This window comes from Cupressus sempervirens, chromosome 6 (assembly GCF_028749045.1).
Source record: "Cupressus sempervirens isolate cs-2001-9-10 chromosome 6, ASM2874904v1, whole genome shotgun sequence".
Lineage (NCBI taxonomy): Eukaryota > Viridiplantae > Streptophyta > Pinopsida > Cupressales > Cupressaceae > Cupressus > Cupressus sempervirens.
Genome location: NC_143123.1, coordinates 28547794 through 28619882, shown reverse-complemented (window position 1 = coordinate 28619882; position 72089 = coordinate 28547794). Strand labels below are relative to the sequence as shown.

At 35.1% G+C, this 72089-nt stretch overlaps 1 protein-coding gene across 1 annotated transcript; it reads right to left on the bottom strand.

Moving 5' to 3' along the window:
- Positions 1–13739: 13739 nt before the first annotated feature.
- Positions 13740–46388, bottom strand: LOC149550929 (uncharacterized). The gene is made up of 3 exons (XM_089786507.1): positions 46190–46388; positions 45797–46087; positions 13740–14654 (listed from the first exon to the last, which is right to left on the bottom strand). The coding sequence occupies exons 1-3, from the start codon at positions 46274–46276 to the stop codon at positions 13974–13976; spliced, it is 1059 nt and encodes a 352-aa protein (XP_089642633.1). The 5' UTR covers positions 46277–46388; the 3' UTR covers positions 13740–13973.
- Positions 46389–72089: the final 25701 nt, after the last annotated feature.

The following is a 72089-nucleotide window of genomic DNA, read 5'->3' as shown; positions in this document are numbered from 1 at the left end:
GTACTATTTCCAATCCCTTAGACCCTAATTGATCAAATTTATCTTATCTTATCATATCTTATCCTATTATGTAAACTTAAGTAAAGTGTACAAAACTAATATGAAAATTCATTATTCTAAGTAAACTCAAGTAAAGTGTAATTAGTGATATTTGATTATGCCAACAAATCTGTGTGTTATCAGATCTTCTTTAAGTGGTTAAGCTTAGTAAAAAGGAACCATAATGGTTCCTTTTACTGAGCTTAACAAAACTTGAGCAATACCTACAAAATAATGGTTAGAATCACAACAATAACAAAACTAACTATATACTTTTTTCCCGCTCTCTTCTCCCTGCCTAGTCCACAAATGGTTGTTGGAACTGCTTCTCGGCCTATCTTTGATGGTCAACCATGGGATAGGGTTCCTGCCTCGGCTACAAGCAGTTGTGCTACTTCCTTTGTAGATGTAGCTGCTTTTGAAGCTGAGGTCCATAGTTTAGGGGTTTCGGGGGTGGATCATCGAGTTTTCTCCTCGAGTGTGACTCTGTCACGATCTGTAATCCAATCCGATTGGAACTGGAGGATGATGTTGTAGAAGAAATTGCTCAAAGGATTGAGGACTTCTCTGAGAATGTAGCTATTTTTAGATTTTGAGGCTTCTAGCCTTCCCTTCTGACTCTTCAAGCTTGGATCTCTAAGCACTGGACCTGTTGATTTCAAAATCTGTTCAGATTTACCCTATGGCTAGGGTTTTTTCATAGTAAAATTTGATGTTGTTGAAGATAGGAGGGCTATCTTGTGTAGTTTCTTTAGTTGGGAGAACCATCACACTTTTTTGGACAAACCTTGGCATGAGGGTTTTGACCCTACTTCTGAGTCTTTTTCTCATATGCCTCTTTGGGTCAAGCACCTAAATCTCCCCCTTCACATGTGGTTAGATTCGGTTCTTAAAGTTGTGGGAGATGCCATTGAAGACTTCCAAAGGGAAAATTGTAAATCTTAAGATATTCTTCATACTACTTACACTCGCATTCTTATGGTGGTTGATATTTCGAAGGGCCTCCCTAAGAACATCAAACTTGAGGTCCCTAATGGATCCTGGATTCAGACTCTAGACGATGAAGTTATTCCTTTCCGTTGTAGGGTCCACTCCAGAACTAGACATGTGGCTACACACTGCCCTGTGGAGTTGAAGAAATCAAAGAAAAGACCTTCTTGGTGGAGTGGAGTTTTGGATCAGCATTACTCTGTCCTTAAAGACCCTGCTCCTTTGGTTTCCCCCACACCTGTGGTTGCTTTGGGTGCCTATGATTTTTCCTCATCTAACTAGGCTTCTGGTCCGTTGTTGAATATGGATTTAGGGGTTTCCCCTCCCTCTGTGGGTCAAGATCATGTGGGTAATCTTTCTAGTACGGTATTGCTTGTTTCTTTGAATGGGCTTGATGTTGATACTTTGGTTTCAGAGAAGGAGGCTTCTTTGGTGGAGGAAGTTTGGACAAAGGTTTAAAAAAAAATACAAATGATCACAATAGTCCTCTGATCGGCATCTTCAATCCCACTATTTTGGGACCAAAGGGTCCTAAATGGTTTTATGAAGTTGTAATTTGGTGGCAAAAGTGAACTATGTTATTTGTGAGGCCACCCTGCTCATTTGTTTTCGGTTGGTAACCTGTTTCTCCTCTGGTCTATTGTATTTTTTGTTTGGGCTCCATTGAAAAATTGTTGATGTGTAAAGGGTTTAAGGCACCCTTCAAAACCTATTTTACTTAATCAAAAACAAAACTAACTATATTATTCTACCCTCTAATTTAACCCCAATCTTAAGGATGTCCCTAGATCAGGCTTCCTAGCTCATAGCTACCTTGTCGTCTTCCTAGGAGTGCACCACTTAAGATTCTTCTTGGATGGGCATCCTCTATCCAAGGCTACTCACATATGCATCTATTGACAACACCAGAATATTTTGACACATCAATTATTTGCCATGGCAAACAATGGAAATCTTAATATCTCCATGCTCCATGCTTCGATATCGATTCTTGGCCATGGCGGACAATGGAGATCTTAATATCTCACATGCTCCATGCTTCGAGTTCACATTGATTCTCGGCCATGGCGGACCATGGAGATCTTAACATCTCGCATACTCAATGCTTCAAGTCTCATTAATATCCCTGGTGCTAACCCATAGGTTAACACAATATTATCCACAAGTATGATTCATTAATATAAATAAAGTCATAAACATAATTAAATAAATATAATCCATAAACATACCTATCTTACCTTCTTTTCTTAGTCCATGTGGCTCTATCCTTAGTCGGCCCTTCAAAGAATTATTTCTTCTAGATTATCTCAACTCTATATTTACTTTCCAAAATTCTTTGTTTTCAAATTATAAGGAAAGGAAAAAATATACTTTTTTGTTTCTTCTTTTCCAAGAGTTACAAACTTTCATAATAAAAATCCTTTGAAAAGTCACAACGTTTCATAGTTATAAACCTTTCGAAAAGCCACAACACTACATAACTAAAATCTTTTGAAAAAGTCCCAATACTTTATAATCAAAATATTTTTGAAGAGTCACAACTGCTCATAATTATGACCCTTTCAAAGGTTTGCATCCTTTTAATATCATTGATACCTTTTTAGAAACTCGCTTCCTTATTTTCTTCATATTACTTTCCTCTTCCATTTTTCCTTTTGAACTCCTCTCCTCTTCTCTTCCTTTTTTCTCTTCTCTCTAAAATAAATTATCCTCCCTTTATATCTTAATTTTAAGGAGTCATGTCTATTTCTTAAACATCTCTTGACTTTTCATTAAATTTAGTTAATTTATATTATTCCATGTTATATTATTTATTTGAGTTTATTTTATTTATTATTAAATTGTATTTAGAAATTTCACATACTTTCTACAATATTGTCTCTTGTATTTTATTTAATTTCTTTCTTTACTCATTGAAATTTTTATTTATTTTTAATTATTTAAAATATCATACTAAATATTATTTTATTAATAATATAGGTTAAATATTTATCATTTTCTTGTTTTGAATGTTAGTATTAGTTTTAATATAACTTTATTATTTATTTAATAACATTATATTATCTAAGTTATTATTAAAATTCTATCTTAAAATAGAGATATGATACTCTACCCTTCCTCAAATTGCTTGTCCTCAAGCAATTAGATAATTTCTTCTATTGAGTTGAAATATATATTTCTTTTAGTCCAAATTCTTAGGTTCCTATCATGGATATCTTGGAGTCCTTTCTAATAGTCATTAACTTTCTACATTAGTCTTTCATATAAATTATTTTTCTAGAGCCTCCTTAACCCTACAGGATGGCAAGATCATGTCTGATACCACCGTAATGTCCCCACTATTAGGGTTAGTTTGGGACAAATAATATCTGCAAATGATGGTTAGAATCACAACAATAAAAAAACTAACTATATTATTCTACCCTCTAATTTAACCCCAATCTTAAGGACGTCTCCAGATCAGGCTTCATAACTACCTCGTCTTCCCGGGAGCACACCCCTTAAGATTCTTCTTGGACAAGCATCATCTATCCAAGGCTACTCACATATGCATATGTTGACAACATTAGAATATTTTGACACATCAATTATCAGCCATGGCGGACAATGGAGATCTTAATATCTCCATGCTCCATGCTTCGATATTGATTCTCGGCCATGGCAAACAATGGAGATCTTAATATCTCACATGCTCCTTCATTGGCTTCCATTCAACCATTTTGAATTTCAAAAAGAAAATCATTGTCATACTACTTCAAGAGATAAAAATAAACCCTAATAAATAATTTTTCCTACATCTAACCTAAGGTAATCATTCAAAATCCAAGATATTGTTTTAAACAAAGTGTTTCAAACTTATTCAGTTTTCAAATAAGCTTCCACATACTCTTAACAAGCTAATGGGTTCATTGGCATCTAAAACTATTGTTTTTTATTAAGATAAACAGATTTTGAAGGGTGCCTGAAACCCTATACTAGACTAAAGATTTTCAATAAGTTCATATACAAAGATACAACAAACAAAATCAGAACTAGTCAGCCCCCGAACATAGGGTAACCAAGGTGACAAAAAGCCTATCACCAACCAAAAGTAAAGATCCAGCAAGGGGGCAGAGCTAGATATATCACGATTTACCCTTTGATTTTGAGCCATCCTTGCACGATCGAAGGTTCATTTCTAAAGGAGGAGCAGATGGTCTTGTGTTCTTTCTTTTTACTGCAGTCCAACCATCCTCCACCTTAGCTACCTCAGCAATCCAATCCCTAGATGAAACTAAACAATGAAGCCCAGGGGAATCCGAAGCACCAACAATCTTCCTTGAAGAGCCCGTTGCCAACTGGCCCCCCACAGAACTAGGAGGAAGGACAGGGGTAGGGCCAGGAGAGGGAACAGGGTCCTGGCCCCCAACAAGACCAGGAGGAACATCCAGTACTAGGGCAAGAGAAGGAACAGGAACCTCCTCTAACACTGGCACCGAAAGATCATCAGCAAAGGAAACATCTACAGATATAACCGCTAAATCCAGAGGCGCATCACTGGACTTAACCACCATGTAGTGTTTAGAAGAGGCCCCTAACCACCAGGAAGGTGGTCGCCTAGATTTAGTCTTCATAGTAGCACAGCGAGCAGCAATGTGACCAGTCTTATGACATTTTCTACAACGAAAAGGGATACCTTCATAATCTAATATTAGGGTCCAGGAGCCCCTCAAAGAATCCAAACAAACCTTCTCAGGAAGGCCCTTAGAAATATCCATCTCTACAAGAAATCGAGCATATGTCGAATGAAGGATATTTGAAGTGTCTGAGTCCACATATAAAAAATCCCCAATGGCAGCCCCAATAGCTTCAAAAACTGCATCTAGCCAAAGATGCATTGGGAGATTTCGTATCCGGACCCAAATAGGAACCTTGTTAGAGGATTCAGTTAGCGGATCAAAATCCATATGCCACGGTTTGGCCATAAGGGGAAATCTGTCCTCCCATGAAAAATTGTTACTGCACAAAATAGTCTTCCTATCTTTAATAGAATTAAACTTTACTATTAAAAAACCTTTAGCCATGGGAAAGATGTGGACCTCACTATCTAAAATAGGCTCCCAATGCTTAGAAATCCAAGCATGAAGATTAGAAAGAGAGGGCCAAAAACCCCAAAATCTAAAGATAGCAGCAAAAGAAGAGAGCTCATCTATCGTACCTAAAATATTATCGACTGTTTCAAAGTCCAAGAGTACCCTTATAGGGTTTGAAACACATACAGGGGAAACTTCACGGGGACAGGAAGGCCCAGATTGAACAACTCGAGCACCATGAAGACCCACCTCAAATGCAACCACATCAGCATAAGAGGTAGGTCTACACCCAGAAAGCATAGTAGAAGCTTACCCAAAACCAGCAACAATGGTAGGAGGCATAGCACTCCCACACCCTGAAAACGAGCAGCTACCTACAAACAACGGAGAGAGGCACGAAGTGCCAGGCAAATAGGATCATGAGCAAAGAGTTTGCAACAGACCAGAGACCAGCATCAACTTTCAATCTCTGACCAGAGAAGAGAACGCAAAAATGGGCCAGAGGCCACGGCAAGGGTTGCAGGAGCCGACCTGCTGCCACAGCTAGGGTATCGGTAGCAACAACCATGGCTAGGGCATCTAAAATTATTGTTATATAGTTTATCAAATGACTATTTTAGATGCAAAAGATATAATATGAGAGACTACAATAAAATTTATCTTAAAATTGGTAATTCTAATATTGTAAGTTTTACCTTAAGAAATTCCTCATCATATAATGCCTTTCTAAATTAGCTAAAATCAAATTTTGACCTAAGCATTTATGTCCACCTACTTCCCATCTCATATCATTTTTATCCTCAATCATGTGGCATGTTTGCTTTAGGATGCATTATCATCAAGAAGACATTCATGTGGTGTTGACTTATCATATGAGTCTGTATATTGAAGGTATTTGTTAGGGCATTCAACATGCTATTTCTAGCATTATAGATCCCATCCTAAGGATTCTTCTTTGTTGCTTTAAACTTTCATTTTCACCTCATTTTCCCTCACTTGGATTCTTTTAGTCATTTGAATCACTTTTTGGGAACTCACACAATTTCTCAAGCAACCTCTACAATTTGTTCTCCATTTGAACAAACTTTGCAAGCTCTTTGTTACTTGTTGGTCACTTTGCATTGTTGTTCCGCCATTGTTCATCACAAGCTTGCGCATTCTCACCTTCAATCCACCAAGGCTCGTTTTTATCTCTAAATCCCATGTGACTTATCTCATGCCCAATACCTTTTTTTTTAATAGAATATCATAGTAATATTTTTTCTTTAGTGATAATCATTTATCATTTATTGGTTTCTTGATTATCATAGCTATCTATGTAGTTGTCCATAATGTATTTAATACCAAAACGAGGGTTGGAATTTAGTAGGCCTCTTACACAAACAACCCAACACATTTACTGTCATTGTGTCAATTAGTTTGAAGGAAGGAATAGAGTAGCTTCTTGGGATTATTCTACCTCTAAGTTGTAAGATCTTGTTTTTTATCTCTTTCCTCTAGAATAGTCTTTTAACCTTATAAACTACCTTATATTTTTTATGTTCATTATGTCTTTGGTTTTGTTATAATAGTAATTGATCTCATACTTTGTAGCTTCAACTTATGTTCCTTATTTGTAAAAGGTGCATGTTCATTGTGTTGGCATCCAAAATCTATATTGTAGTATGTGCCTCATGTGGGAATTTGAGATTGTAAGCTAGTAAATCCCATCAACTATACTTAATGAACTATTCTTTCATTTGCATTATTCTACAAGAAACTTACCCTTCAATAATGTATACTTATTTCCAAAACAAGAATTTTGCATTCACATTAAGATTAATTACGTTTCATTAAATTGACCTCCCTAGCTCACTGGAGTGCGAGTAATAAGGTGGCCCTAGGGTTAATTTTTCCTTTAAGATTTTATCAATCTTGAGGGTGAGAAAATTAGTTCTCTACATTTTATTAAATATGGTCATGAACCAAAACTTTATTGCTACATCATTATCTTCTTCCCTTACATTGAGTTCAATAGTTTTCTCATGAAGATGGTGACTATCTATCCAATCACAACCCCTAACTAGAGGACGTGTAATATGGACATGTCATTACTTGTAAAAATCATATATATAATATTGTACATTAGATAAATTTAGCTTCGAGTTATGAAATCTATAAGAAATATTGTTCTCATAATCTATGGATGAAATTTTTTATTAGCTTCTCATTCTCTTATTCCAAGTCTTGGTTCTATCCTTTCCCTTCCTAGTCTATTCCTTTTCTAAATTATCTCACTATATCATTGCATGAACCTTCAACTTAGTGCATCGAAATTTAGCTTTCTTTACCTTTTTCGTAGACTTTCATTCCAATAATTTCCCCATATCATTCAACCAATCTATGAGCTCCTTTGGTTAAAGATTGTCTACATACTATGAAACCTCAACCTTGATCATTTCATTAATTCCTTATAATGCTTGGCTATCCTCTCTTCAAATGACATGTAATCTAATTTTTTTTGAGTTATTCATGATTATCTATATCTCCATGATCTAATTATTGGTTGAAGTTGTCTCCTCCTTGTCTACTTTGTTAGGTCAACATCACATTCATAAGATCTACTAGTGTGCTTTGGAGGTTTTGCATATTTCTATGCATTTGGGAAACACGTCATCTTCATCTTCCTCTAACAACCATGTTTTTACTAATGTCAAATGATGAAACCAATTTACCACTAAGCATTCACCATTAGATAGAAGAAAACAAAGGGTGGAAAAGAAATTCCAACAATTAGATTCATAGTTCACCATTATCCAACCATTATGTTGCTACAATAAAAAAATAAATCTATATTAACTACAATCCATCAATTTCCCTTTTAACGGATTTTTACAAGATCCAAAACTTGATATTTTTGGTAACTTTCATATATATCTAGATGGCTACAAAACTTGCTACATGTTGAAAGCTAAATTGAGTGGCAACATTTGTCAACTTGGTGCATTGATTACATGCATGAATTAAAAGATGATAGAAAAACACTAAAAGCCCATTTAGAAGTCTTATACAAAGGAATTTGGCCCTAATAACATGTCAACATTTAGTCCAATCCCATAGATTTGATTGGCATTTTTTTTTAACTCTTTGAGATGCTTCACCACATAAAATTTCAAACCAGACAAACAATTTGAGTCATAAGTTATGATCTGTATAAGCCCCTTCATTAATGTCACATTTGGACAATTATTCAAAAGCGCATGTGAAACAAGGCATGTGATGTGCGTATGTAAGAAAAATGATTAAATGTAACAAGGTTTGAAGCATTATTTCCATACAAGAATTTTGGCAAAAACTTGTAGTTTTTGTTGATTCAAATACATTTGCTTATAAAATTACAACCTCAAGAACACCTAATTAGTTAGTTCAAGACTTATTTCACAATAATATGGGTCCATATGATGATTGTGTTTTGTGACCAAATTCTCCTGGGGTCCTAAAAGTACTTGTTCATGATTCAGATTTTTCCTTTAATGACGATGCTAAGGATAAGGGATGGTAACCATATGATGAAATAAATGGGGATATTTTTTAAGAACTATAAAAGGAAGCATTCTATACCACCATTATGTTAGTAGTGTCCAAGACACTTATTGAGACTACTTGTCTAAAATGAAACAATGTAGATACCCTTTCAAACACATATTGACAACCTCAATTCTCCAATTTGACTAAAAATGGTATAAAGAGCTACAAACTAATACCAAAACAAGAGAAACAATTTGTCTAAAATTTACTAGTGAACATGAGATCAATATAACTAAAAATAAAATTTGGAACAATATGTAACTTTTTAATATTCTTCATAATTATTTTTGCCATGATACTCATGAAGGAATAATATAAGGCAATAAAATGGACAGATTTTGTAAGGCAATTCACTACTACCATGATGACTATTACCCTAGATCTTTGAAGGCATGTAAGAGATCTCGTCTCATGGCTAGCTATGAATAACTAAGGGTTGCAAAAAAATAATAATAATCTCCCTTTATTTCTAACATACCAAATGTTCAACCACATTTTTTTAATATCACTTTTAAGCCCTTCCCAAAAGAAAACCTATTGATTCTATAATAGGCCTCCAACTACAAGATCATGGAGATCCTGAAGAATCTTGTGTTTGAGTATGATTATATACAATCTCTCTTTAAATTATAAAAATTATCCCTTTGATAACACTTATTTGAGTTGCAGGATAGTTTTCCAAATATTGGATGAGATTTCTTGTAAAAACAATGTGGCTCTATTTTGAATTGTTCAACCAAATCTACAAGTACAATATCATAATAGTGCACAATAGTGCCTTGTCCCCACCATCTTTCCAAGGATAGTGCATTAGCCACTAGTTGCCCTTCCATTTCTTCTTGCCAATCTCAAAATTAATAACCCAAGATATTAGTGATCCAGTTAGTATTGCTTCAGAAATTCGTTTTGGTTATCATCATCTATCTTCATTTAGAAGTGTGTTCCCATTAGATATGTACTCCACTACTCCATTACATGTAGAATAGCTAGAATTTCCTTCTCATTAATATGTTTAAGTTTATTCGTGCCTCTCAATTGATGACTTTCAAAACTAATGAACTACTTTCATACAAGAGAATTTCTCTTACATCACCTCGTGTTATCACTCCACAATAAAATTCTTTGGAAGATCAGAAGTGGTAAATAATTTCCTCCAATTTCTTAAATGTTGTAGTAATTATAATTTCCTTCAATCTCTTATATGTTTTGTTCTTGCTTTAGCTCAAATAAACTAATGATTTAAGAATATACTTGTAATGGGTAAAATGGGATACACTACAATTGTAATAGAATGCACCCCACCTATGCACACAAGTATAGGAGGAATGCCAAGATCCGTCTACAAGGGAGATCTGATTTGTAGAAACGGAAGTACCAATGCATAATCTTCTTAATATGGAAGTTTCTTGGGTTTCATTCATCATTTCCCTAAGAGAAGGAATTGTAATGTAATGAAAGTAGTTTCTTGGGTTTCATTCATCATTTCCCTAAGAGAAGGAATTGTAATGTAATGAAAGTAGATTGACTACTTGGGAGCAATCTAGGAATGTGTATGATAGCTAAGCACATAGAAGGATCAAATCTAAAATATCAAAGTGCTATGAAATGACAAATGAGGAAATAAACTCATCTTGGGAGTCACTAAGAGGGGCCAATTCAAATCTGAAAACAGACTGTCAAATTGTGTCAAAAAATAGAACAGCACCAGATTCAAGACCCTAGAATTGAGATCTATTGATCCTAAAAACATGGGAACGTTTGATAAAGGTTGACCTAGAGCGTATAGGTCGACTAAAGGTCCAGGTTAACCTAGCTTGAGGTTGAGGTCAACCTCAACCTATCCTATGCCGAAAACCTAAAATTCAAAAGTCCAACAAGAATTTGAAACCCTAGCTTTGAGATCTGAAATCGTTGCTTTGAAAACCAATAGATCTTCTCTTACACATGAAAAATAGATTTTGTTCGAGGAAAAGAGACTTTCCTTGGTCAAGCCCAACTTTAGGAATTAACCTTGAAATGAGAAAACATTTTAAAGTAAGACAAATGTAAATAATCACCTTGTCAAATCTCTATGGATGAGTTCAATTTCACTATCGACAAAGATATATGAAAATTCTTATATATGTAGATGTATGTAAGATTTAGAATGATAATGCAGTATGTCTCCACAAATGCAATAGATCTACAAGTGCCAAATCATAGAACTATGGATGGAAGTATAGTCTTGAATGCTTGAAAGGTAAGCAAATGATGTCTTGTATGCTTGAAAGTATGGATTACTTGTGTCTAGTGGTGATCAATAGCTTGCACATAGAATGGATGATCAAATGAAGTAAGTATCATTTTATAGAAATTTCATAATCGAAATCGGAAGGGTCAACTATAATAAGCAAGAAAACATATTGAAAACCCCGAGATGGGCCCGAGATCCCAAGGCAAAATACCTCGGGTCGAGATCAACCTCGGCCTCAACACTGGAGACCATTTGCATTGGGATGTTCACCGATATCTTAGGAATGAAGAAAAAAAGGCCAAAAACATACAAATCTCAGAAGAAAAAAAAACAGTGAATCAACCATAAAAACAGCCATGTTGTAGGAGATCACCAAAATAGAGGGCTAAAAGGTCTTACAAAACAAGTGCACACTTTTTGAGACGGTACAATGTCAATCCATAGACCAAAAATATACTTGATAGGTTTAGTATAAGGTTGGTATCAAGTTGCAAATAGTCTTTTCATCTATTACTATAAATAAATATTCAATTTAAAGCACAAATTGAAACTTCTTTAAAAATGATTAAAAATATAGAATTCATGAATCAAACTTTAAAAATCTAGAAGCAACATTAGAGAGACCAAGCGGCATCACTAGAAACTTGTAATGAACCTCATGAGTCATAAATGTTGTCTTTAGAATATATTTTTTTGCTTTACTCAAATATATTGATAATCTAAACTCAGATCAAGTTTTGCAAAACGACTAGATTTTATTCATCTAGTAAATTGTCAATGGCTAGAATAAGAGACTTGTCTTTAATAGTGAAATTGTTTGACTCTCTTTAATCAAATACATTCTCCAAGCGTCATTTTTTTCATGTACAATTTCTATTCAAGGGCTAAGCACTCAAAGTATGCCCTATAATACTCCCCTCTAGCATCTCCTAAACCGTCTTCTCAATCCTTTTTTTCCTCATATGGATACCTATACAGATCATTATTCCGGATACTAATTGAATGGTGTGATCATTATCTCATTTACGAGGTTGTCTTTTTGCCATCTCTCCAAAAACTTTGACTGCTTATGTACTACATGAAGATCGAGTGTTAAAAAGCTAGTGAGTGATGCATGACCATAATAAATAACAACATTGTGTAGAGATAAATGACAGCCTAAAAGTTCTAAGAGGCTGCCCACAGATTGAAATTTCAATGTAGTAATTCCACTAATTAAAGCCAATCACAGTACTAAGAATTCCACTACTGGGCATGGAAGGGATCATTATTCCAGGTACTAATTGAATGGCGAGCTCATGATCTCATTTACAATGTTGTCTTTTTGCCATCTCTCCAAAAACTTTGAATGCTTATGTACTACGTGAAGATCGAGTGTTAAAAAGCTTGTGAGTGATGCTTGACAAAATATCAATGGTCCATAATAAACATGATAACAACATTGTGTAGAGATATATGACAGCCTGAAAGTTCTAAGAGGCTGCCCACAGATTTGAATTTCAATGTAGTAATTCCACTACTTAAAGCCAATCACAGTACTAAGAATTCCACTAATGGGCATGGAACTATATTGCAAACTTAGAATGTTTCTGGATTCAATTGTGTTACTGTATTTTGCATTGACGTTTCAGATCACAATCTGCGATCCATCTTTCTTCATCCTAATGATGGATCACAGAGTGTGATCCGAAACGTTGATGCAAGAAACAGTAACACAATTAAATCCAGAAATATTCTATGGATTGTGGAAATCTGCTCTCTACAATATATTGCAAGTTCAAAGCATCCATAAGCTTAAAAAACAAATCCAACTCAACAAAATTAGAGTATCAAATCCAATACAAAAGTTGAAGATGGCGGAGCATGTCGGCAAAATGAACATGTTGAATTTCAATGCAGTCAAAGAGGAAGAGAACATAGTGCAGAGAGGCCCAGAAAAGAATGTTGAGAAAGATATCAAGATATATCTTTTATTTAACTATGTGTGATTTTGTTTTCATTTATCTTCAATTAAAAGTCCGTGTGTAAATGTAGGGTACATTTATTTTTTCTTTTGCCACTGGTATTTTTCCTCTGTTCCTCGGCTGATTACATCTCTTACTGCTATAGAATACATTTATAAAATTCTATTTTTCAAGGTTTTTGTTGCATTATCAAATGCAACAATACTCTCAACTACTACCAACCTGCTGCATAACCGAATTTCAGTAGATTATAGTGATCTAAAGAGAAATAATATTTAATCTCCTGTGCTTATGTATCTATAAAATAAGCAAAGACTGCTATCTCTGCATATTTTGGTTCTGGATTTAGTGGTATTAAGAACAATAATTTTTCTTTAACAATTATATTGATATCTCTAGGAATTTTTTAAATATGTTTAAATCTAGAACAATTTATTAAAACCTTACTATATTTTTAAGCAACGGTCATTTGCATTTTGGTTTCAGTTCCAGTATCCCTTTTCTTTAAAGTGCGGGTTTACAATTTACTAGCAACTTGATTGTCTCCAGCCAAGACAAGGAAAAATGAGAAATTCTCCAACCTTCATACTGCTAATTAGCTTTTGTGTAGTCAACAGCCATTTGCTTAATTGTTTCCATTTCAATTGCACCTTCTGTAAGAGTGCATTCACATACACAATTTCCAAGAAAATTCTGATCATTTCCACTGAAGACAACACTGTGATGAGAAAATCTTTCATACTTCCACTTTTTTTAGGTAAGTTTCCTCCTCTTTAACATAACATGTAAACACAAATCTTGAGGGAGTTGTATAAAGTTATTCCAAATAGTATAGTAGATTGGAACTTCAAGACAAATTATTGACTCGGTGAATTTAGTTATGTTTTAAAGAATATAAATTTACTATATAAAAGGCTATCAAAAGCAACAACAGATTTAGACATCTTCAAGATGCAAAGACCAGCAGGAAAAGAGTGCTAATTAAGCAATCAAGAGCTTGGAGCGGGCTCTTATAAGATTCGATAATTCATAATTAAGATAAATGGATGACTACTTTTCATTCCACATTTTGCACACTGATTTATATGGGATACAACTCAACCAAATTTAACTTAGAATTAAATTCTCGATGATTTCAAAATGCATTTGTAAGCTTGGAGATCTGTCTGCAAAGTACAGCTTCTCAGATATATGCAGCTTATTTTCTTTGAGCTTTCTTGCCTCATCTTGAAGAAGTGCTAGGAGTTTGTTTTTTTCACAAGCTATCCAAGGCCGGTTGCGATCAGCCCACTGGCGAGGAGTCCCATGCAACAGAATGTGAAGGCCTGTTCTCCTGGACAATGCAGCTCTTCCTATGCCTTCAATAACATGTCGATTGGTTTGGTAAGCACCATGAGAATTCAAACCCACATCTACATAATGAAATTCCTCTATGCTTTCTAAAAATTCCTCTGATGTTGAAGGAAGGAGAAAATCAATTTCATGTTGTCTTTTACAACCTTCCATTCTCAATATTTCCTGTTTATCCCTGGTGTCTGAAATGCCTGGAACGTCCACTCTCGAGCTATGCTGGAAATCCGAAATATGATCTTCAATACATTGATTTACAGATGTTTTGTCATAACCTTTTGAATGTGCAAGCTCTGTAAGAAGTTGATTGAGTACAACCCCACCCTTGCTAAAGCCAAGCACGATAGTTTCTGGATATGTTTTGAAAGAAGATACTCTAGAAGACTTCATATCTCGAAAGACATTCATCTCAGATTCATGAGATATCCTTTCTTTGACCTTCCAAAAAAACAAAAAGAAACTGATTACAACCTAGAGTGATCCTTTGTTTGGATTTCATATAAAAAATGCCCAAAAGAAGTGGAACACTGCAATAATTGTGTTTCCCAACATGATTCAATATGAATAATAATATATTGGTCATTATGCTGCGCCTTGGTCAGAAATTGAATTAATAACCAATCAGATCTTATTCTCCAGGACTCTCCAAAACAAACATTTTAGAACATTTCAGATTACCAATTTGTAAATTTCAAAAATTAATGGTCAATGCATTATCACTACCATATTTTGCTGCATTATCATTTACTCCAAACAACAACATAGAGAAATCAGTCACTTCAAATAAACATTGGGTGGTCTTGATGTTGATGGTTGCTAAGGCTTTTAATTAAGTGAGAGTTTATTTTAGCTAGAGACTAGCTTCTTTCCATCATAAGGGATCCAGTGAAAAATGATATCTCACCTCCATCTTGTTTCTGTGACCTCCCATTTTCCTTGCCTTTATGATTTTCTCTCTGAACATTTCATTCAGGCATTTTATCATGTAATAGTGGAGAAAGATCCCTGGGGGTTTAACTCTCTATTGTGTCCTGCCGGAGTTCTCTGAGAAATAGAAGATACCATCTGCAAGTTGTAGATAGTGTGAAGATATTTCTAAGGAACCATTCTACAGATTACCTGACATGCTTGCAGCATTATACAAGTTATCCAACAGAATCTTTGAGACATATTCAGGTATTGACATGGAAAATTGTAGCATATCTACATCTTAGATTAGTTTCCAAATTAAATTTCATGGCATCATCAATTCATATTCAGAACCTACGAGCTGTTCCACATATTTTATTCCGATATTTCTGGATGTGTCAATTTAGAAATTGCCAAGAGAGATGAAAATTCATGGCTTACTTTTGCTCAGTTCACATGTGAATCTATCAACTCCACTTAACAATTGATAAAATGTTTCCAAGATAAAGTGTACATAGAATTATGATGCTACTACTTCTGGGGGATGAAGAATGAACCATTGTTGCAGAAGGTGGAGATCACTGACCTCTTTGACTTCTCTGGCTCGCTTCCGATTCTTTCCTCCACTGTTTATCAGATTATATGAATCTCAAAGTGCACAAACATATATATTAGACGTGCAGTTCAATTTTTTTAATAAGAAAGAAGGAAGATTTACAAACCTCCTACTCTTCCCACGGGAAAATGGAAATACAGAATGGTTGCTACAAAAGGAAAGGCTGACTGAAAATTGTAAGAATGTATCTAGCTTACAATTCACAAAGAGCACACATAATTAAAGAAGAAAATTTGACTTTGTTCATTTGAAAGAATTATGGATTGTCTCTGGAAAAAACCCATCTTATTGTTTCAAAGAAAGGGTCCCTTTCTAGCAAAGGCAGCCCCAACTTGTGTGTTAGATTTTAGTCTTCTTTGGCATTGCAAAAATTGAACTGCATAGTTAAATTAGTTTAGCCTTTGTGACGAAACAGATAATATAGACTAGAAATATGATAAGACAAGACAAGATGTAACAAGAAATGAATGAGCATATATAAAAGGAAGGACAATTTCACTAAAAATATTCTTTCGTCCAAGGGGTTTAGCTTGGTTGAAGCTATGAGTTCTCATTGTGGAGACCCTGGTTCAAATCCCAAGATGGACATCTTTGTGGAATTCTAAGTTGTCACACTTGGTCTTCCAAATGTTGTTTCTAATGTGGTTGCTAGAAAGGAGTTTGAATAAGTTTGTAATTCTCATGTTGTTGCTTGAATAAGCACAAGATTTGTAAACTATTCAATATATATATATTCTTTCCATAAAGCGTTTCTTCCTAGAGAATTCTGTCTTAGATAAAAGTATTCCTTTATTTATTTGTAGAATAGAGGTTCGATTCAATTTTCTGTTGATAGTGAATTCACATTTAGAAGCACATAACCTTAACCAGCCCTAGCAGCAAATATGGTTTGTGTAATGGGTACATATGTTGAAAAAGCTAGTTCGTATCCATCGATATTTATATCAGATTTATAGATTGTGTATTTGAAATCTTTTATCTTCTATCCTATTCCTTATAAATATAATTTTTTCTATATAAACTGATTTATATACTGCTATCTGTAATTATATTTAAGCAGTATTGAATACGTAAAATTTTTACTAAATATATATTAAAGTCTGCAATGAAATAGATGAGAAGACTCAATAAATGATGTGTTCTGTCTTTGTATTTTACTGCAGATGTTTGACACATATATAGGGTGACAGGGAATCACGTCCCCGACAGGTGTGACTCCAATGTGGATTGGAGTCACGACCCATCATGGTTGTGACTTCCACGTCACCTAAATAGCCACCCTAACCAAAGTAATAAGGATTGATGGTCGACGGTAACAAGCAGTTTGGAATCATATTATTACTATGTAATCAATTTCATGTAAATGTGATTTGAATTTCATATATATGCAATAGTGGATAGATATATTCATATATGTGTATACTGAATGAGTTAAGTATATATATCATATATATACTATATATATCTTCAATGAGTTGTCTCCAACTGAAACTATAATAACATTTACACTCCCTCTTAGTTAGGAAGGGTAAACAACTAAATAGATATTACCTCAATGTAATATCATGAATGGCAAATTTTAAGGATATCTTTGATCAGAAGATATCCACCATGTAGATATTATCTCATAATATCAAGAATAATGGCCTCAGAATATCAAGTCATGTGATATTCACCAAATACTATAAGTAATGGCCTCCTAAATGCCACAGTGCAAGATATTCGCCAAGTACTCTGAGTAATGATCTCCTAAGCATCAAGTTGCATTATATTCACCAAGTACTATGAGTAATAGCCTCCTAAACATCTTGTTGCATGACATTCACCACTCAAAAAATGTCCATAGGTTATGTGTACATTTATCCTAAATGATACTTACCATATGAACATTATATTCATGGTTTGTTTATGAAAATTAATCCACCATGCAAGATATAATCTATCGTGAACTTCTTAAACATAATAAGATATCCCCGTGATGTACATAGGGCCCATATGGTCATAAAATAACACTCATTAATAAACTAATTCATTAGTACAATAATCAAATATTTTGAGACTCTTCTCAGTAACTACAACATACCAAGTTTAGCTTTAAAGTGTTCCATCTTCATTTCCGTAGGAGGTTTTGTGAGGATGGTAAAGAACAATGAACTCCCTCTCAATCTAGTATTTCACAAATTTTGAGATATTTTAACTTCTTTAGAATACAAGTTTCTTTGAAGCCAAGTTTTAATTACTAGCTTCAGCGAAGGAAGCTTGATGTTTGAGTCTAGCAAGACATTTTGCCGCAATGTGACCATAGTTGTCACATCTATAACATTGTATTTTAGAGTAGGCTATTTGTTTCTTGAACGACCTTTTACCGTTTGAATCCTTGCCCTTTTTCCTTTTTCAAATTTGTGGTGAGAATTTGAACGTCTTCATTGTGAACATATCGATTCCTCTAGATATTAAATTACACTCTTCTTGAATGCTAAAATTTTACCATGAGATAGGAGTTCATTCAAAGTTATCGTAGTTAACTCCTTAGTATCATAGATGTGACCAACTATTTGAGAGTTGGTTCCTTAATTATGTTATCCTCATAAAATATGAGGTGATGGTTTCTTCTTTATTCATTTTAATATTATTTTAAGAGTAAGATACCTACTAGTGTTGTTGATCTCAAACATGTTTTTCAGGGCTTTGAACTTATCATATGCTAAGTCTAACTCTGCAATAATAGGTAGTAGATGATATCTTACTCCATCTACTAATAATTCAATTACTCCGATATTTGTTTTCCCATTGATTTTTCTCATCATTCTCATTAGATTTAGGAGGATTTTCTACAATTGTTTTTAATTCATGCTTTCTTAGTATTAGCATCATTCATGTAGAGTAATTATTTTGTTACGCTTATTAATTAAATCATTTTGATTTAGTTAAGTTATTTATTACTCTAGTTACTTAAGCTCTCTTAGGTGCATATAATTAATATTTAATTATATTGCGCAAACCTAGTTTTCTAACTCTTTAGGGTTTTGTTCACCTTTAAGGTTGAACCTTTCTATTTTTCATTTTTCATAACTTGGAATACATTTTGCTCTCACTTCGTTGAGAATTTCCAAGCTCTGCTTTTTCCGTTTTCTGGTTTCTCTTCATTGCAAGATATTTGCATGCAGATGTTCTTGGGGATCTGTGAAGTTGGTTTTTTCAACTTCTACAATTCGCAATTTCGAAGCTCCAAAATTTGAATCACCTTCAAGTCTGTCTACAAATCCGATTCCATTCAATATTTAGTAGGTATAACATTTCCAACGTAATATCTAGATTTAAAATCTGATCTTCATCATTTCTCAAACCTGCTCTGATACCATGTTAATTTTTATATCAGATTTATAGATTGTGTAATTGAAATCCTTTATCTTCTATCCTATATTCCTTATGAATATAATTTGCTCTTATATAAAGTGATTTATATACTGTTATCTGTAATTATATTTAAGCAGCATTGAATATGTAGTATTTTGAATAAATTTATATCAAAGTCTGCGATGAAATAGATGAGAAGACTGAATAAACGATGTGTTCTGTGCTTTTAGTTTACCACAGATGTTTTAGTTACAGTTACTTTTAGATTTCAATTTGAAGTTAATAACGTTTTAATTGCACTAAGTTAAAAAGTTTGCATCTATTATCGATTCACACCCAACCCACCTATCAGTAGTAGAATTTTGTTCTTTAAGCCCCACATTCCCATGTCAAAAACCTCCCTGGAACTGGTTTTTGCATCACCAAATATCTTTAAGCCACCAACTCAAGGAACCACCAAATATCCTTATATGAGCACCAACACAACCAAGATCACAATTCAATGATCCAATCACCAATCTAAGACTACTGTAATAGATACAACTGATTACAAATTCTTTGATTTCTTTATACAAAGTAAATGATCAAACATGTACACTTTGCATAGATTTCTGATTTATAAAAATAATTCCCTCTACAAACTGAATGTAATCTGAAAGAATAATCTGCAAACACAACCTCTCTATTGTCTGAATCACTAGTATGAATTTTAGAATAGACTTGATAAAAATAAAATCAGACTTTTACTGGCTTGAATTTCATGAAACTTGACAAAGCTTATTACTGGTCAAAACATCTCGTTGTAAGAGAGCTTCCTCCAATATTACAAAACCACTTCAGATCACAGAATCATTGTCTGAAAGATCCCCTAGTCTGATGACAGTTCTGATTTTCTTTTTTTGAAGTTTCGCAATATTCTTTTTGTTTTGTAGTTTTAGGGTTTCTCTGTTTTTTTTAAGCTTTGCAATGAAATTAAGAATATATAAACAAACCAAACTAGAACGGAAAATTTTTGTTGTATTTTCTGGGTATATTGTATTCCAATGTTTGCATCAACGTTTTGGATCACACTCTCTGATTCATCATTCAGGATGAGATGGCTAAATGCAATAGTAGGCGGTAAATTTCTGATTTTTATTTACTACAATAATTCAAAACACACCCATCCACCTAGTACGGGGCAAGGTTTCCTCTGAGAGAGCCAATAACATAGTTCTGATTTTTATCTCCATGTAAACACTGATCTGCAACAGCGGATCCTATTGATTGATTTGCACAAGGTGATGCTCTCAAAACCCTGTGTCCAGATGATTGAATTGATCAATTGACTCAAGGATGTTATGGAGGGCCTGGTTGTTGGCAGATATGTCCACAAAATGCACCAATAACCTGATCTAAAATATGTTGTTACAAATCTGCCCTCTACAAATGACAGATCTACTGATAATACCACAAAATGATGCCAAATCTGATAAATATCCAAGACATGTTGGGTTTATGTCCAACCTTCCAATCTCCATGTAGTTTTTGTTCCCAGAAGTCTGACCAGCTGAAACTCTTCCTCAAAGCTCAATTCCAAATTGCTGCTGTGAAAATGAATGCTTTAATAATGAAATGAGGCCTCCAAATGTTCTTTTATTCTCCCAAACCCTAATCAGCCCTTTAGGGTTTTCTTTTTTATCTAACATACGTTTATTTTTAACTTACTCTCCCTCCGAGAGAATTTGACCCACTTAGAGGGTCTTATTCAACATTAAGCAAATGAACATCTTTTAAACCAACCTTATGTCTCCTAGATTCATCACCTAAACTCCAAACTGAAAACTAAGTGTTTCCACTAGTCCAAGGATGATGTTCTAAATATAACAAGGTTACTGCCAATCCCTTTCTAAAAAATTTGGACCCTTCCAAATGATGAAGCCCAAATATTTGCAAGATTTGGGGAACCCATTTGTGGATAATATTAATTGAAGGTAGTATGGTCATTGATGTCAAAGATTTTCAGAACAATATATGTTGTAGATTATCATTAATGTGAAATGGTTTCATCCTTGTATGGACAAGGATAGTATTAATCAAAAGAAGACAATTGAAATATATATGAGTGAATATTTAATTCGATCATATACTTTAGTACAAAGCAGCAATATATCCTTTGGTTGAGACATTTTCATAACACTGCTCTATCCTATATAGAAGAATGTTAGAGATTGAATCAAAGATTATTTTAAGAGGTTGTTCAAAGCAGATAAACATGATGCCCAGCATACATCAATTTAACTCCAATATATCTACCTTTTGAGAGAAGGCAACAGCACAGGCATAACATATGAGGCAACAATAAAACTAAAAGACAGTACAGAACACATGGGTAAGAAAGATGAAGATAATTAATACAGTCAACAATATATATATGACCGAACTAGAAAGGGTTGTCAATAAAGAGGACAGAGCTCATAAAAGAGATATAAGTTATTGAATGATACTTGAACATACAATATCATGATATTGATGATGAATATAGCAAAGTTCAGAAATTATTTTTAGCATGAAATTCATACAGCATCCTCTGACTATTGTGAAGACTGTATTCAGAACATGGAGCTAGATTCCTGCAATAGAGTCAGTAGACTTCAATGATGTTGATTCAATCTTAATGGCTGTGTTAAAATCTTGCACCATGCTGAAGAGATCAACAACATCATATGGATGATCTCAAATTGGGGCATTTGATTTAGTGGTGGTAAAACTTTTATCCATTTTATAAGAAGATTTCTTCATCCAATTTGATCTCATATGAAGATGATCAATATTGGTGAGCCAACAGTGCTCAGGGCAGTGTCAAAGTAAGCATGTTCCGATACTGGTTGATCCTACAGATTACATTTCTCTTCTAGGGCATTTGCAAGACAATAGAAATGGTGGAAAAGAACTCCAAAGAAGGCTTGCCAGATGTCTCTCCCCTTAACAGGCATGAATGTTGTTCATATTAAAACAGTATCTATCATCCATGTGCCCAGGTTTTCAAGTAAGGTGTCGACAAACAAGATTCGTTGCAGATGGACTCTCTTTTAAAAAATTCACAATGAAGAAGGCCCATTGAATGTTAGGCAAGCCATTGATGGTGCTTTTGGCTCCAGACCTCATATGATTTTTGAAGTCAATGCGTCCAAATTCTGCTGGGATTCAACATACAAAACATTGCATTTGAGAAAAACAAATGAAGACAAAGAGCATTATTCATCCCAGCCTGATTGGGCTTCCAAACCAAATATCGGCAGTAAGTAAATTAATGCACATACCCAGCACAGATACAGAGATGGTCGAAGGATGAGATATGATGCAATAGGATTACAAGGATGCCTGTGTGCAATTTCCAGAGATGGGCCACATGAAAGATACGACAATTACGAATAATAATCTACCTCATTGATTAAAATGCTTATCAAAAATGATATATCAAAGGATACATGGGTCAAGTATATATGAAAAGAAAACATATTGCGCCAGGATACAATATTGAAGTTGCAATCAATAATTAATAAAAATATCGGTGACTATACTCAAAATGACAAAACAAAAGATGGAACTAATTAAAATGAAAAGGCCCAATATGAAGTCCTGGAAACAATTAGTGTAGTGTGCTGAATCTAATCTTTTGGTGTTAAAATAATAATTTGGTGCAATTAGAGTCAAGAGGTGTAATTTATTTCCAAGAGGCATCATCTCTCTTTTGAAAAGTCACACAAATACAAAATGTAAGGTATAAATGGGAGATACTTTATTTCTCAAAAAGACACATTCAATAATAAACATTCGACATTCATATATTTATTTGTCTGGAGGAATAAGGAACAGAATATGACTTTGTAATACATTCTAATATTATATTTCAATGATTTATAAAAGTTTGTTGCTTTTTTATTATTTAAATGGCATGGAGAATTAAATTGCAGCTGATTGGTCCTTTATAGTCAATTTTTTTTAAATTTGATGTCAGATAAGTGGACGAGATCATCTATGGCATTTTAAACTTGATCACTGCAGATATTGTGAAATATTTAGTTGTTTTTGAATCTGTGTCTAGTCTATCTCCCCGACCTTAGGTGTTAAACTGTTTATAGTTTATGTGCATAGAACATTATTAATTTGTACGTTATGATGTTCATTGCAATTGACTTAGTTGCCTGAATAAGCTAAAGCACTGGTCGTTTTATCATTGAAGTATTGGATTAATATTTGAAGTCAAAAAATCTATAACTTCCTTCTTACAAACCTCAAATCCATTGTTCAAAACCTTGTACAAAACATTCATTTCTGTTAATGTTATAATTATGTAGGATAAATTATATTATATATATGAGATATATAATATATGACAAATATTATATATGGGATAATTAACTTATATTAAGAGTGATATACATATATATAGATAATCATTATAATATGTTAAGGATATAGTACTTGTGTTATTACTATAACTAATGTAAGTTAATATGTTAAAGAGACATGCCTCTTTATTTCACATATATATTCATTCATATAGTAACTTGGAAAACACATAAATATCTACAAGTGCTATTACAAGTTACAGAATATAGTAATCGATCCTATTTCACTAACATGGTATCAGAGCAGGTTCGAATAACTAAAAATCTAAATGAAAGGAAATTGTGATCTTATATCCGTGCAACAACTACATATATGAATTAGTTTTGCTGTGAGAGAAAATACTCTTGTCATCGTGAATTGGGTGGAGGCAGCCATGGTTGAGAGCCGTGCAATGTCTAGAAATTTTTTTTAAAAACAATATCCAATGTCCAAGTATATATGAAGGTGATCGACAGTCTTGAGTATAATGTATAATGTGATGCAGGTTGGCTGAATTTTCATTGTCACCATATAATACTTTCATGGTCTCTATTCTCTCAAGTCGTGCCCCAAATTTCAACAGTGGATTGTCATATCAATGTTCGTGAGACATACTCAATCATACAATAGACACGGGGTCAAACCCAAACAAATATATTGTCGTAGAAATTTGGAAAACATTATGTGAGGAGGGCAGTACATGGAATTCAATCCCAAATGTAGATAGGTGCAATAAAGATGGTCACACTGCCTACAGAGCAAGGTATAAAAGTGGAAATAATGTAGAAATAATTGGGCATCGATGGAGAATAGGGATGTCTCATGTAATGATTCCACCTAGACAATCTGTGACTGCCATGAAATCCTGACCCCAAAATAACGTGTGTATTTATATAATGCTACCAAGGAGCAACATTAACTAAGGACAAATTAAAAGAAGTGTTTGTAAGAATTGGGAACACATGTCACAATCTGCCACAGTCTGCGTGCTAACCAAGCATAAGAAGAATACATACATGCATTTAGAAGGAAGCATTTCATATTTATTGAAAGAACTCGTAGTTCTAGTTCTAAATTGGCAGACCAGATGAACCTCCCTCATTGCCATCTATGGCGAGCAGTATAGTACAGTGGTTCTCACAAAAGTATATGAATTTTGTTTCTGATCCAAAGATATACTTTAGATGGAATTAGTTATATCTGAATATATTTCCAAATGTCAATAATGGCTGAGTGCTTGAGTCTAAATGAGGATAATGTTGTCAAACAAATTATTAAACATATATTGTTCTCATGTTTGATGCTAACCTTGAATGACGATCAAGTCTCACTCAAACTATATAAATATATGACTATGCGACATTGGTATGATATGTTGCAAAGATAAATATCGTCTTTCATCCTTTATATATGCACATCACATAATCAAAATGATGTGGAGATGTATTTCTTAATCGTTGATTATAAAGATCGATGAAGTGAAAATCACCAATAATATCATTGAAGACTCTAAGATATCCAACAGACTCAGCATCATGAATACCCTACGATGAGAGATAATCAAAGAGGTGTCAACAATCTCCATAGATCTTGTGGAAATCTAGATAATCAATGCTCAATGAAGAGTTCATCGTGCTTGGGTTGGGCCTCATCTCACTTACTGCCAAGTGTGAAATCAAGATGCACTTCTTGTGCGAATGCCAAATTCGAAGTGGAGATCCATTGATGAAGTAAATTACTCTGCCACTTACTACGATCTGACCAAATAGAGGGGCATAATCATTGTTAAACATCGATGCAGTTAAGAGTTAAAACCTTGAGTCATTGCCAGATAGGGTGACGAAGAAAAAATATTAACATATTCACAGCCAAAGACTACGTGAATAAAATTTCTTAGGCACTAAGGAAGTGATTTATTTATTATAAGAATCTCATGGGCAGTTGCATTTTCATATTATATTGAAGGCTTTAAATTTGTGATAAATACAAATTTCATTGGAGAGAATGATAATTAAGGTAGCAAGCACCGTGAGGAAGAATTGAGACAACAAATACATAATAAACAAGATAGAAAACTTGAGCAATAAGTTATTAAAGCTACAAAGGAAGTTGATCTGTATCACATGGGTTTCTTCCTAAGCATGGGAGAGGCTTGGATCCATGGCCTTCATGAGCTCCAGTGTAGCAACATCTACTATGTCTTCAAGAGTACACCCATGATCAAGAAAAGTTGATCCAAAATGATCTTCTTTATATTTTGTTCACTTTTATGGTTGGTACAATTCTATCTCCTGTGTAGAGGAATAGGAAGTTATTGAATCTGTAGGCCTATGCCAATGAAAGGGGTTGCCTAGCCTTGGCGAATAGTAGGGATGCCCTAGACCCAATTCCTACTAGTGCTCGTATGATCGCTGTTGATTGAGAAGTTCTTGATAAGGATTATGAAGACTGAGAACAAAATAGGCAAAGGCGAGTGATCATAGAGGATTACATACTTGTGGTATGTTCTAGTCTTCTATTACCAACGATGTCAGAGATGAAGTCTTATCATATATGATGAGATGCAAAATATGTTCAATAATATAAGAGTGGGAATCTAACATTGTAAGGGGGAATGATAACCAATGTTCTATTCCCTTTTGAACCGTCCTTATATGAGAGCAGAAAAGACGTACTCAAATTGTTTGACAAATTCTTACATGGAGGCATTTCCTGATTTGATGCATATGGACCTTCATTGGAGCAACTTATATTATTATTGCAGATAAGTATTTATTATCCTCAGGTATTGCATGTATCTACTCATTGTAGTCTCTCTCTTATTTTGTATTTCTATAATTACTATATAGAGCTATTTGCCTTGATCTTTTCCTCTGTCTCTGAGGATGTTCTTGCAGGAAAAGAAGATTGGTACATTAGGCATGCTATCAAATATTGTACAGACTCAATCTTATGATAGTAGCTCCAAAGAAGCTGTGATCTAAGATTCACGAATCATCTGATGATTAGGTTGGATAATGTGAGTTTCTTGAAGAAAATATTCTTGATGATTGAAATTATAAGACGAAGTCTAACAGTTCATTAGAGGCAACCTTGGAGAAAGAGAGGGAGCAGAAAATAAAAATTGCTTAAATCAAACTTTTGATGATCTTGGTTCAGAAGGTGTAGACCTTGATTGATGGATTCTCCACTAGTCAGAAACTATAACAGCTAAAGGACTATGATTCATAGGATAAAGTCGCATGTATGTAGGCTAGAAGGCCTTATACTATCAGGATAACCATTGACCTAAGGAAGCATGACATGACTTGCTACCAAGAGATTAGAAGGATGATAATCGATTCAGAGGAAGTCTAATACTTCATCGGAGAGAACCTTATGCTAAGAGGTCAGAAAAGTTGAAATCAAACTAAGAGGGAGAAACCTTATTCTCTGATATGTTTTTATGGTGAATGTTGTGACAACACCACTTGACAGTATTCATGGAGACTTCATGCAAACTTTTGATGTCATACATGTATGAGCCTGTCCCCTGTGTAAATCATGAAGAAGTGACGACTTCTAAATGATTATCACTTGTATTCGGAGAAGTTGTTGTAAAGTGACGTCATTACAATAACTTGTAGCATCATTCATTTTTGCGAAATTGTTTCATGTAAAGGCTTTATCTTATAAATCAACAACTAGGCGGTTGACATCATTAATTTGATTATCTACAAATTGCTTGTATAGATATATTTTCGGTACTTGGTGTATATCTTGCCTTGATATTCTGATAGGCCATTACCACATTGAGTACTTGGTGGATATCATTTAGTTGATGTTCTGATAGGCCATTACTCAGAGTATTTGGTGAATATCATTTGATTGATATTCTGATAGGCCAATGCTCATGTTACCAAATATGATATCAAATAGTAATTGGTGAATATCATATGTTGATATTCTAATAGGCCAATACTTACATGATATCATATTCTAGAAATCTTCTGATCAAAGATTTCCTATATATATTATTTTTGAAATATTACCTAAGGTGTAATATCTATGTGTTTTATCCTTCTTCATTAAGGAGTGTTAATGTTATAATTCTGTCAGATAAATTATATTATATATATGAGATATATAATATATGACAAATATTATATATGGGATAATAAACTTATATATATATATATATATATATATATATATATATATATATATATATATATATTATAATATGTTAAGGATATATTACTTGTGTTATTACTATAACTAATGTAAGTTAATATGTTAAAGAGACATGTCTCTTCAGGAGACATGCCTCTTTATTTCACATATATATTCATTCATATAGTAACTTGGAAAACACATAAATATCTACAAGTGCTATTACAAGTTACAGAATATAGTAATCGATCCTATTTCACTAACAATTTCAAACGATCACATAACTCCATATTAATCGAGTTCAAAGACCTTGCTAGCCAAAGAACTCAACAAAGCTTAGATTCTCTATAAAAAAGCCTTGAACTAGGTAGTCGACGTTTGAGGTGAAGGTTTACCTGCCTAGGTGTAGCGTAGCCTAAAGTGCAAGGGAAACAAAAAGTATTCCCGTTCGTTGGCTAGAACTAATTGTGGAATCATGTCGAAGAAGTGGCAAGCTTTGGGATTTCCAATCTATGGTTTTGGGAACGAACACCTAACATTTAAGAAATTGTTTCAAACCGTCTAGAATGCCTCCTGAACTGTCTCCCAGTCTCCTAAAAAGAAGGATCCTTGTAAAAATAGGGATCATCCTAAAAAAAAGGAACTGCATCTGCATATCTAGAAAGGTTTGTAATGCCCCCTACAATGCTCCACTAACCCTGGTTGGGTTTTTATCAGCTCTGTCGACCTACAAAAAACCTGATGGTGGGCCAACCCTTGCTAAAGAATGGACTATGCAAGAAAGGACATTACAATCCTCCCTTCCTGGAATTTCTTAACCACAAGTAACTGTGAAGCTAGATGTTGAGTTATCATCTCTCCTTCCCACATAACATCCTCCAAAGGCAAGTCTCTCTATTGTACCAGACTTATAGACTATATCCATTTGTGTATTTTTCCGAGGGAGGTAATGGTGTCAGGGGTCAACATTGTACCCACTAATCGGAATTGCTCCTTTTAAAAGATGATTATAAACTTACTATCCCAATCACTAACAATGGTCCTAGGGAGTTCATGGAGTCTAACACCTCACGAACAAATAGCTCCTCCTCCTGAGATGTTGTAGAGTTGGCTGCAATAGAGAAGTGTACAGACATCATTAGTCTATCCACAACTACATAGATGCAACCCTCTCCCTTGACTCTTGGAAGACCAGTAATGAAATCCATCGATATACTCTCTCACTTTTGCTCTAGCATAGGCAAGGGTTGTAAAAAACCTACTAGAAAAAATACTCTCTAACTTGTTCTTCTAAGAAATCACACACTCACGTACATAGTGCAAGAGATCATCATTGAGACCCTTCCATTAGAAACTCTCTCTAACCTTCCTGTATGTCTTGAAATACCCTAGATCTCCTACAAGTGGTGTGCCTTAGATGGTGCATGAGATCTCCTTTAGTTTGATCCAGCTACCAAATAAATCTTGTTCCTATAATAGATGACATCATCAAGCACTGTGTATTTGTCATCCTGAAACTCGCCATCCATAATGTCACATGAAAACTAATTCATGAAATACTCAACTAAAAGTTGAGACTTCCAATCTGCTGAAATCTCGCTCGGAGAGCAAAGTGTAGCAACTCTAGGCCTCCCAAAAAGTGCCTCTGCAACACATTCTTCTTCCTCTTTAACATAGTTGATGTCAAAATCATCTTCCTATATCTTGCTGGCCCATTCTATTGGTGGTCATTATATTCTTTTAGCTCCAAAAAGTTTTTCAAACTGTTGTGTTTAGTCCTCACTATAAACTTCCCACCTACCAACTACTAACAAAACTTTGCTAGAGCATACAATATGGTGAGAATCTCCTTGTCATAGGCGGAAAACAATCTCTTGTTATCCCTCAACTTCCTACTCACATAAGTAATGGCATCGTAATTCTAATAAGAGCTGCTCTACTACCCTCTTTGAATGCATCACACTCTAACACAAAGGGCTAAGAGAAATTGAGAAGAGCCAAAACTAGACAAGTGCTCATGACCTGCTTGAGCCTATCAAATACAACTTGTGCCTCATTTGTCCATTTGAAAACACACTTTCGTGTGAGATCTGTCAAAAGAGGAACAAGATGTAATACCCTTCATGAATCTCTTGTGGTATCTACACAAACCAAGGAAACCCTGCAAGTCTGAAATGTTCCTAGGTGGCAGCCAATCAAGTATAGCTTGAACTTGCCCCTAAAATACCTTCACCCCATCAATACCAATCACATACCTCAAGTACAAGATCTCTATAAGTCCAAATTCACGTTTGGACATCTTTGCAAATATAGATTATGCCTCCATAATGCCAAGTACCTAATCTAGATACCTCATATGCTCTTCCCAAATTCTATTGTATATCAATATATCATCAAACATATGGTTCATGCATGACTGAAAAGTATCCCCAAAAACTTGTAGTGCCCATAACAACATCCCAAAGATGTCTTATGAATATCCTCATCTAAAACATGAATTTGATGACACCCCAATTGAAGATCAATCTTCAAGAAGTACACAACACCATAGCGCTCATCCAATAACTCATCTATGTGCAGAGTAGGATAGTTATTCTTGATTATTTTCTTATTCAATGAACAGTAATCAATGCACATACACATAGTGTTATCCTTCTTCACCAATACCAGAAAAGAAGCAAAGGGCCTAGAACCAGGCCTAATGTACCCTATATCTAGTAGCTCACAAATAGTCTTCTCTGTCTCATCCTTACAATTTTAGGATAATGATGGGGAGTTGTAATCACAAGCTTTCTACCCTCCTAAAGCTTAATTGCATGCTACAAACCACGATCCAGAAGTCTCCCAAGAGGAATTTCACCAATGCAACTTCATGCTTGTCCAACACTATGTGGACACCAACATGGAATGGTCCTCATCCTATGAATGTGAATTGCACAAAATGGAACACTAGAGAAGCCCAAGAAACATTTTTATGTCTAAAAATAGATTCCATCCTACATGCTAAAATCACCATAAGCCCTCCGTCGGAAAGAGCCTTCAGCACAACCTTCTTACCATTCACCATGAACACTAACACCGTTCTCCTAAAATCTTGTATGTTCCAGCCAAGTGATTGTAACCACTGGAATCCCAATACTGCATCAATCTCATGAAGAGGTACAAAATAGAAATGATCAATCAAGGTGTAGTCACGCATATGTATGCTAAGTTGTGGGACTTTCCTGGTGCACCACATCGTGAAGCCATCTACAACTATCACACTAAAATCAAAGAAGTCCTCTGCCTATTATCCAAACCTGCCAAGTAATGCCTCATCTATGAAAGTATACATAACACCACAGTCCACAAGGCAAGTCACTAGTTGTCCCTTAATCACTCCTTTCAAACAAAAAGGATGGTATCTAGGAACTCATGAAAGGGTGGAAATAGTGCCACTAGATGTATCCAACACACCACCATCTCCAAGCTCCACCTGTGAAGTCTCTGTAAGAATCCGAAGACCGAGGGATAATAAAATACACTCAGCAAGATAACAAGCAATGAAGAAGAGTACCGTTAAGCCAAATCACAAGTTCAATGTTCCACTGCTATAACAGTGACAGCATGTGCAAATACCAAATGTGGAAAGATAAATTCATGAATCACACTAATTGCATCACTTTACATATTCATCTACTTTCGCATATTTAACCAGATGGAGAATGAATAACCAGTGAATGGAAGTCTCAAACATTTGGGCTAAAAAAAACAGATATAGTCTCTTGTGTACAAAAAGAAATAGTATATGTAAAGGGGAGCCTGGAGTTAGTGTGCCTGGGCCTGTGGCCTTCCCACTCCTCTGCAGTACTGTTTGAATCAGCTGTGAGCTTTCAGAGACTTGTGACCAAAAACTACGCCCAGACGATACTGTGCTAGTCTCCTGCTGCTGCGGTGATTCAGACTTTATGATATTCCTTGCTGTGTATATCTTTCCACTGCTAATGTGGCCTCGGGTTCCGATTGCAATGATGGTTCAAACCCTGACTACTGCTGGTGTTACTCACACCTGCTATTTATTACCACTGCTAACATTGCCTGGGATGCCGACAGTAATGACTCCTCAGACCCCCGACTGCTGCTGGAGCTTTTCACGTCTGCACCTCTGCCCACTTCTCACGGCGGTTGCAATGCAGCTTCTAGTCTACTGCCACAGTGACCCGACCTCCCTGACTTGTTCCTGTGTGTCTATGCCAATAATAACACTTCTCACAACTGATGCCACACACACTAGGTGCCTGATGTGTTCATAATTGTATCCCTCATTTTACTTACAGAGATACGGAAACGCTATAGAAGAGGATAAGAATTCTATGTTGCCAGACTGATTAATGATGGTGTTTGAACTTCCAAAGATCAGTCAGTGGTGCTTCAAGAGTTTTCAAACATATTCCTGGAGAAATTGTCACAAGTACTGCTCAAGTGTGTGCTGGAAGTCTCAACCAAGTCTATCATACAAAAGAGCTTGACCACAAGACTCATTTAAGGTTGCAATTCTGAAACTTCACAAGGTACCTATATATAAATAGAAATTTCCAGATAAGAGCTAGATTAGAGAGTGTGTTGCCATTCGGAGCACCAGTGGTATTTGTTACAAAGGAAAATTGTTCCCCGGGACTATACATTGATCTTAAGGTTTAGAAATTCTTACCATTTGACCTATATCAATTGTTGCTTTAACTATAGGAATGTAGTTGGAGTGTTGTAGAAGGTCTGAAGGTGTGGATAACCTTATCTACAGATCAAGGAAGCAATATACATAAAACAGCATTCAAAAACAAACATGGACGTTATGAATTCAGGGATTTCCATTTGATAGATAAAATCATAAATCTACCAGCAGCATTCATGAGCCTCATGAACAATTCTTTCTAACACTTGCACCAGTTCTGTTGGCATTCTCCTCGGATAATGTTTTCATTAACCCTTATGCAAAGAAAGACAAGGATGATAAAATTTTGTGTGAGCCCAATCGGGCGTAGACATCATCGAGAGGCGGGAATTGTACTTTTAAGATTTAACTTAAAAAGCTATGATCTGCAGCCAAGTATCAGAGCAAACACTCAAACAGGACGCGGCATCCTCTGTGAATCTTTTATACCATCACTCTGACATCTTCAACAATCAAATATGTCAACTTCACCAAATTATGACATATGCTATGATATCCTGGTGACTAACTATGATGGAATCAATATTTTGACACAAAAAACATCAACAGAATATGATTTTTTATTTCAATGAATTTAAATTTTATCCTTCTAACTAGACCAACCTGCTCACTTCACCAGCTTGTCAATTCTAACAGCATAATATCTCAGTGCAAGTCGCAATCCAAATTTTCTCCATTATTGATGTCATTTTCTCTTTTCTACAAGGTTTAGACAACAAAAGATGATTATCTAGTGAATAGGACAGCTAACTGTTGCAAACCTACCATGTGACATGAGGAAATGTCAGCAGATCTATCAATTTTAGTTTTGGCATAAAGATTGCCTTAACGATTAGAGATAGTGTAATGACCCATACCAATAGGCCACTAAACAAAACCCTAAATTTAATACACTACTAAAATATATTGCTGAAATAAAAGAAATAATAGTTCTAATGTATTCATTCAATGAAAACCAAATGTTTTTACAAATGATATGGCAAATTTCAGCACCAAAACATTATGACATAGCACATTACAAAGAAACCCTAACTGGCTATATACAATTAAGAACTTGTTGCAACTACAGATTGAAATGAAGAACCTGGATTGATCAAATGGTGGAGACTGAATGCTGAAGATGATATGGTGAAAGTACAACTCCACTGGAAACTCCAAACCAACAATTAAGCACAAGTGAAAGGACTGAAATATCCTTCCCACAGCTGCAATAATTCAGGTGATCTTTCACACCCTCAAAATTGCGTACCAATTGAGAGTTTTCGTTCTCAATGGCCAATTGTGACTACTTGCAGAAACCCTAGGTTCCACAATGCACATCAGCAAAAATTCAATAATAAAACTTTATGATAGGCAATGAGCCCTCAATGCCTATTTATTCTTTTTTCCTTGATAGGTCGGCCTCCTTTTTAATTTTTCTCCGCTTCTTCCAGCAACCTCTAGAAGATTTTTTTTGATTTAATTTATAAAGTTACCTTGTAACATATATTTTTTTAATTGATAACTTTATAATTGACTCCTCCAAAAAAAATGGGACATTACAAGTCCGCCCCTCCTAAAATTGCTTGGCCTCAAGCAATCTTAATGTTGGATGCTGCAAAATCACTTCTCCCTCCCAAGTAGCATCTTCAATAGGTAAATCTTTCCACTTAACTAGATACTCTCTGATTACTCTCCTGCGAAGCTGCTTCTCTCTACTATCCAGAATGGATTCTGGCACTAAGATCAATTTCCCCTCTTCATCCAAGGGAGGTAATACTGCAAAAGGCATCACATTCTGACCCAACGCCTTTTTGAGGCGTGATACATGAAACACATTGTGCACTCTACTATCCATGGGAAGCTCCAACTCATAAGCCACCTCACCAACTCGTTTGATGATCTTGAATGGTCCATAATAGCGTGGCTTGAGTTTCTCTGTACCACTCTTCTTGAGAGTGGACTGCTTATATGGCTGCAACATGAGGTAAACCATATCATTTACCTCAAAACTACACTCAGTCCTCTTCTTGTCTGCATACTGTTTTTGCTGGTTCTGAGCTCTAGCAATGTTGTCTCTGAGAGTAGCAACTATATCCTTACTTTTTTGTAATAGTTCACCTACACAGGGCACTCAACTGTCTCCCAACAACAAATCTAAGAAACTAGGTGCCTCATAACCGTAAAGCGCCATGCAGGGTGTCATTTGTATAGTCATATGATATGTAATATTGTAACAATACTCACAAAGATATATCCATCTGACCCAAGCTCGCTGTTGATCTGCCACATAATTCCTCAAATAACCTTCCACCCATTTGTTTACAATCTCTGTTTGACCATCAGTCTGTGGGTGATAACTGGTACTAGGTGTAAGTTTAGTGCCACACAACCGAAATATCTCCTGCCAAAAGTGACTCATGAAGCGGCTGTCCCTGTCACTCACAACGCTCCGAGGCAAACCATGTAATCTAAAAATCTCCCTGAAGAAGACCTCTGCCACCTGAGTTGCTAAGTATGTAGTAGCGATAGGGAAGAAGTGAGCATATTTTGTTAGCCTATCCACCACCACATAGATACAATCGCGCCCCTGGGCCCTGGGCAAGCCTGTAATAAAATCCATAGAGATGCACTCCCACTTCCTGTCAGGAATAGGAAATGGCTGTAGGAGCCCTACTGGATAAGTGTGCTCTTGTTTGTTCTGCTGGCAAACATGACACTCACGCACATACTGCAAAACATCAACCTTAAGTCCCTTCCAAGTGAACCGTTCCCATACTAACCTGTAAGTCTTGAAATACCCAGGATGGCCTACTGTAGGTGAATTATGGAATGCTCTCAAAATCAACTGCTTCACTTTCAATCCTAGGACTAAGTAAATCCTATTTTTGTAAATGATCAAATCATCTATGAGAGTGTATCTGGTGTCGATTGTTGTCCCCTCCACTATAGCAGAGGCCCACGTGTCTTTGGCATATTCTGCTACAATCAAGTGTCGCCAATCCTCTAATATCTGAATCATAGAAGTGAGGTGTGGCCTACGGGATAAAGCATCTGCAAAAATATTCTGTGTCCCCTTAACATATGTGATATCAAAATCATATGCCTGTAACTTACTCACCCACTTCTGCTGATGATCATTCAGGTCCTATTGTCCCAAAAAGTGCGTCAAACTATTATGATCAGTTTTAATACAAAATTTGATGCCCACAAGATATTGTCTGAATTTGGCCAAGACATGCATGATGGCTAACATCTCCTTATCATATATGCTGAATGATCTCTCAGCCCCTCTGAGTTTCCTACTCTCATAAGCTATAGGATGCTTGTCCTGCATGAGTACAGCACCAACTCCCTCTCCAAAAGCATCACATTGAAGCTCAAATGGCTTTGTGAAATCAGGTAATGCTAATACTGAGCATATAGTCATTATTTCCTTGAACCGCATAAAACACTCCTGTGCCTCCCGAGTCCACACAAATGCCCCTTTCTTCAGCAAATCTGTCATGGGCGCCGCATGTCGTGAGTAGCCACTAACAAACCTACAATAGAATCCACATAGACCAAGGAACCCTCTTAACTGTGTAAGGTTCTCTGGTGGTGGCCAATCAACAATAGCACAGATCTTTTCAGGATCCATTCACACTCCTTCCGCACTAATGATGTGTCCAAGATACAACAATTCTATCATCCCCAAATTACATTTGGACTCCTTGGCATACAAGGACTCACTCTGTAAAATGCTTAATATTGTCTCCAAGTGCTCTAAATGTTCCTGCCATGTCCTGCTATAGATCAAAATATCATCAAAGAACACTAGCACAAATTTCCTCAACTGGCGGTGGAAGACCTTGTTCATAGTGGACTGAAAAGTGGCAGGTGCATTAGTCAAACCAAAAAGCATGACTACAAACTCGAAATGCCTATAATGACATCTAAAAGCAGTTTTTTCAATATCCTGCTCTTGAACTCTGATCTGGTGATAGCCTAATCTCAAATCAATTTTTGTGAAATAACAAGCCCCATGCAATTCGTCTATCAGCTCATCGATGCGTGGGATGGGATACTTCTTTTTTATAGTTCTCTTATTCAACACCCTGTAATCAATACACATTCGTAGAGTACCATCCTTCTTTTTTACCAAAACAACAGAAGATGCAAAGGGTGACTTACTTGGTCAGATGTGTCCCATTGCTAGCAACTCGTTGATGGTCCTCTTGATCTCATCTTTGAGTCATTTTGGGTGCTGGTATGGTGTGATTATGACAAGCTTATCACCTTCCTCCAACTCAATAATGTGCTCAATACCTCTGTCTGGTGGCCTACCTGGTGGAATCTCACTGAATACCTTCCCATACTTGATTCTCAATTTCTGAATATCTGGATGATATTCAGTCTTATGTTGTCCCTACTGGGTAGGCATCAAAGCGCATATTGCCGCCCACTCTATATTATTATGTTTGGCTAATCTCTCCAACCGCCTAAATGAGATAGTCCTGACATCACCATTACGGATAGCCTTCAGCACATGAGTCCTGCCATCCACCACGAATCGTATCTCCATATCCTCCAATCTGAGGGTAACCTCCTTCAAAGAATGTAGCCATTGCATCCCAAGTACTATGTCCATGTCACCCATGTTGACCACATGATAGTCCGCCTTAAACTCATAGTTGTTCAGGCGCAAAGGTAGATCTCGCACCATCCTATCAAAACGAAGAGTATATCCATCAGCTACCTTAACTCTCAATCCCTTGAACTCCTCAGTAATGAGTCCACGCCTCTCCACAAATTGTGCATCAATGAAATTATGCGTGGCACCTGTATCCAATAGAGTAATAATCTTTTGTCCTGCCAAGACTTCCTCAAATCTGAAAGATCCCTCTCTTTGAATACTAGACAGACGTGCCTCCTGTAAATGTATCTCTAGAGCCTCTTTTTTCTCAGCACTATCTACCTCTTGTTCACCGTCTGCCTCATCAGGATCCTCATCATGGTGCTCTGAGATGTCTGAATCTGAACCTTCGTAATAAGCCCACATCACCCGGTTAGCCTTCCCCTTAGGCTTCATAGGACAATCATGACCAAACTCATAGGGACCTTTGCAAAAGAAGCATAGCTTCTTCCTACGCAGATCATTAAGTGTTTCCTTATCCCAAGGTGCAGCTAGCTTGTCTTTTGAGTCACTAACCTTCTCTTTACCCTTGCTGAATTCCCCTTTGTTCTCTCTAAATGATGAAGAACTGATGTAGGAGCATCTTGCATGGAAAAAAAAAAAAAAAAAAATTTGAAAAAAAAAAAAAAAAAATCTGGAGGAGAGAGAAAGTGACGAAAATTAGAGGAGAAATAATAAAAAAATTTAAAAAGGGAAAAAGGAGAAAAGAAAGGAAAAGGTGATTTCTATTTTCGAGGTGCATGGGTGGCATAAATAGGAAAATAGTTGTCATTCCATTAATCGAGGTGTGTAGGTGGAAATTCTAGAAGGTTTTGGATAAATCATGTATTTAGTATTTGTTGGGTGCTTAGTTGTATTTGGGTGGGAATTTAATATTTATTTAAAGATAGTTGTATTTACCTTTTATCCCACATTGGTTGTGTTTGTAATGTCTTGGGTTGGAAGTGCCTATTTAAACAAGGCATATGAGCATTTCTAAATCAAGCTTGAGGAGTAGAAGCTCGAGGAGTAGAAACTTGAGAAGTAGAAGTTGTGGAAGGAGAAGCTCAAGGAGAAGCTTGATATCATCTTGTGGGTGTTGTAAGGATCTTCAAGTATAATAAAATTTCTTGTGAAGCATTTTTTTATTGGTCTCCATATTGTTGCTTTCTTGGTTGTGAGTTGTTAGAGTGGTGTGGCCCTTTATCAAGTGGTATCAGAGCGTACCCTTCATCAGTGGTATCAGAGCAGGAGATCCTGAGTGTATAAGCAGATCGCCGAAGTATGAGGCAGTTTGTACCGGGACCTTGGTTGGGCAAAGTTTATCAGAGCTTGTGGATTGCAAATCCGTTGTCCTAGACTTGTGATGTGGTTCCTGATTGTTCGTGCGAGGTGGCAGGTTGCGATCTGACTTGCAAACAATTCAAGGTTGTCACAAGGAGCGTAGGAAGGATTTGTTGCAGAGGGTTTACGAAGATCTTGGGAAATGGCTCCAAGAGGATTGGACCCTAAGATGATTGCGAAAATCCATGATATAGTGGAGAGGAATTTTTCTAAGATGTTTGCTCGGTTGGATGCTAAAGCTAAGAAGGTCAAGGTGGAAGAGGTTGGTTTTGTTGATCAGATTGTGGAGTCTGATGCAGAACCTGCAGAGCAACTAGAGGTTGTTGCTGAAGATATTCCTAATGTTGTTGGTGTTGGGACAGTGGTTGGTTTTCATGATCAGTTGGTTGAGTCTGACATGGAGATTGTGGAGCACTCGGTTGTGGATGAACCAGTTGTTGTTGGTGGTGACTTGTATGTTGCAGAGCATCTTGTTGTGAGCAATGAGGTTGCCGATGTTGTGAGTGTGGAATGTGTTGATGGAGATCTACATGTTGATGCTGATGTAGAGCTTATTATTGCTGGTATGGATTCACTAGTTGTTGATGTGAATGGAAGTTTGGTAATGAAGCATTATGTTCAGTTTGTTTCTGAGGGTGAGCATGCTGATTGGATGGTTGGTTTCGAGTGTTTGATAGAGTAATGCAGATGTGGAAGATTTGCATGGTGGTTTTGTTGTCCCTATTGAGGTGGAAGCCTTTGGTGAAGATGAAGATGGTGGTAGATATTTCTTTTGGCATCAAAGTGTGGGACACACTTTTCTATTTACCGGGGGAGTCTGATGCAAGAGCATCTTGCATGGAAAAAAAAAAAAAAAAAAATTTGAAAAAAAAAAAAAAAAATCTGGAGGAGAGAGAAACTGACGAAAATTAGAGGAGAAATAATAAAAAATAAAAAAAGGGAAAAAGGAGAAAAGAAAGGAAAAGGTGATTTCTATTTTCGAGGTGCATGGGTGGCATAAATAGGAAAATAGTTGTCATTCCATTAATCGAGGTGTGTAGGTGGAAATTCTAGAAGGTTTTGGATAAATCATGTATTTAGTATTTGTTGGGTGCTTAGTTGTATTTGGGTGGGAATTTAATATTTATTTAAAGATAGTTGTATTTACCTTTTATCCCACATTGGTTGTGTTTGTAATGTCTTGGGTTGGAAGTGCCTATTTAAACAAGGCATATGAGCATTTCTAAATCAAGCTTGAGGAGTAGAAGCTTGAGGAGTAGAAGTTCGAGGAGTAGAAACTTGAGAAGTAGAAGTTGTGGAAGGAGAAGCTCAAGGAGAAGCTTGATATCATCTTGTGGGTGTTGTAAGGATCTTCAAGTATAATAAAATTTCTTGTGAAGCATTTTTTTATTGGTCTCCATATTGTTGCTTTCTTGGTTGTGAGTTGTTAGAGTGGTGTGGCCCTTTATCAAGTGGTATCAGAGCGTACCCTTCATCAAGAACTCTTTCAACTAAACCGGTTTGCTAGAGCTACAAGTTCCATACTGCGGGCTTTCTTCATGGCTTCCTGTAATGTAGGAGGATCAAAGGCCTTTACCCACCCCTTGAGTGGTTCAGTTAATCCCTCTATGAATAAAATGACTAGCCTCCTTTCTGAAATGTCAGGCACCATCACTGCAAGCTTCTGGAAGTCATTGATAAATTGTTCTAAGCCTCCTGACTGTCTCAACTGGGCTAACTCCTGGAAATAAACTTCAGGAATTTTTTTATCAAAGCATTCTATCAATCTATCCACAAACTCCTGATAAGTGGTTACCTGATTGTGTTGCAATGTGATCATGCCATGTGTCCACCAATCATGTGCTGCCCCATCTAAGTGTAAAGTGGCATACTTGAGTGCTTCAAATTCTGTCATCGTCTTCAAAGATAGGAAAGTATCCACCTTATGAATCCAAGCACGAGCAGTCATTTTTCCACTACCATCAAATGTGGGTAATACCAACTTGTTGGTGACCTGTTGCAACTCACTGTGTTTATCTACTTGCTTCTGCCTGGCAGCTCTATAGTTCAGGTACCTGTCAAATGTCCATCCATCCTATACATATTTTGGTAATGAATCCCACTCATTCCTCGCTTGTCGGAGTTCATCTACAATATCTGTTACCATAGCATTAGGTGTGCATGCTGGAGTTTCTTCTCTGAATGTAGGACGTGTGGGTCTGTCAGCTGTTCCAGACCGTGTCCTATGTTGTGATCCTGCTATGCTCCTATCATCCTGGTCATTATTATGATTATTCCTCCTATTTTCCCCAATCAAATGTTGCATCATAACCATCATTGCCTGTGTACTTGCCTCTATTGACTGTAGAAGCCTCTCCTGTTGCTGTAAAGTCTCATCATCTCGCACACTTCTGGATGGGCTTTGAGAATGTCTCTCAGCCATATTCTCAGTTATGTTGGTTCTTTTGTAAACTAAATTAAATGGTGGCTGGGTAACCCTATCAGGTTGGCAGGAAACCGCTCTGATACCACTGTAATGACCCATACCAATAGGCCACTAAACAAAACCCTAAATTTAATACACTGCTAAAATATATTGCTGAAATAAAAGAAATAATAGTGCCAATGTATTCATTCAATGAAAACCAAATGTTTTTACAAATGATATGGCAAATTTCAGCACCAAAACATTATGACATAGCACATTAGAAAGAAACCCTAACTGGTTGTATACAATTGAGAACTTGTTGCAACTACAGATTGAAATGAAGAACCTAGATTGATCAAATGGTGGAGACTGAATGCTGAAGATGATATGGTGAAAGTGCAACTCCACTGGAAACTCCAAACCAGCAATTAAGCACAAGTGAAAGGACTGAAATATCCTTCCCACAGCTGCAATAATTCAGGTGATCTTTCACACCCTCAAAATTGCGTACCAATTGAGCGTTTTCGTTCTCAATGGCCAATTGTGACTACTTGCAGAAACCCTAGGCTCCACAATGCACATCAGCAAAAATTCAATAATAAAACTTTATGATAGGCAATGAGCCCTCAATGCCTATTTATTCTTTTTTCTTTGATAGGTCGGCCTCCTTTTTAATTTTTCTCCGCTTCTTCCAGCAACCTATAGAAAAAAAAAATTATTTAATTTATAAAGTTACCTTGTAACATATATTTTTTTAATTGATAACTTTATAATTAACTCCTCCAAAAAAATGGGACATTACAGATAGTTACAAAAAGAAAGAATCAATAAGTGTGTTCCAAGGTTTTCTGCCTTTGCTTTCCTCACAAGAGGAAGTCATAATTCGTGCAAGATGATATTGCCAAATTGTTTTTCCCCCAAAAGTTACTATAAAAGCAAAGGTCAGATTTAAGCATTCTGGCTTTCATGGAACAGAACTTCCCAGTAACCCTATTGATCATTCATTTGCGTAACATAAGATGCAATGATTTATAAAAGAAATGCTAATTGATTTTGATAGCAACAATGAAAGTGGTTAAATGGAAATCAGTGTGCAAAGCATTTAACAGTTATTCTTTCTTATCTTTTTAGATACAACTGCAATGTAATTGTTATAAAAGGTGGGTTGACTGTCTCAAATATTTATCACGATCATGCCATGTAGACAGCTTGTGACTTCAAAGGAGCACAATAGATGTGATCGACCACAGATGGTATACTACTTATTTTTATTGTGATTTACCATAAATAATTCCTTCCATTTTTGCCTTCAGGTCACTTTTGGCTTCAAACCATAGTCATCTACCCATTGTTGTCTTCAAGCCATTATTGCCTTTTAACTGCTATTCAATTGGCCCATTATTGCTTTTGCATCATTGATCATAGCCTTCAGTCCAGCCAATAAAGCATTCAAGCAAAAGCAAATTAATAAGAAGGCCCCAGCACACATTATTTTTTTGCCCCAAGGAAGCAGCAATTAATGGCAAGTCATCATGTTTAGACAATGCCTACAAGCATCAGAAAAAGGGACTGCCAATAAAAATTGTGGGAAAGCAAACAGCAATGATGAACCAATCAAGTTATGGTCTCCAATGTCCACAAACAATATGGTGCAAAAACAAAGAAGAACATGAAATAAACAGCACGTGTAGAACAGATATTTCCAAGAGTTCAACGAGAAAAGAAAATAAGTTACATGAATGTCCAAAAGGTACCAAACTATCAGGACTCACATCACATGCTTATACAATCAAAAATGTGGGAGGATAATCAGAACCCTAGATTCCAAAAAGTAAATAATGGAAGCATGTAAACATGACTAGTTAATAAACCAAAAGGTTAAACCCTATGTTGTCCCCAGTTTCTAGGACGGAGACAGTGAGGGATGGCGAGACAGGTTTGCGGTATGGCAAATTTTTTTGGCGATTTCGGGGACAAGGGGGGTAAGGGGGATGGCAAACAAGGACGGCTATATATATATATATAGGGAAATTTTAAAATATACACTAAAATTTCCAAATATACATGTTATTCATATGAAACAAAGCAAAGCATGTCATTTAAACATTTTAGAACCTTAACATATACCATTTGAATGTTATCTAAGAAATAATAACCGATTTCAGTACTCAATTGTCAAAATGCATATCAATATGTGAACAAAAATATTTAAATATAAGTTTAGCAGTGAAAAAAATCATAAAACTCTGCAAATCTAAATATGCCCAAAGGGTAAAGGGCTGCCATAAAGTTTCATCATCGTGTTCAAGTTCAACATAAAAAACAAAATATAGAAAAATGAAGCAGACTATTGCTCCTATTCTGCCTCTGCCACCATTGAAGCAAAAAAATCACCTCCTTTTCTTGCAAAATGAAAACCCCAACAAGTTGCAACACACTCCAACTTCAGGCAGAACCAAACAAATGTCAAAACAACCACAATATGGTGGTCGTTTTTGACCTTTTAGGGCATTTGGATGGGCAAGGCCCACTAGACGACCAAGTAGGGACAAACAAAATAAAGCTTTTTGTTTTAAATTTGTTTTTAAGTTTCACAAAAAATGGGGACGATTGGACTTCTTAACATCTGGACGTCCCCTTTTTGTACCGAGGACAGTTGGCCGTCCCCTTTTTTCTCCCAGAAGTCCCCAAGTACCGGGGAAGTCTCCTACATTTTTTGCCTAGGGACAGCAAGGGGACGTCCCATACCCGTCCCCCCATCTCGAGGATGACCCCGTCTCAAAAACCTTGGCTTTTTGGGTGGGGACGCATCCCTGAGATACGTAGACTAAACCCCATAACATATGATGTAAGTACAAGTACAAAATTACAAATAGCTATATGTATGAAATAGCCTCAAATAGTACAAACGTTACTAGCCAATGCTCAAATTCAAGAATAGAAACCAATTGACACACGTGTGAACTTAGGCTATAAGAACCGATGTCATCCTCATCTACCAATAGTATTGTTGTGGAGTTTGATCAAGCTCCAAGTGGGAAAGATTGTTGTTATGTGGAACCTAATCAAACTTAGAGGTTAATTTTTCCCCACTTCCTTCGGCACAGTTTCCCCCTTAAATTTTTCTACTAGGGTTTGGGGGCAACACTCCCATAATGGGGTCAAAAGGCAATGTCCCTTATAGGGTCCAAGGGCAGCGCCCCAAGGCTAAAAATGACTTTATTATTATAAAAGGTGTCACGAGTTAATTTTCTATTAGACAACATATTCGAGCCATAATTTTGTAACCACCATAAATCTTGTATAAAAAGGCTTAGGGTTAAGGATTTTATTATGGTATGATGATTTAGTAGCTTCTCGCAACAGTTTTGAGTTACAAGGTATTGCAGATTGTAATCAAATTAAATTATTGGATACTAATATTGTACTCGTTATTTGGTGGACGTAGCCAATAAATTGGGTGAACCGCATTAAATGTTTGTGTCTACTATTTGTTTGTGTGTGCTTTATTTCTTGGTGATATTGGCAATGTAACCCGAGTGCGCACACCCGGGTCAAAAACCTAAAGCACCCAGTGTGCGTACGCACTCGGTGTGGGTGCGTCGCACACCTAAGTACCCCCGCTGGCCGAAAATGCGCCACCACACCAGTCGAGCACCTGGGTGGTTCGCAGGTGCTCGGGTGTGCCGCAGATGCTTGGGTGCAGGGGTGCTCCCAAGGTGCTTGTGGAGTGCTCCCAGCGTGCTCGCGAGGTGCCACCAGCCAAATGGCCCAAAAAAATTTTTAAGTAGTAATTTTTCTTTTCTTTTTTAATTTGTTTTTATGCATGCTTAGAGAGCACTTGGGATGATTCCATTCTCATTATTGCCATTTTGTCATTTTGTTGATTGTATTCACTTTGATATGGCTACGATACATTATTTCAGTTCATTGTTTCATGCTACTCAGCTCATTGTCATCATGAGCATCTTTATGATATTCATATTTGAAGAATGAATCTTGCATCTTGCATCTTGAACTAAGTTAATTAGTTAAATGGTCATTGCTAATGGTTATGAAATTTCAAGTTTCAAGTTTGAACTTATGGTTTGTGAATCGCATTTCAATTTTATCTATTCAACTATATTTGGTATGTTATATAATACATTGAAGTATCGTTTCATAATTAGCATTTTCAGTCATATATATTATATAGATACTATGCAACCACCTCCTCCCCCTCCCCCCCTTCCGCACCCTTGCCATCCCCAAATTGAGGCCCATATTTTCCCCCCGCACCCCGTGCCAGGGTAACACTAGATATTGGTTATATTTGCATGTAACTGTTATTTTTTGTTTCTCTGATCCTATCAATGGGTCAGTACAGGAATGATTATTATTAATATCCATAGGAGAATTCCCAAAGATAAAGAGGGTCATGCTAGAGTCCAGACAGATTTAACAAAACACGGTGTTCAAACCCTACAACCTCCCCAATTACCCAAGGCTAATGGACAACCAACAAAGTCTGCTGAATTTATTCAGAACTAGCAAGCCACAAAAATCTTCTAAACAGTTTAGCAGCATAGTCACCTGGACATATAGAGAGCAGGTAAAGGTATGGAGATGGGGATATCATTCCAACCGATTACAGCACGGATATGGATAAATGTAGTCAACGGAGAATGTGGGTGCGGAGACAGGAACCTGATCATCATCCCTACAGTGGAGTTTCGCAGTGACCGTGGTAAATATACATCTGTAAGATCTACATACTGTTTTGTCTAAAAGCCAATAGAGGTAACCTCATCTCGATATAATTGCCTTGTGAAAATCATAAAACAAAATCCAGGGTTTACTTGAAAGGAGTCGGAACATTCGTAAGTAACAGAATTCGAGTTGAAACAATACATAAAGTTTTACTGAGATTGAGACGAGCCGACACTTTCCAAGAATTTCACATGGCCATCGGTTTTTACTCAGAAATGAAGAGAAAAGAGATGGCTTATCAGTCTAACTGTTGAATTTTTTTTATCAATCTACCTGTTGAAAGCAGTTGGAAAGAATTGAAGTGGCGCCGGTTGATTTATCAATCTACCTGCTGAAGACAGTTAGCAAGAATTGAAGTGGTGTTGCTTGCAGCAGGGAATCCATCCGATTCATATGCTTTGGGCTCCCCAGTCGATGTAATAGAGGGCAAAAATCCTTTATAAACTGCAAATGGGCCAGCAAAAGATGGGGCCTCTAAAACCCAAGCGTTCACTGCCCAACCAAGTTTGGACGCCAAAATAGATGCCACGTTCTCTAAATCGGAAAGCTTCTCGATCACTGGATTTCCTGTGCCTTCGACTCGATCACCCATGAATAATATGGCATTTCTTGGTGGCACCTAAGAGCAATTAATTCGACCCTCATCACCCTAATTTAGAGCTATTATTTGAATTGACGAAAAGAATTACTGAATTTGGATTTCTAGTTTGTAAAAACTTACAGCTAACTGTGAATTTGTGGAAGAATAACATAATGATGCACCCACTCGGCAAGAAGCGACCTGTACAATCCCCTTCCAATGCTCCATTGAATACTATGGCAATTGTGAAAATTGTTTATCCATACCCTGTTATCTATGTTTCGGTTAATGTAATTGATCGACTGCGGCAACGGCAATGCCAGATATTTATTATTTTCAAATTTCCTTTTATTTCTGAATCTTACATAATTTTTCATTCCGTATTGTTTTCTTAATTAAACATTTCTTTTAAGTCCAAAGCTTATTTTGATGTTACGTTGAAAAAGAAAAACTTAAATATTTTTTAAAATGAAATAATAAAATATTTTCAACAATAAAAATACACATCACATTTTAATTTTGTTTTTACACATTCAAATATTACAACATTCTATTTACATTGTAAAAGTGTCAATATATTTAATTAATATATTTTACAAATATAGACAAATGAGGTGTACAAGGGTAACTATGATCGTGAAAGATATCAATTTTTCATTGTTCTATTTTACAATTGTAATTAATATCCACTTTATTGTAATTAATATTAAACTATTATTAAGATAGATTAAATTAATATATTTTAATATAGTTTTTATTTCTATTGAAGAAAATTAAAGGTTTTATCAATATAAAATTATTATTACATTGTTTGTTCATGAGCACCATTAGACTAATCAATTTGATCCAAGTTTGGAATTAGTGGAGTGGAGTGCACCAATGGACATAAGGATCATAATCAATTTTGATGGTGCTTCTAAGGGTAACATAGATCCTTCAAGGAGGCAAGAGCCTACAACACGATGGTAAATTATGAGCCTCTTAATTGGGAGGTCTAGGGTTCAAATCTACTCATAACAATCATAGTAATTAATAAAAATAAATAATAATAATTAACATTGGCTTTGCCCTCTTACCAATCGAAAAAAAAAAAGATCCTTCGAGGGACAATGTCTAGCTCGTGACTCAAAAGGTGGCATTGTAACAATTTAGCGCCAATAGGTTGGGGATAGGAACATATAATGAGGATAAGATTCAAGTGGTTATCATGTCTGTTCAAATGGCTGAAAATTTATCAATCTCTAAACTACCTCTTGAAGTTGACTCATGGATAATAATAATAAATGGAATTATTAAAGGGTCTTGAGACACTAGCTTGGAAAATATAAATAAAGTTATAAAATAATAATAATAGCTTCTATTTAAATTTGCAAATTTCAAATTCTCTCACATTTGAGAAGGGAATGTTTGGAATAATAATGCACAATACACAGTGGGGGTGGGGTGGGGAGGAGGGGTTGGTGAATAAGTTGTAATAATTTTAAAACCTTAAACCATTTACCATAGCATAGATCTGAATAATTAAGTATAACAAACAAGAAATAACATTATAATACATAACACCAAAAAAAATTTGCATGGAAACCATGTTAGGAGAAAAATCATGGTAAGGATCAAACCCACGAGAGAGAAAGAGGGGGGGGGAGGGAGGGGGAGATTATATGTCCTAGTAAGGTTTGTGTGCCTTCTTATGGATCACAAAGAGGAAGGATTGGTTGAGCTATCATGTTTGTGTGTCTGATAGTTAATCTTGAAAATAAAATGGCAAGATCGAATGGTCTAACAATTTTGTGTGCTTGATAGTCAATCATGTCTGTCTGTCTGTGCCTTATGCATGCATGTGTATGTATATGTGTATGTTTATGTGTATGTGTATGTGTTTGTGTATGTGTTTGTGTATGTGTATGTGTTTGTGTATGTGCATGTATATGTGTATGTTTATGTGTATGTGTATGTATCTCCACCCATGGATAAATTCCTTGGTATCACCACAGAGTGTAAATGAGTCTATGCTTTCTATGAATGGACAAGGGTATGTTATCCGTAGAGAAAATGTGTGTGTGCACGTGTATTTCCTTAGGATGGAGAAGTATCACTGATACTAGAGATTTAGCAATATAAAAATGTAAAATGCAAAATGCATTTCCTTGTGATGGAGAAGTGTCACTAATACCTGTTAAGGAGTGGCATGTAAAAATAAAAGTGCATCAAAAGTAAACTATAGTAAAACGAGGGTGCATGTATGCCCCCCTCCTTATGATGACTATGTAGTCATACATATCACAAAGAAGAGAATCAAGTATAAATTATTCTAGCAATAAGGAGATATCCTCTAACAACAATGCATGCCAAAAACTTAGCAAAGAGTATTGACTCTTATAAGATAAGAAAATAGATAGACTATAAAGGATATGTCACTTATGAGAAGAGACCTTGAAAGGAAGAGATCTTATTCACAAGACATCTTCCTTCAAGGGGAGTGTCATAAAAAAGATAAAAACTTCAAGACAAAAGAGGGGAAGAAGATCAAGAATGCGCCTATTCAGCCCCCTGTGTATAGGTGGAATAGGAATCCTTGGATGAAGGATAACAAAACTTGAAGCACAGAGTAAGGGTAAACATCTAATTGTGAACATCATTTTGCAAATAAAGAAGAGGTGATGATCAAATACATGCACCTCTTGCGTATATAAGATAGTCTCACGATCAAGACATAATTCCTATAGGAAAATAATGTCACATAATGAACAAATGTCACTCTACTAAGGAAAGTCTATCCTTAGACAAAGAGAGATAAACAATGTATGAAAACCTTTCCCCCAAGCATGAGGCAAGAAAAAGAAGCAATGTCATATTATATTACAACATCTCATAAGATATAGAGATGATCTATAAGCAACAATTGATAGTCATGAACAAAATGAAAACACCCTATATCCCGCAAGAAGTATCATAGAATAATGCAACACCATAGAGAATTAAAGAAAGAAACATACAGGATATACAATTATAAACAACATAAGATGTTAGAAAAGATATCAAATATAAAGTAAACTATAGATGATTATTAAATGATAAAATTTAAGTCCAAGGCATGAAGGGACATTTGCTAGGTAGAGACACGCAATATTGCATCTAACAAAGAGAATACATATTGATAGAGAAAAATACATCATAAAGTAAAACAAACCTATAGAGAAATGAGATAGAGAGATGAAAGGATACCATGTTACATCCAATTAAGTGTCACAAAAGGATCACCAAAAGGATAATAGATCCTTAAGAGAAGAGAAAAAGAAAATCAAATATCTGCCCTAAATGATAAATTCTTTATAGCAAATATGTACTTACAAGCATAAAATGCATGCAAGAAAGAACACCAAATTACTAGGGAATACAAATTCATAAAGGATATTGGATGCATTAAACAAGGGGAGAAGGAGACATAATGCATCCCTAAGTGATTTTAATTTATGCTAGACATGTATTTCAAGAAAACATAAGATTGCACTCATAAGTAGCACAATAAATGAATGCAAGAAAAGATGTCATTGTATAAAAGAAAAATAATTCAACAAAGGGAGAAAATAGATCCTATGATATAGATAGAAAAGAGTGAAGAGGGTCATTTCCTCTCAAGTGAGAAGAAAAGAGAAATTGCTATTATGTTAATTGCAAAGTAGGACAATGAGCCCCCAAAAGCTAGGCTAACAATTTCGCATAGCTATGAGAAACATAATAGGGATATAGATGTATCAAGTAAAATGATCATGAAAAATATACCATTCAACATTGCAAGTCATATGAAACATAATATAAATAATGAGTTGAAAATAAGGATAAAGCATAGAAGAAGATCTTTTAGGTGTAATGAGAGGAAAATGTGAAGAGAAGTGACCAAAAAGCACATGCACATAAAGTCAAGAATGTAGGATGTTGGTGTGAAATCTAGGGTTTCTTAATCTGGAAGAGTTGAGAAGCTAGTTGTAGAGTCAATATGATGAGGGTCCTTATGACCAAAGTTTGGATTGGTGAAAGGGATGTCATAATAAGCATAATTTTGAGCAAGACCTAATTTGAAGTGAGACATGTCTTGAGAGGAATAAGAAGAAGCATCAAGTGTGTGGTCTTATATATCTAAGGAACTCTTAGGAGTAGAACAAACTATACTCATCAATGCCTCATCTATCGAAGGAATGTCCATGAAATGCATAGAAAGTGGTTGATCATTAGGAGCAGTTACAATGTTGTCATCTAATTTTATAAAGGTGTCCTCATAAGGAAGAGAGTAATCATGTCCTTATCCTAAGGTTTATCATGAATATTAGGAGTATCTGTGTTAGGAACATTATGAGCTACTAAAGGTTGATCATTTTTTAAAAAGGTAAGCCTCAATAAAAGAACATATTGAAGAGTCGTCATATTCATGAAATGGAATGTCTTATAATGAAGAAAACTTGAAAATAAAGATAACAACCCCATTGAAAGGAAATACAATTATTAAAAAGGAAATGCAATCTAAGAATGAACTATATGCAATTATTTTTGTATTTTCAAAATGCAAATATATAAATTCAATTTATATGAAAACAATACAAAAGTATATCTAAATACCTCTAATGCAAACAATAACATATAAAGTAGATCTAGGTACACCAAAAAGTAATCTAACTCTATAAAGAAGGAAATAAGGGAGATCAAAGGATACACAAGAAGGGGGGACATGTCAGGTTCACCAAAATTTGTTTAGGTGAAAAATGGAAACTTTTAATAGGGTAAAGGCCTCCACTTTTCACTAACATCGAATACAAGAGAAAGAGGGCCTTACAAACATAACTCTCAATATAATTCAAGTTAGACTTAAAAAACCCAAGGAGATAAACTCAAATTATATCAAGGAAGGATGCAAGCAAGTCCTCTTTCATGTAATGTAAATTTGATTAAACATGTGTAACTGATTTTACTGCTTATATAAGAAGTGTAAGATAGGTCTAGGTGTCAAATATATGCAATTGGACCAATTAAGATATAAAATCATATGAAAACTAAAAATTCAAATGAAAGATAAAAGATCCACTTAGAAATATGTATCGAAAAGTGATTATTTACTCTAAAAAGTGCAGATTTGGATTTGATATTGAAATTTTGATCTCAATCCCATGATGAAATATAAAACCTAGAAAAACCTAGAAACTATTTTTCTTATCAAAGCATTATGAACAGGTTAACTTGGAGGAAAAGTGTTTGGACACCATTCCATGAGGTCACCATGTTCCTAGCACCCTATAACCAAGTCAATCCAACTTTTTCTAAAAGGTCTCGAGGAGTATTTTCTAGATCCACAACCAAAAATTTGTTATCCAGCTCCTACACATAGAAATATAATATTATTATTTTTGGGTGAATGAGGGCTATCAAACTCTTGCACATAGTAAAATCATATTGTTATTTTTGGGTGGATGAGGGCTTGCCTTGGTCAAGCCCTAGATTATGGAATCAACCTTGAGATTGAAATGTAAATGGAATGATAATGGAAATGTTAAAAATTAGTAGGATCGGATATATCAAATGAAAAATATAATTACTTTTGTAGATGCAATTTAATTTGATATATGATCAAGTATATAAATGTAATAGCCTTAATGAAGCTTCCTTTATCAATTCTTTTTCTTTTTCTTTTTTTCTTTTTTCCTTTTTCCTCTTTTTTTTTTTTTTTTTGTTTGGGGGGGCGGGAGGGGGGAACGGTGCAAACTGGCCCAGGAGACAAAGAAGTTAATTAGAAACCTTGAGCCACTTCAAGGTCCATGACCCAAATCATCATTGCAGAGGTTGACCATTCAACCTATTCCTGGGGAGGGGCACAAAAAAAGGTCCTATAAGCCTCAAAGGAGATGCATAAAGGATTGGAAACTAATGGTCCTGCCACAAGTTATGGCCAAAAGGGTGAAAATGTAACAAATGAAAGATCACACTAGAAGGTGAGAAATGATCTAGAAGTGTGAGCCAAATTAGAGGAGAGAGATAAAGATCAAAATTCACACTAAGGAGGGTCAAAAGGTCTCAAAATGAGACACTTCCCACATGCAAGATATGAGCATATATTCTTAACAAATTATTTTCATGCCTTGAAAGGGCATGTTAATTACTCGTGATCATCAATAGAATCATTATTTCCTTTCTTTCCTTGATGACTTGCATACTTTCCAACATATCTTCTTCTTTTAGAGTTCTCTCTGGTTTGTAAATTTTTTTTCTTAGAACTATGTATCTATTATATGATTGATATCATTCACGATATATTTTATATTTTATACTTCCTTCAAACTTGCGAGGGTTGAGGGGGGGATTCCATGTACATTATTTTTCTCTTCTATATAAAGATCTACATTCCTTACTAGAGTGGCACTTTGTTTATCGTGGGACATTATTTTCTTATAAGGAATGATCTCTTATGCAAGAGGTGAGAATCATTGGTTATCATATCTTCATTATTTGAAAACTATGTTCATTATAAACACATTCCTGATTATGTGATTCAATTTCTTTCACCCTTAATCAAGAATCCCTATTTCACCTAGCGATGGGGGGCTAAGTGGGTGCATTATTTTCTCATCTCCCTCTTGGTCTTGAGGATTTAATCCATGTTCAAGAGATCATCTTGGAGGTAGATCTCTTGATAAAAATATCTCTTCCTGTCAATGGTCTTTTCCCGTGAGCATAATATCCTTTCACAATTATCTCTTTTCTTAGCTAAGTTTATGGAGTAAATTTGTATTTTAAGGATATATGTCCTTGTTGATGGAAGTAGGTATCCTTGATTGCATACAACCTCCCTTGTGCATTTTCTTATGCTTTTTTATTTACAACCAATCCTCATGGGTATAAATGATATATATCCATTCCTTGGATGTACATTTGCAAAAAATCCCCATGATATTTAAGCAAATCATATCCATTCATAGGGTGCATATATAGAAACCAATATCCATTGATATAAAAAACCCTCGATCCATCCATGGAGTGAATAAATACGACCAATCCTCATGGATACAACAAACCTTGATCCATTCATGAGGTGCATAACAATCAAAGATAACAATAGGCAACAAGATTCTTTAGAGGATTCACTAGAACAACACACCAATATCCTATAACTTTTAATTATATTCTCTCTCTCTCTCTCTCTCTCTCTCTCTCTCTCTCTCTCTCTCTCTCTCTCTCTCTCTCTCTCTCTCTCTCTCTCTCTCTCACACACACACACACACACACACACACACACACACACACACACACACACAATCATGCTAGTGAGTTATATTCTGTAGTTATTATCATTGTTAAAAATGTCATTGTTCTCCCTATATGATTATGCATGCTCTTACAAAATCTTTTCAAACATGATGCTAGTGGGCAAGGCATTTTTGTTTGATACCTCTTTCAGTAGTTATTTTGGAGTTTTATTTTTACTATGTTTGTGTTTTTTACCTTTGATTTTATCTTTTTTATTTTTCTATTCACCTTTTTATTTGTTTTCTTGCCCTTATGCATGGATTTGGAGTTAGGATCCTTCATTTGAGGGCTTATGTCCTTAGACTCGATGATGTCTTATCTCTTTGCAACTTGTCACAATCATATTTATTATCTCTCTTTCCCTTACTCTTCATTTACTGTAAGCATCAACATGTCATATACTCCCACTAAAGTGGCGCTTAAATGTATAGTCTTAAAAAGTAAGCACTTTTTTGTGTCCTTTTTGAGACCATTGATTAATGCTACAACTTTAGTTGGTGTTAGTCATAATAAGGGACATTATTGTGGTTTCAATGCATTATAAAGAGCTTAAAAAATTGCATGAATTAGATGTGATTTGCAAAATGTTAGACATGGCATACTGTTGTTGACATTGATGTCAAAATAATCTTGGCACTCTGGCGATATCGATTGTATGGTGATAGGTTTCAAAGTTTTAGGCATATTTGTTTGTGTGATGGGTTAGTAATGACAACCTAGAAGAAGTTTTGGGCATGTACAAGAATGTTATACAACACACATATCTCATAATTCCTTGTATTAGTGAGTAGAGTGTACTTAGTTCTATTTACCAATACACTTGATTGGTTCTTAATGGATGCACTACATGTGGCTAGGAATTTATAACAATGATAATTTAAAAATTAAATGTATGAGTAGTCGCATTAGTCTAGAGAAATACTAACATAGTGTATATTATTAATCAAATAAATGGTGCTCTACATCATAGATATTTTCCTAATAGATAATGAGACATGTAATACTAATACAAAACAATATTTATTCAATGAGTAACAACAATATTACTTCATGTAAGGAGTTACTTATCAGTTTGGAAGTCTATCAATCTTGTGAGAGGTATATAAACCATGCAGATTAAGAGATTATATCATAGATCAAATCCTTCAACCTTGAATATAAATTTAGTTATATTTTCTTTAATGGAGTCAAGATATTTAAATTTTTACATGTATTCCTAGAATAAAGCTAAGGATGACATTGTGATCCAAAATCTAAACAAAACTTGGTGTAGAGTATATATGCCAAGGTTTATAATGGACCATACAATTTATTTTGTGGGATGTCCTCATTAGAAAAGGTTACCAATGAAGTAGTATATGTGAGTAATAAGAAGATGTATCTCTAGATTTTATCATAGCCACAAAATATTTGTAAATGATTGTACGTACAAGTCATTTATTTTAAAAAATCATGGAAAAATAATCACGTTCATGGGATGCATTAATATTTAACTTGTAGGATGAGTTAGAAGTTTATTTTGGTTAAATATTCAAAATTTGCTAAGAGGGTGTAACTAAACAATTGCCCCCTCATCAACACCCTCCTATATTAGCATCAATAGAAGCTTGTACCTTATATTTAAAGGCCATGAAACCTTGCATATGACATCCTTCAACTCTATAAAAGTACTTTTTATAAATGTTCTCCTTCATAATTTTTAGCTATCACTCTATTTAGATATTATAGAAGACTATGTAGAAGAGTATTCAAATTAATGATTAGAATTTTTTAAAGCATAAATTCATAAATTCCTATAAAGTATCTTTCTCATAAGATGGCTACTTGTATATTAGGAAAATGGTGTGTATTGTCATCTTCTCTATAAAAAATTACCATTTTGAAAATCATTGGACTTTTGGAACTTGTCAAGGTTAAGAAAATGATCTATATAAAATAAGATTGGATGCAACCAATTTGAAATCAATGTTAGACATATAATAATGCATGTCATTTAAAAAAAAATATTCAATAATGTGTTAGCTCTGATAGGCAAAAGAACTCTTCCAAGAAAGATGCATCACCATCATGAAGGTGATGATTTGTATTACCACATAATGATTGAAGGTGAATATTATATTCATTTTCATGTGCTTATTATGTCCTTTAACATGTTCAATAAAATTGATCATAGTTGTGTTCAATCCCATATTGTTGTGAGATTTAGTTGTAGCTAACCTATCAAAAGAATAAATGCAAATAGTAGCTAAAGATTGAATAGAATAGTCCGTCGAGGTTTAAGGGAAGAAATTAGATAAGACTTTTTCTTAATATGTGAAATTCAGGTATGCAATATTTAAAAAATTTAAAACAAACATTGAGATATATTTTTACAGTATAATTCAAAACTAGATGCTTAAATCTTCTAGGCAATTGGTATAAGACATATTCAAACATAATTGGTGATCTAGATAAAAGGTTGGGCATGGTATAGTCTTGCTTCTTGTATAGGCGCACATAATTTACTTTATTCTTAGCTTGATTGAATGCTTCCAATAGTATATACAATGTGGAGGTGGTGATGGTAGTGGCATGGGGAACATGATATATAATTCATGGATGATAGATAGGCTGAGTAGTAAGAATAAAGAAAACAATGCAAAAAGGAGAACAAACACTATAAGAAAAAACTAATTTAGTAGGATGAGAAGTAGTATGAAAAAACTATGATTGAAGGGGTGTTACTAGTAGGTACATGGTTTGAGTAAACTTTAAAGAAATAGATGGATATTGAATATTGCATAAGATATACTATGGTCAAGGTTGAGGATATGGAGGTGATAACTATCTAGAATAGAGGAAGATAGTTTAAAACATGATAAAGAGTGAGTAAAGGAGAGTATACACCACCATAAAATACCATGTGAGTGTTTGTGCTATGTGTGATACTTATGCCAAAGGGTTGCACTAATTCCTTATGCAAAATGGTAGATGTAGGAGATTCAAAATGGGTAAGTGCATCTATAAGTAATCATTTTTCATGAGAGAAATATATGTTGCTCAACAACATGTCCATCATCGTCATAGTCTTTTGTTCTTTGTGTTCTTCAAACTTGTTCTTGTCATGACAAGCATTAATAAATAGAGTATCATTAGGGCTACCATTTTCAATAGATTGATACATTTGATGTTTTTTTTAAAATGAATTATTCTCAAAGGAATGTGAAGATGTAAATGAGCCATTATCATTAAAATAACTCAAAAAACCCTTAAGACAAACAATATACAAGGATAAAAGGTTAGATGTGATTTTATTTTAAAATTTGGTCAATTATGAACATGAACCATCAAATGAAATCCTTGGGTCAAAAACAAGGGTGTGTAGGTAGGGTGAAATTGAGCTCAAAAATGGTACATAAAACCCTAAAAGAGCATATCATTATGATACACAAGCAAAAAGGAAATATTAGTTTCAATATTTAATCTAAAAATAAACATTATATTAGAAAACCAAATTCAAAGCTTAAAATGAAAGAACAAACTCAAAGGTAACAACCTTAAGGATATAGGTCCTAGTTAAGTACACTAATAAATATACAACAATTAAAATACTCTTTACAAACATATCCTAGAACAATTAAATTTGATAACCAAATTGAACCTTGAACAACAAGTTAGGAGTAAAAACAATAAAAGTTGAATCAAATGTGTAAATGAATTGAATTTTAACTGACCAAAATACTTGATGTTTAGGATTAATAGATAAGTGCCTCAAAATTCTCTAACTAATTGTATTTCACTCAAATTCATATATAGGAGTGGAAACCCATATCCACAAGCATAAATGTGAATCTAATGTATGGATTTGAATTGCAAGTTTTGAGATCAAATTGACAAGAAATTAGTTAATATCTTAATATTGGCAATTTCTAGGGATGAGTAGAAATAACTTTAGGAAATCTAGTGATCTGTGAGGGTTGTGTTCTCATCAATTAAGCATCAAAGGAAACTAACCCTACGACTACAAGCAAAACATTAAGGACAACAAGAGAACATGCAATGGAGCAAGTAATATAATGTTTGATGTAAATGATAGAACAATAGATTTTCCTTTAAGTTCTTTGATTTTGATATATTCTTTTCACATTCTAGAATTCCAAATGATTTCAAAGGAATAAATATGAAATTAACTCACAATATCAACACAATTGTACATTAATCTGTCACACACCAACTAATAAAGAGAACCATTAGATTTACTTGAAATTGTACAAATGAATGTCATCACATCTACACTTACTAATCTAATCTAAAATGCTAATGAAAGACTCAAAGATCTAGATGAAAATAAATGACGATACTATGAACCAAACTTAAACAAAACATACCAATTATAAACATTCTAACCAAAACATACCCAATACGTAAGAAGGAGACGGCACGTATATTCAAATTTTGACAATCACAGTTGTAAAGCTCTATAAAATTATTGTGATCTGGACCCAACAAAAATGACCGATTGACAGAAATCAGGATATTCCCTGCAACAATGTTCGTACCAATGATTCTTGGTATGAAAATGAGAAAAAATAAATCGTTCCTTCTCGCTCTCAAAAAAAAATATTATTTTTCTCCATCTGCAGTCATTCCCAACATGATTTATCTGAAACCAAACCGTCAATCATAAACTCATTTCTAAAGCCATCATTGTAATGACTACAAAACAGTCATCATACTTGTAATAACTACAAAACAAGATTGTCATTTATGCAGAGCTTTGGACGTTTCACGTGTGAAAGTGCATCCAATCCAACATTTGTGACAGATCAAAATATTTGGTGCAGTTGCACTCCAGAGTTCTATCTGGAGTGCAAACAAAATCTCTCGCACATATTTTTGTCCCTTGAATCACACGGAATCCCATAATGGCCAAATATAGCTGAAACATATTTCTGCTTAACTCTGCAATATTCTCCACCAATTGCTTCACTTCCATTTGACAGAAACTTCTCAAGGATTGTTTCTATGAACAAAGAATATTAAGGATTGTAGGTTTTCATAATATTGAAGTTTAAAAGGTCATAAGACAGTCAGGCAGTCAACACTGCAATTATGTAATCTCGATCTTCTACTCTAAATTTCAATGAAGTAATCTATAGTGCATCTTTGATCTTCTCTTGGGAGTTTTTATTAAGTAGGGGAAGATAATCAATAGGGGTTCATTCAGTTTCAACATTGCATTATTTATATCTCAGTAGTTGGTCTTTTTTTGTTTTTTTCTATCTATGATTGGTTTATTGATGCATTACTATTGGTGATTTGTGAAGCATTATTGAAGATTTCTGAAGTACTGCTGGAAATTTGTGAAACACTATGAAGATTTCTGACTGGACCTTTTGCGAACTATTATTAGTGATTGAATGAATAATTATTGTTGCATTTGAGCTCAAGTATCGGTGAACACTTTTTTTGGACCATTTTTTGACCTTTTGTGCATAACATCTCTTGTAGAGTGCATTGATATTGGTGAGAAGCTGAAACCTTAGCTTTGAGCAGTTAAGTCACATATGAGAACAACTAAAAAAACATGAAATTTTGACATCGTTTGGTATCTCAATTGAGCGATGGAAGTTAGTTATAGCCATTATTAGTGGTGAAATGAACATATTTCGAAAATTTAGGATTTTTGAAGTGGTATATGAGTGTTCAACTCCAAACTCTTTGCTCTCAACAAGACGTTTGTACAAATCCTCCTATCATCACATACATTTGCAAATTTGATAAAGAGTCATTTTATTTCAAAAGGAATAACCCCTTTTACTAGAGCAAATTTTTTTTTTTTTTTAAATCATTAAGATCACCCAAGTAGTGTTCTTTTTTTATTTATCAACCTTTAATTATCATCTTAGCATTACAAAATTCAAAACTTCAATCTCTTACCCTCCATTCATAAATTCTCAAGCTTTCTCATTGGCCACTCCAAAACATATGAAGTATTTCTAACCCCCAAATCTCACTAGTATGATAGGCTTTGTGTATAAACTAGTTCCTAACAAAAACTAATAGTGGTAGCTCCAATAGCTCCAAAGTCTTGAACCCTTCAACATACACTTTCAATTAGAGTTTGGAATATTTATATTTTTTCATGCTATCTTGCCTCTATTAAAGTATGAGATCATCTTGATCCCTAAGGTTGTAACATTCTTCCTCTATGTAGTACAACTTTTAATATGGAGCGGTGCAATAGGATACTGTGAGGCCTTGCCCCGACCCATCGTAGCATAGTGATACATTACTATTATTTTGTTATTCATGACTCGAAATGTCGAGACATTATCTGATGCTTAGAACATACTTTATTATTTCATGTTGTGTGATGTTATTTTCAGATATATTTGATGATTGTCATTTAATGTTTCATGTATATGTATGTTGATGAAATCAGTAAATGTAGGATTGAGACTTTGATTTAAGATATTTTAAATGATTAAGAATTAAGTAGGATGAAGAAACCCTTATTGATGTATGTTTTAATTTATGTGAATTTTTGAATACGTATACATTTATGTACATGTGATTTTACGGGACTACTAATGTGTGCAATGAGTGTGCAGATATTTAGCCGAGAAACCCTACGGAGGAACAGAATTGATCTCTTTGTGCTAATTTTGGAAGCCTCGTTGTTCATAATTCACGTATTGTATTGTGAGATATATGTATGTATCTTCTTTGTTCAGTAAATGTTAATGTTCGTAATTATGTTCTTTTAGTGTCGCTTGACACTCGTAAAATATTTATGTGCTTCGGTGTGTTGTTAGGGTTAATTGTTTAACCTTTGGACCAAGTTGGTTTAAGTTAGTGTCAGATTACGATTAGGTTCTTAATTGAGGTTAGTCATCCCTAATCCGGATTGTGTTTAATCTGCAAAGTTAGAGTTGTTAGTGGGTCCTAATTATTTCCTAGCCTTTGTGTGGCTCTAAACCTATTCCTAAGGCTTTAAAACATGTTATTATTCTAACCAAAGGGTATGGGTATGGGTTAGGGGTCTTTTCCAACCCCTAAGCCCTTTTTTTTGACTTTTGAGGTCACTCAAAAAGTCCCTTTTTGCCTTTGTGCGAAAATTGATCATGGTTATCTTGAGTTACCTCACCTCATCTCCACTTAGGGTTTAACCATAGTGTAGGTTGAGTTAGGAGTTTCTAGAGTTGCTAGTGGGTGGAAATAGTTATTGCTCCTTTTGGGTGGTTGAGTTGGAGGCTTATTTAGAGGCCTTCCTTGGACTAGTGGGTTGTTACCCAATCTCTACATTTAGAGAAGATTTCTTGAAGATTGAAGGAAGGAAGTGGAAACTCTACTCAAAATTGTTCATTGCCTTTACCTCTTTGTGAAGGTAGGAAATTCTCATCTCCCTTATTCAGTTTTTATGTTTTGTTTCATGTTCATGTTACCTTGTTGTTGTTTCATTGTTTGTATGGTTGTGGGTATGTTGGGAAGATTTGAAAGCTATGTTATTATGGTTGTTTTCTTTTCATGGTTATGTTTGCAATTTTTTTGAGTTTTCCTTGCATGAGTGTTTTGGTATTACTCACCCTTGGAGAGGGTAGAAGTGACCAATTTTGGGAAAGGTCTGTTTAGTTGGACTCCAACCAGTGTAGAGTCTCTTCTCAAGATGAGAAGAGGGATAAAGGGTAGGGTGTTATGGGCCCCTACCCGTCAGCACAAACCTGGTATGAATATGGCATGTTTAAATGGAAGAACGAAAGTTCTTGGTTATTAGCCCCGATTGGGCATTTGAATTGGTGTTGTGCTTGACTTCTCCTGTTGGAAGAATCCACCTTTCCCTAGTTTTGATTCATTGTGAATCCTATTGTGTAAACCATGTATGATTATGCATGTTTGATTTTCTCTTGGTTATGTTTGGTTGTCACCCGATCAGATATTTTCTTCCTCCATGGTTCTTGAAATGAGATTCAGAAAACAGTACAAACTCCTTGATTATGATTATGAAGAAAATTTGATTTAATTGTTGAAATTTGGGAATTGAGATCCTATTGTAAATTGTATTTTTAAACCTTATTGTAAATGGCAACGAAGCCAAGTTTTCTTCCTGATTCTTTCCCGGCTGAGCCTTGAATCAGGTTTGCCAATAAAATTGGCGTTTTGAGCATAATTGCTTGTCATGTGATTTATTTACAAATTTTAAATCTGGATAGATGCACACCAAAATAGGATGAATATGATGACATTCAATTATGAAATTTTGAGTTTAAGTATGTAAAAAAAAGAAGATGGATATGATTAATATTTCAATACAATTTCGTACCCATTAGAAGATCAAATAAATATTGTATTGATGTGAGTTATTGGACCTATGTTTTAAAGCCATTAAGAAAATAAAATAATAACACCCCTTCTTGAAAGATCATTTACATTGCTTAAAAATTCATACTCAAAAAAATAAAACTTCAAAAAAAAAATTCCCTAAGAGCAAAATGCTCTCTGGATTTTGCATGGAAGAAAAAAAAAAATTAAATGGTTTTGTGAAACAAAGAATATTCCCTTTTAACTCTTTGTTTCAAATTTAATTTCAAAATTAATATTATAGGATTTACCATCTTTTAAATTAGTGTAACGTTAGTGCTATACTGATATGATTTTAATTAGTTTAAATGTATTTTTGATTTATATTTAGTAAGATTTTGATGGTTTATTAATTTGTTAAAAATAGTTGAAATGTTAAAGTTAATAAATTTGATATACATATATTCAGTTTGAATTCTAGTTAAATTGTTTTTCCTTAAAGTGACTTTTCAATATCGATTAGTTTGTAAATTGATTATTGTCTAAGAGTTTTATAGTTGATTTTGATTATACATTTTCAATGAATCTAAACTCGAATACATTTGCATTGTCATTTAAATAATTGTTTTCTTATTGTTGAAAGTTAATGTAAGAACATAAGTTTATCGATATCAATCTTATAACTAAAGTTTCAAATCTTAATAATATAACCGTCCTCTTGTTTATAATCTTAAGACATATTGGAGAGAACCTTTACTAAAACTTCTATCTCAATCATTTCAAACTTGAGCATGTTTAATTATAAATCTTTATTCAAAAAAAAAAAAAATTGTGTTTTTGCCCTCGTAGTTTGGGCATGACAGATACATTAAATATCAACCATTGTCATACACTAAGAAATGAAGTTAGCAATATTTGTACACTAAGGATTTTTTCAAGTTTCTATATTTTTTTTTTGTAAAGAAATCATTAAACCCAAAAGTAATTAATAATAAATTGGGAAACAATTGAGAAACTAGAGAATCCTTGTTATTTACACTATAAAGTTGTAGCTATGTGTGATTGTAAATATAGCTCCAAGTTCTACAATTAATATAGATCAATGATTACTACATGAATAACCGAATAATCTTCAGGTAATGATTCAACATGTAAAATATTAACAACTAATAATGTACCTCAAGTGGAGTGTTAATTTGGGTAGATTTCATTCCTACAAATGGATTATCAACTAGTAATCAATTCATTATTTGGATCATTTCATAGAATTAGACATGAAACTAGTCAATTAAATCAATCAATTTTAAAAGATAAAAATGTAGCATGATTGGTAATCTACTCTCCAATAATTTGTAGTATATAAAGACTAAATAATATTTATCAACTAAAACTTATGAATACACATGTCACTCATTCTTACTAAGAACGAAAGTGTAAAAAATCTTAAATACTTGAGGTCTAATAGAGGTGGTGAGTATACTTCTTGAGAGTTTTTTTAGTATTGTGATAGGACTCGAATCAAAAGATAGTTGTCAACTCTAAGGACTCCTCAACAAAATGGTATAGAAGAAAGGAGAAATCAAACAATTATTGAAGTTGTTAGAACAATGTTTATGCAAATATATTTTGGAGAGAAGCTAGAAACATCGTAGTTTATACACTAAACTAGTTACAAGGAAAGGAAGGAACTAGAAAGACACCCGATGAATTATGACATGGCCATATTCTTAGTGTGAATTACTTCAAAGTCTTTGGAAGAAAATGTTAAATCAGAGAGATGATTTTACTAGAATTTTTGGTGCAAAGAGTGATGAAGGGATATTCTTAGGCTATTCTACCAAGATTAAAGCATACCAGTGTTGGAACAGAAGAACTAACAAAATGATTGAAAGTGCTAAGTTGAAGTTAGATGAATTTATAGACATATCTCAAGTGCATGATGATTCAAATAAGTAGGAAACAAAAGAAAAAAAATTAGGACACTATATTTATACAACTAGAAGTGCAAGAGATTGTTGTGCATAACAATGAAGAAAATGCAGAGGTACAATCGATAAATAAAGAAGAAGAATAAATACTTGAACTGATAATACCAAAGTATGCGAGATTGAATCATTTTTCTAATCAATTATTGGTGATTGAATCTTTGAAAAGTGATGATTGGGTCAAAGTAATTGAAGATGAACTTGATCATATTGACAATGATGATACTTGGAGTTTGGTTCCTAGACCAAATAACAAGAATAATATTGGTACATTTTGGGTCTTTAGAAATAAATTAAATGAAGATGGTATAGTTGTTAGGAACAAAACAAGATTGGTGTGCCAAGGATGTGCTGAAGGTCTAGATTATGGTGATACTTTTAAACTAGTAGCTAGAATTGAAGATGTAGGATGTTAGTTGCATATGCCAGTTACAAGATGTTTGAAGTCCTTCATTTGGAAGCTTTATATGGTTTGAACCAAGCTCCAAGGGCATTGTATGAAATGTTAAATTCATATTTCGTAAAGATTGGTTTCAAAAGAACAAGTGAAGATAGAAATGTATATTTGAAGATGGAAGGTGATAGATTGTTGATTGTTGGAGTATTTTTGGATGATATTGCCTTTAGAGGAGAAGATAACATGAGCATGGATTTTATTGAAGAGGCAAAGAAAAAAATTGAAGTGTCCACGATTGATGAGATGAAAAAACTTGTTAGCTTCCAAGTAACGCAAATGAAAAATGGAATTTCAATTTATCAATCTAAATATGTAAAGGAGGTGTTGAAGAATTTTGGCAATGAATATTCATAAGTAGTAGAAACACCTATGGTCATAGGATGTAAGTTGTCTAAGGATGACACTTCAAATTCAATTAATGAGACTCTTTATAGATCTGTGATTGGAATTTTGTACTACATTGTACACAATAAACTTAATATTTCTCATGCAGTTGGGATAGTTGCTACATTCTGGTCAAATCTAAAGGAAGCACATATGGTGGTATTGAAGAGGATACTTAGATATCTTAAATAGATAATTGATTATGGTCTTTGGTATCCTCATAGTGACGGTTTTATTTTCAAAGTGTTTACTAATGTAGATTGGGAAGGAAATGTTGATGATGGAAAGAACACAAGTAGGGGAGCATTCTCTCTAAGAGAAATCCCTGTTTCTTGCATCAGTAAGAAATAAGATTGTATATCTCAATCAATAGTTGAAGCCGACTATGTTACTACCTCAAGTAATTTTTCATTAGTAATTTGGAAGGGATAAATAAGAAGATAAACAGACCGCTTACTATTCATTATAATAATTTACAAGTGTCATTAACATATCAACGAAACTAATCCAATATCCCAAGACAAAGCATATAGCAATTAAGTATAATTTTCTAAGGGGAAAGGTACATGAGAAGGAAGTAAGGATTACAAACATATTCAATAAGCCATTATCTAAGGATTCTTTTGAGTATCTAAGAGGTAAGTTAGGGGTCATTCCCCTACTAGAGAAGAACTAAGATTCTAATATGTGTATCAATCTATTAAACTCAATGTATATATTTCTATGGGTTGATGTAATGGAGATGACTTCGTAGAGGGAGTAAGTAGTTGGCTAGAAATTTGTTGGGGATTCAAAGTATTAAGGTGCACTTGAAAATGAGTGAAGTACATTTGGCATTGTTTTCAAAGGGGGAGAAGTACTATATTGGGGGAGAAGAATAGTAAGAGTAAATCAAATCACATTCCAAGGAAGGTAAACGTAAGAAGATCGTCAGGAATAAGTATAAGAAGTACAATAAAAAGATGGATTATCTTAGGGGGAGAAATTAGTTATATCAGTTGCATATTTTCCAATATTTTTTGTATTGATGATGATTGGAGATCTTGGTATTTTCTTATCATGATACCATTGGTCTTGGTGGCATCATAAATGCTAAAGGGGGAGGTTATTTGCATAAGTGATACATGTGTCTTCAAGAGTTGTTAAGAGGTTTTAATTATTATCTTGAAGCATTTTTTTATTGTGATTGGATCAATTATTGTGTTGTTATTGATGTCAACTTGATGGTTGGCTATGAACTATTTATCAAGGAGCTAGGTTATTTACTATTCAGATGACAAATCAAGTATGCAGTTGATTTATGTTGATTTAGCATGCATGATAGATATGAAAGACTAAGAGATGTTTCTATTTATTGTATATATGCATTTAATGTATTGCACATAAGTATTGAGTGAGTTATGATTGATTAAAGTGAGACATTATAATTGGGCTAATTAGTTTATGACAGACAGTGAATGATTTGATTGGTCTATCGTATCTATAATTTTCTTTACGATAAAATTTAGTATTTATAATGTTTACTAGGTTAGATCATGGTAACATTTTTGAATGATTTATTTTATATAAAGACATGTTTTGAGTGGATTAAAGACCGACTGGGAAGGAAAATTAAAAATAGGTTAAATATTTATGTCTAATATCAAATTGGTAACATGTAGGATATTTTTTAATATATTTTTTAAGATGATAAATTAGTTGATGATGTGGAAATGACATGGAATGAATAAGTTTTGAAGAACCCATTATTCATTAGTAGTTGTGGTGGATTTTCTAGGAAGTAGGCATGTTCATTGGAAGAAGTGATATTGCTAAATGTTCTTTGTTGGACTGATGTGCAGTTAAAGTGGTTGATCGTATGGTGCTAGATGATGATGAATTATGGTTTAGTAATACATTTTGATCAAGATATGGTTGATTTTAGATGTATTATGTTAAGTTAATGGATATACCTAAGGTTGAGAAGTATATTTATATGGAAGAATGTTATCTTGCAAGTTTGTGAGACTAGAAAGCCTGATTGAGAGTTGTTTGATCAAGCTAATTATTGAATATCTACAAGAAGATGGTAAAATAATCTGGATATGAAAAAAAAATGTTGAATTTTTATTTCCAGATCACTCTTCTTGTTTATTCCTAGTAGGTTATCAAGTTTAAGATCCTCTAACAATGTCATTTTTAATAGGGTGAGGATCTTAATAGGTCCTAGTTAATTCCTTTGATAGGGTAGCTCAATAATTTGAGTTGTAAATCCCTTCACAAGGTTATTCCTAATAGGGTAAAGATCCTAAAAATTCTAAGGTAAATCCCTTAATCCAATGACTACTAATAGGGCCTGCTCTTGGTCGAGCATCATTGTAAGCTCCTAACATGGCCAAACCTTTAACATGGTGCATTTTAGAAGAGTGCACAATTCTTGTGGTTATTAATTCCCCCATGGTTTTTCCCTCTAACCAAGGGTTGCCCTGATAAAAATCCTAGTGTTGTTGTGTTACTTGTGTAGATGCTTCTATTAGTTGTCTCATTTTTAGTTTCACAAGATAAAATGGAAATAAATGGATGAATGGTTAAATGTTAGATCTAAAATTGATTAATCACTTTTGTGAAGTTGTGGTTAAATTTTGATTATAGTTTATTGTTGATGCATACCCCTCCTCCCCCACTCTCTCATGATAATCTTGGACCTTAAGTATATTAACACTAATATTCCTAATCTTAAATAAGGTGATACAATCCTTAAAATTACTCATGTGTTATACTTAATATGAAATATCAGAGAATAATATATAATCATCTACCTCTCATCTTTTGCAATTACTAGTATGAAATCCTAGAGAGATTTAAACATTTATTAAAAATAATAAGATTACCACCCTCAACCTATCTTATGTTACCTAGATGTTAGATATAATTATAGTGTTTATCTTTTTCTAAAATTTTCCAACCAAATGTTGGTTGCTCCCGTATTGGCTAAACTATCTGCTAATTTATTTCCATCCCTATCTATATGGTTTATTATGGTGGCTTTAAATCAACTTAAAAAGGGACAAGCTTGTATGCTGGTATTATTTAGTTTCAAGTTAGAGTGTGCTTCCTAATCTTATTGCATTAATGATCAATGCAAAGTCACCTTCTATAAACCCAATTTTTTTATTGTTAAATCTTTACAAAACATACATCCCTTAATTAGAGCACTAATTTATGCTACATTATTAGTTTGTGCACCAATTGGTATCACTAATAGAGTAACCTAAAACCCATCTTAGTGGTCAATTACGTAGCCTGTCCTTGTAACCCCAAGAATCCCTATGGATGCACCATCCATATTCCGAGGGAGACCACCTAAATTTTTCTTTTTTTTCTAAACCACTTTTATCATGAAAGACAAGAATTGTCAACCCTTTCCATTTCTTTATGAGCCGCTTATCTCTTATTGTAAAAGATGTATATTAATATCTAAGCATTTTTAGTCTATTTTTTACCACCTCAACTATTGAGGCTTCAATTTTATTTACAAGAGTTTCCTATTTCATATTTTATCTTTGAAAATTCTCCTATTATGTTGCTTCCAAACTTCTCATAGAAAAATAGATGAAGCATTTATCCAAATTATCTCATATGTATTGCTATTTATATTGCTAGGCCAACTTTGCATAAATTTTATAAGTGTCTTGGATCATGCAAAAAGAGGGGTAAAAATTTATTAAGACAGAAAGGAATACAACAAGGAGAGCTCAACAAGGAGCTCGATCCTGAGCAACAAGATCATCAAATTCTTGCACCATCTTAAAGGACAGTTGCCCCTATCCCTAATATTCCAACCTGGATCATGACTAGAAGCCCATTTGGCTAAACAATCAGCAGTTCTATTCCATTCACGAGGAATATACATGCACCTAATGAACTAAAAAGAGGAAGAGAAGAAAAGAATCTGCTTAACAACAGTGGCCAGCTGCCAACTAACATCCTCAAGCTCTTGCGAAGAAAGCATGTTCACCACCACCTGGGAATCAGACTCACAAATAATCTTACTCCATCCCCGCAAGCAACATTGTTCCACAGCATATAAAATAGCCTGAGCTTCCATGAGACTGTTAGTATAATCACCCTTATGAATTAAGAAGAAAAATTTAACATCCCCAGAACTACAACGAGACACTCCGCCAATACCAGCCGGACCAAGATTCCCACGGGAAGAACCATCAGTGTTAATTTTCAGAACTCCACAGGGAGGAGGAGTCCAGTGCCCATCCTGGTTAACCCGACCCTTCCTCTGATGGTGAAGCTGCCTGGACATAGAAGGAAACCTATGAGCTACAACCCCATCCTGCAGATGAAAATTGAGGCGATTATAGATAGCAAGATCAACCGGATCCATACCCCCATCAAGCTCACACTTCACAAGAATAGTTTCCTGAAGAGAATGTGATATTTTCCACCAAAGATGCAAAACACAAAGCCGAACATCTTGGAATATGCAACTATTCCTCTCCAACCAGATATGCCAAAGCATGAAAGATGGGCCAGCAATCCAAGCAGCATGGAGAGAAGAAGACTTGGAGGGAGCACTACCCAAGCGGGCCTAGAACTCAGGCAAAGAGGAAGCATGCCGACAAGAGCAACCCCAAGCGCTCCACCAAAGGTGCCATATCTGAGTAGAATAGGAGCAATGGAAGAACAGATGGGAGACAGACTCCTCGCCATTACCACACAAAACACAATAAGAGGGGCCCTGAAATCCACGTTTACAAAGATGATCCCAGGTAAGACAATGGTTGTGAGCCACTAGCCACATGAAAAAATTGCACTTGGACCAAGAAACTTTATTCCAAACTTGCTTCCACCAAGGGACCTCAGCATCCCCAAATAATTGTCTAGTTATATCCTGATACCCAACAGAGACATGATATTTACCAGACAAGGTACCGCCCCAAGCCAAAACATCTGGACCAAGCAAAGAAGAACACTCTCTAGAGGCCAGAATTTGAGAAAGCTCCTGACGATCCATGTCTGTACCTCCAGGAGGCCAATCAAAGGAATGCTTCCATCTGTAACCAACAACAGGTCCCAATTGATAAGGAGTCTTGTAATGAGCCACTTTATCCCATCCAGCGGCAAGAAAAGAGTCACAAAGAGGCTCAAGATGAGGGTATATGGATCAAATGGAAGGGAATCCATCCCAAGCATCTGACCAAAAGAAAGCCTGAGAACCTCCTTTACATATCCAGAACAGACCCCTCTTCAACAACATCGCACCTGTCTTCAAAGTATGCCAAACCATTGAGCCACAACCTTCAAGAGGAAGTGCAGAAACAGAGCAAGGATCAGCACCATGAAAATTTTATGAGTGATAATACGAGCCCAAAGTTGATGTTGTCCATAGCACCATCACCAATAAAGTTTAGCAGCCAAAGCTTGACTACTCAATAGAGCAGATCGAAGACCAAGACCACCCTCCTTTTTAGGCCTACAAACAGTTGCCCAATTAACCAAGCTCCACTTAGTACTACGCAAATTACCACTCCAAAGGAATTGTCGAGAAAGAGCATCAAACTCCTTGAGAAAGTAAATAGGTGCAGCATGAACCATGCTTCTATAAGTAGGAAGAGCTTGGATAACAGCTTGAAGAAGAGTAACCCGGGCAGCAGTAGAAAGCCATCTATGAGTCCAATGATTTAGCTTATCCTGAAGCTTGGTAATCAAATTTTGCCAGAAGAGACGTGGCTGCCTGGAAACAGCAATAGGAATGCCAAGATAAGTCAAAGGAAGTGAACCTATCTGAAACCGTAGGATACCAACAATCCTATGCTGAATAGAATCAGGAGTGTTAAAAAAGTAAATGAAAGATTTGTGCTCATTAACTTTCTGGCCTGAAGCTGCCAAATAAACGTCCAAAGCATGTCGAAAGGCTTTAGCTTCCTTGATCCTAGCAAGACCGACAAGAGCAGAATCATCAACAAATTGAAGATGGGAAAGAGAAGGTAAGCTATTACCCCACCGCCAGCCTTGAATAGAATTTTGGGACACTTGATGCTTAATGAATCTGCCCAAGCCTTCAGCCATGATGATGAATAGATATGGAGAGAGAGGGTCACCCTGGCGGAGGCCTCTAGAAGCACCAAATAGTTGTGAAGGTTGACCATTAATAAGAACAAAAAAAGAGGCAGAAGTAACACAACTCATAATCCAACTCACCCAGTCAAAGCTAAACCCAAAAGAAAGAAGAATACTCCTTAGGAAGCTCCATTTAACTCTATCGTAGGCCTTAGCCATATCCAGCTTAACAAACATGGCTCTCTCCCTTGAAGTAGCCATAGAGTGAATAGCCTCAGTAGCAATAACCACCCCATCCAAAATTTGTCTGCTAGCAACAAAACCACCTTGTTCCTCTGAGATAATAATGGGAAGCCACCTTTTCAGTCTCTCAGCAATCAGCTTAGTAATAACTTTGTAAACCACATTACATAAGGCAATTGGTCTAAAAAACTCCAATTGATTAGCACCCTCTCTCTTAGGAATAAGAGTCAAGAATGTAGAGTTCAAAGCTCGAAGCATCTGCTTGCTAGCATAGGATTCTTTAACCACCTCCAACAAATCATGATTAATGATGTCCCAAAATTCCTGAAAGAATTCAACTGGAAAGCCATCAGGACCAGAAGCCTTCCCCTTAGGCATGCCAAAGACCACGTCCTCCAGCTCTTCCAAAGAGATAGGACGCATGAGATAATCATTCATTTCCTGAGTGATAAGGGAAGGAATACAGGACAAAATAATATTTTCTTCATTGTCAACAGGAGGAGAGTCCTCAGAGAAGAGGGTAGAGAAGTATGAAATAGCCTCCTGAAACAAAGTTGACAAGGAATTCAGTTGGATACCTTGAGAATTAACCAAAGAAGAGATAGTGCTCTGATTCCGGCGAGATTGCATTGTTTTATGGAAAAAGGTAGTGTTTCGATCACCTTCCTGGAGCCAATCAACTCGAGCCTTTTGCTTCCAAAAATTTTCCTCTCGAAGTTCCCATTCTTCTAGAGCTCTAGAAGCAAGGGATTCAGCCTGGCCAAGATCCTCTGAGAAACCTCGATCTCTAATCTCCCTTGTGATGACATCAAGATTTTCTTGAGCAAGCCTCTTCATAAAGTGAAGGTTCCCAAAGCATTCCCTATTCCATATCTTGAGCTGCCTTTTAACATATTGAAGCCTTTTAGAAAATGAGAACATTGCAGTACCATATGTAGGAGCACCATCTTTCCACCAACAAAAAACAAAATCATGAAGAGAGGAGTCACGAAGCCACATCAACTGGAACTTAAAAGGAGGATGCTTCGGAACATAAGCCCCTATAGCGAAAAATTTGATTGGCCAATGATCTGAACCCCTCCAATCAAGGATTTTTGAAGAGAAAGTAAGGGTGCCACTAAGCCAGAAGCAAGAAACAAGAAATCTATCCAGACGTTCTGAGATAGCAGCAACACCAGTCCTGCGATTATTCCAGGTATAGAGGCCATTAGAAGGCTTAACATCAGAGAGATGCAAAAGAGATATGTGTTTCGGAAGAAGAGCAGAAGAAGGCCCCAATCTAGCCAAACCACCATGCTTCTCTTCCAGACTTAAAACTGAATTGAAGTCCCCTGCTAACACCCAAGGA

Bases quoted from the DNA above. Each gene is read 5' to 3' on its own strand.
- LOC149550929 (XM_089786507.1), bottom strand. From the start codon at position 46,276: ATGGAGCATTGGAAGGGGATTGTACAGGTCGCTTCTTGCCGAGTGGGT. The intron at 46,088-46,189 runs GTAAGTTTTTAC...AATTGCTCTTAG, and splicing joins CCACAAATTCACAGTTAGCT to GTGCCACCAAGAAATGCCAT. The intron at 14,655-45,796 runs GTAGATTGATAA...TTTTTTTGGAAG, and splicing joins TTGCTAACTGTCTTCAGCAG to GTCAAAGAAAGGATATCTCA.